Genomic DNA, 71581 nt, shown 5'->3' with positions numbered 1-71581 from the left:
CATACTATCCAAAGTACAGAGCTCACAATGGTGAATTAGTTGAGATGAAGCCTAATACCACCAAGATCACTACATTTTTGGGTATTAAGGGTGTTGAATTTAATCTGGAGTATGACAAAGCTTATCTGATCAAACTGGATCAGGAAATAAGGAAAGTAAAGATTAATGATCTCAGGGCTGCTATCTTTCAGACATGAGAAGATACAGTTGAACTTAAAGATGATAAAAGGAGGATGATAAATGAACTTGAATATGCTGAGAGAACTCTTGTAAAGAACTATCTCAGACCAACTCCTGACATTCAAGAGATCAAACACTGAAGCCAAGTCAAGGACTACAACTGTTAAATTTTGAAGGATATACAGGCTAAAGCTGATATCAGACTTTAAGGATGGTAAAAACTACAAGGACTGTGAGTTGTAGTTATCTAGTCAAATTCTCATATGCATTTGTACTTAATTTTTTTGACATCATCAAATATCTATGGAACTTGTATATTATGCTAATTTACAAGTTGGGGGAGATTGTTAGATATATTTGTGATGTCATGTCTAATAATGATTTGTGTTTAGTTTTCAGATCTTGACTAACAGGACAAATCAGGACTTAACTAGAAATCAGTACTTATACTGAAGTCAGAACTTAAGATATCAGAACTTAAGTTATCAGAACTTAAGATATCAGAAGATATTCATCAGAAGATAATATCAGGACTTAAGAAGACTTTCAAATAAGGAAGGCAGCTGATTGAAGGGAAAGAAGATCAAGACCAAAACAAGAAGATATATGCATGGAGAAGAATTCTATGAAGAATAGAAGACTTGGAGGAAAAGATAACTAATTGATATATTTTAGGATACAGAATTATATTCGATATCAATTAGAGATTATCTTATAACTGTGTGATATATAAACACAACATAGGGTTTACACTGGATGTGTTATCTTAATCGATAATATTATTCATTGTAACCCTAGCAGCTCTCGTGATATTTGTTCATCATTGAGAGAGAACAGTTCCATTGCAATATTGTTTTATTAATAAGATTATTCTTTGTTACATACTTGTGTTCTTAATTCGATTTGATTGTATTATACACTGTATTCAACCCCCTTTACAGTGTGTGTGACCTAACAATGTATTCGGGTGTTCTCTAATTTATTAGATAAAAGAGAACGAGCTTTGCAATTTAGAAGATGGCAGGTCCGAGTTCAGTTCATTCGGGTATTAAATAAAAGAAATCACAGAAACCAGTTGAACACAGCTCTCCAAATGTAAAAGAAGTAAACAAATGGCAGATTTTTTTTCCATTTCATCGAACAGCGCATACAGGCGCGTGGAGTTCAAAAACCACGGTTTTGAGTGATGTTTTGCCGCGCGTGCTTGCAAAAACTTTCTTATTCTGCTTGTTTATTTGTTCGGTGTTGAATGAAAAAGAAACACATGCAGTTGCAAGTAAATATAGGTGCTAAATTTTCTAAGGCAAAGTGATATCCTGGGGGTCGCAGGTAAGTAAGTTAGGAAATAAAATAAGTAAAAGAAGCGACCTCTGTATATGGTGAGGTCGCAAGTAATGAGTTAAACAAAACACTCATCTGCATTTATTTGTTCTGGTCGCAACTAAGTGCATGCACAGGGAAAAAGCACAGGTGGCAAGTAAGTATATTGTGAAGTTCAGGGTCGCAAGTAAATCAATATGCAATCTGTGCAATTTAAATTGCTTGGTCCCGGTGCTGTGTTGAGTGGCATTTATGATACTTTATAATGCTCTAATAAACTTTGAATTGATGCGTTTGTACTCAAGTTAAGTGTTTTAACGTGTTTTCTAGTGTTTTTACATTTTAGGCATTATCTAGGTAATCAGGTGAATTAGCATTATTTTGGTGCTAATTTAGTGTCAAGGTGGTGTTGGAATAAAAGCTCATGGAAAGCCGGCTAGAAGCAGCAAGGAAAAGAAGAAAATATGAAGTTTTTCCAGAAGTACGGTGCGCCCGCACTGGTCAAGCGCGCGGCCGCGCCAGGATGTCAGAAAGGCAGCGCGCCCGCGCTGTGATAGCGCGCGGCCGCGCCGATGCGAAATCAGAGAATGTTAGGAATATGTGTATCAGTTTGATGATAAGTTAAACAAAACACTTAAGTAGAAATCTAGTGATTGTAGCCTCAACGGATAAGACCATCTTGGCTATCCGTTGAAGGAGTAGCTTTACTTAGCAATAAGTTTAGTATTGTAGCACATTTCATTCTCTGGTTTCAAGTTGTAATTCTTAGATGTTGTAGGAAATTATCAGTCATGTTGACTACTAATGGATATACAAATAGGAGGGCTAATTGTAAATATTTCATGCCTTGTAATTTTGTATAAGTGAAGAAGTATCAACGGATATTGAAGACCTTCAACGGATAAGAAACAAAGCTTCAACAGATGTCTCTAATGCTTCAACGGATAATATCCATCAACGGATAAGTGCTTCAACGGATAAAGACTTCAACTGATAATGCATCAACGGATAAAGCTTCAACGGATAAAGCCTCAATGGATAAGGCATCAACGGATGAAAGCTTCAACGAATGCTTGGTTCATTAGCAGTTGATAGTGACAATTCACAATCTGACAGAGGCACATGGGTTGACAGAGACAAACTGGAATGTGGAAGCCTCTAGGAGGAATCAAGAAAATGCAGCATTCCCATTCTGATGCAAACAAGGAAGTATTCAAAGATTCACAGATTATCCTAGATTGCATTGGATAGAGAAATGAAGAAGAAACATGTGAAGAATCCTTTCAATTGTATTTTACAATTTTGTCTTCACTTGTAAACTTGGTGTTATATAAACCAAGTAGCAGCTAGTAATTAGATAAGAATTTTCCTGAGCTGTTTAGAAATATCAAGAGAGAAAATCATCTAGTTTGTACTAGGAAGCAGCTGTGATTTAATTCTTTGAATCACAGATTTTCTGAAATAACACATCTCTGGTGGAACAACAAATCCACCAGAAAAGTTTTTAAGTTCTTTGTGTTCTTTACATTTGTGTTTGAATATATATCTGTCTGTATTAACTTCAAGCAATTCACACACATTTATTCACTTAAACACTTAGCCTTAGAAACTGCTCAAAACTTGAAAAAGTTTTGAGATTTACATTCAACCCCCCTTCTGTAAATCTCATTGTTAGTCCACTGGGAATAACAATTGGTATCAGAGCAAGCTCTTAACATACAAAGAGTTTAAAGATCTATTTTGCTAACATTATGAGTGCACAGAAGAATCCTCCTGCTACCATCATGAGTAGGAAGGATATTGGTATAAAGATCCCAATCCTGGAAAAAGATAATTATCATCACTGGAAAGTGAAGATGCATTTACATCTTCTTTCTCAAGATGAAAGCTACATCAACTGTATTGAAAATGGTCCTCACATCCCTCACAAAGTAGCCACAGCTGCTACTGCAACAGTTGTTGTTGGACAGTCCATTCCCAAGCCAAAAGCAGAATGAACTATTGAAGACATGGAAGAAATCCGCAAGGACAAGAGAGCCATGAACATTTTGTTTAATGGCTTAGATCAAGATATGTTTGACAATGTCATCAATAGCCAAACTGCAAAGAAAGTTTGGGATACTGTACAAATCATCTGTGAAGGTACTGAGCAGGTCAGAGAGAACAAGATGCAGCTTCTTATTCAACAGTATGAATATTTTCACTTTGAAGAAGGTGAATCATTAAATGATACCTTCAACAGATTTCAGAAACTGTTAAATGGATTGAAGCTGTATGGTAGAGTGTACCAAGTCAAGGATTCCAACTTAAAATTTCTTAGGTCTCTGCCAAAGGAATGGAAGCCCATGACTGTCTCTTTAAGAAATTCTCAAGATTATAAGAACTTCACACTTGAAAGATTATATGGAATTCTGAAAACTTATGAACTTGAAATGGAGCGGGATGAGCTGTTGGAAAAGGGAAAGAGAAAAGAAGGAACAGTTGCTCTTGTAGCTGACAGTGAGAAGATGGAAGCCAGGAATGAGGAGAAGACAATGCCAAGTCTTAAAATTGGCACAAGCAAATCAGAATCAAGCAAGGGTAAAGAGCAAGCAGCTGAGGATGAAGACAATTCCAGTCAGGATGACTCTGATGATGTTGATGAACATCTGGCTTTTCTGTCCAGGAGGTTCGCAAAGATGAAGTTCAGAAAAAATACAAAGTTCACTAAGCCAAACAAAAACATGGTGGACAAATCAAAGTTCAAATGTTACAACTGTGGCATTAGTGGACACTTTGCAAGTGAGTGTAGAAAGCCAACTTCTGATAAAAAGAAATTTGAGCTAGTTGATTATAAAAAGAAGTATTTTGATTTACTCAAACAAAAGGAAAGAGCTTTTCTTACTCAAGATGATTGGGCAGCAGATGGGGTCAATGAAGATGATGATATGGAATATGTCAACCTAGCCCTGATTGCTAATTCTGATGAAAATGAAACTAGTTCATCAAGCAACCGGGTAATTACTACTGATCTCTCTCAGCTTTCTAAACATGAATGCAATGAAGCCATAAATGACATGTCCAATGAATTATATCATTTGCGTGTTTCCCTTAAATCACTAGCAAAAGAAAACACTAGGATCAAGGAGAATAATGTGTTTTTAAGTGATAGGAATGCTGTGTTAGAGGATCAGGTAATTGAGCTTGAAAAGATAAAACTTAAATGCTTGACTGTTGAGAGTGAACTAGCAGAAGCTGTTAAGAAAGTAGAAATTCTTTCTAAACAGTTAGAAAGTGAGCAAGAGGTAATCAAGGCCTGGAAAACATCTAGGGATGTTAGTGTTCAGATTGCAAAGGTTCAGGGAATTGAATCATTCTATGAGGATGCCTGGAAGAAAAACAAAAAGGAGTTAGAATTAATTGATGGATTGTCAACGGATGTGGAATCAACGGATGATGAAAGTTATCCGTTGAAGGAAGAAAAGGAGCATCCGTTGAAGGCTCATCAATTAAAACAGGCAAGTTCTTTTAAAAATAAAAACCTCAATAAAAAGAATGATTCAACTCTCAAGAACTTTGTCAAAGAAGGAGCTAGCACATCCAGAGATGTCAGTAAGGTGAATATAGGACACATGACTTTAGATCAGCTGAAAGATAGGCTTAAGTTGGTTGAGGATAAGAAGGAAACTAAAAGAAAATCTAAAAAAAATGGGAAGGTAGGGATTAATAAACATAACAATTACACACCTGATAGGTATGCTCCTAGAAAAAGCTGTGTGCATTATAAGAGTGTTAATCACCTATCTGATAATTGCAAATCTGTTAAAAATGCTCCAATGCCTTCAAATCCCTCCATGCCTAACATGTCTATGTCACCTCTGCATGCTATGCCTGTTATGTCTCACCAGAATCCCCATGCACATTTTGCAAACATGCCATATATTAATAATCCTTATTTTACTGCATTTAGTATGCCTCAAATGCCATACAATATGCCTATGTGGAATAACATGCTTGCACAACCTATGCCTTATCAAATTCAATCAAATGTGTTAAATGATTCTGTGACTAACCCTACACTTCAACCGACCACATCTAAGACCAAGGTTGACCCAAAGTTACCTAAGTCAAAAGATGCAGGAGGAATGAAGTCTAGGAAAAAGACTAACAAGGCTGGACCCAAGGAAACTTGGGTACCAAAATCAACTTGATTGATTTTGTTGTGTGCAGGGACAAAAAAGGAATCTATGGTACTTGGACAGTGGTTGTTCAAGACACATGACAGGAGATTTCACCCTGCTCACAGAGTTTAAGGAGAGAGCTGGCCTTAGCATAACCTTTGGAGATGACAGCAAAGGATTCACTATGGGATATGGCTTGATTTCAAAATAAAATGTCATCATTGATGAAGTTGCATTGGTTGATGGTCTCAAACACAATTTATTGAGCATCAGTCAACTATGTGACAGAGGGAATACTGTTTCCTTCAATTCTGAAGCCTGTATTGTCACAAGTAAGAAAGACAATAAAGTGGTTCTAACTGGAGTTAGAAAAGGGAATGTGTACTTAGCTGATTTCAACTCTACAGATGCAGAATCCATTACTTGTCTTCTCAGCAAAGCAAGTCCAGTTGAAAGTTGGCTATGGCACAAGAAGCTGTCCCATTTGAATTTCAAGACAATGAATGATCTAGTCAAAAAGGACTTAGTTAGAGGAATGCCTCTAGTGGAATTCACAAGGGATGGACTGTGTGATGCTTGTCAGAAAGGAAAGCAAAAGAAAGTATCATTCAGTAAGAAGCTTGAATCTGCAATTGATGAACCACTACAACTTCTACACATGGATCTTTTTGGACCAGTCAATGTATTGTCAATTTCAAGGAAAAGATATTGCCTAGTGATTGTAGATGATTTCTCAAAGTTTTCATGGGTTTATTTTCTTGGATCAAAGGATGAAGCTACTGAAATCATCATCAATCATATCAAGCAAGTCAACAATCATCCTGATTTCAAAGTAAGGAATATTAGGAGTGACAATGGAACTGAGTTCAAGAATTCAACCATAAAGTTGTTTCAGTGAAGAAAGTGGGATCATGCATGAGTTCTCAGATCCAAGGACTCCACAACAAAATGGTGTGGTGGAAAGGAAGAACTGATCACTAATTGAAGCTGCAAGGACAATGCTTGAAGAGTCAAAACTCCCAACTTATTTTTGGGCTGAGGCTGTTAACTGCGCATGTTACACTCAGAACATTTCTCTAATCAATCAAGCAAAAGGCATGACTCCCTATCAATTATTCAAGAGAAGAAAACCAACTTTAAACTTTCTACATGTCTTTGGTTGCAAATGCTACATCTTAAGGAATCAATCTGATCACAAAGGGAAGTTTGATGCAAAGGCTGATGAAGGAATATTTGTTGGTTATTCTGCTGGAAAATCATATAGGGTCTACAATCTAAGAACCAACATTGTCATGGAATCTGTACATGTTGTGTTTGATGATAAAAAGATTGATGGACTAACAGATGAAGGACATCATGAAGGACTCAAATTTGACAATATTGAGATAAATTGTGATGATGGTGAAGATGAGAATGATGAAGAAGGCATCTCAAGAGAGATTCGAAATCTGCCTTTGGATAATGCACAGAATGCGGCATCCGTTGAAAGTCATAGCTCAGCTTCCGTTGAAAGAAGCAATGCAGCATCCGTTGAAAGACAAAGTGCATCATCCGTTGAAGTTCGTAATGAAGCATCCGTTGATCACAGTCTGTCAACGGATAATCAATTCACTTCATCAGTTGATAGAACTCCCAATTCTTCTCAAAGGATCAGCAACTTAGGGGGAGTGTCAACCAATCAACATTCTACCTCACATCATGACAATACTGAGGCAACCTCATCTAGAGCTAATCTACCATCTCAAAGGAAATGGACCAAGAATCACCCTTTTGAACTGATCATTGGTAATGCCACATCTAAAGTGCAAACTAGAAGGGCTACTCAAGATGAATGTCTGTACAGTAGCTTTCTATCACAAGAGGAACCTAAGAGAGTAGAAGAAGCTCTTTTGGACCCAGATTGGATTTTAGCAATGCAAGAGGAGCTAAACCTATTTGAGAGAAACAAAGTATGGAAGCTGGTACCCAAGCCAAAGAACAAGAGTTCTATTGACACAAAATGGGTATTCAGAAACAAGATGGACGAAAATGGCATTGTCATAAGGAATAAAGCCAGATTGGTTGCTAAAGGCTATTCTCAACAAGAGGGAATAGATTTTGATGAAACATTTGCTCCAGTTGCCAGACTTGAAGCCATCAGAATCTTTCTAGCCTATGCAACTAATGCCAATTTTAAAGTCTATCAAATGGATGTCAAGAGTGCATTTCTAAATGGGGAATTAGAGGAAGAAGTTTATGTAAGCCAACCTCCAGGATTTGAAGATCTAAACTTTCCAGACTATGTGTATTATCTGTTGAAAGCACTCTATGGACTAAAGCAAGCACCTAGAGCCTGGTATGAGACTTTGTCAAAATTCCTTCTAGATAATCACTTCACAAGAGGTACTGTTGACAAAACTCTCTTCTTTAGAAATGTTAATGGCTCTAAAATACTTGTTCAAATTTATGTAGATGATATTATATTTGGATCTACAGATGATAAGCTTTGTAAAAAGTTTGCTAAGTTAATGCAAAGTAAATATGAAATGAGCATGATGGGAGAGCTAACTTATTTTCTTGGTTTACAAGTTAAACAAGTTAGTGATGGAATTTTCATTAGTCAAACTAAATACATTTATGATCTTTTAAAGAAGTTTGACTTAATGGATTGTTCAACTGCAAAAACTCCCATGGTCACTGCCACCAAGCTTGAATTAAACAAGGCTGAAAAGTCTGTGGATATTTCAAGTTATAGAGGCATGGTTGGCTCACTTTTATATTTAACTGCTAGTAGACCTGATATAATGTTTTCTACATGTCTCTATGCTAGATTTCAAGCTGACCCTAAAGAATCTCACTTAGTGGCTATTAAAAGAATTTTCAGATATCTCAAAGGGACTCCAAATCTAGGAATTTGGTACCCTAGAGAGTCTGGTTTTGATCTAATTGGCTATTCAGATGCAGATTATGCAGGCTGCAAAATAGACAGGAAAAGCACAACTGGTACCTGTCAATTTCTAGGGAACAAGCTTGTGTCATGGTTCAGCAAGAAGCAGAATTCTGTTTCCACATCAACAGCTGAAGCTGAGTACATTGCTGCTGGTAGTTGCTGTGCACATATACTATGGATGAGGAATCAACTATTTGACTATGGTCTGACTGTTGACAAAATTCCAATATTCTGTGACAACACAAGTGCCATTGCCATTACTGAAAATCCAGTGCAGCACTCAAGAACCAAGCACATTGATATCAAGTACCACTTCATTAGGGAACATGTGATGAAAGGTACAGTGGAACTTCATTTTGTTCCAAGTAAAAAGCAGATTGCAGACATATTTACCAAACCACTTGATGAATCAACATTCACAAGATTAGTAAGTGAGCTAGGTATGCTTAATTATTCATAATTTATGTTATCCATATAATCTGCCTTGAAGCCTGAAATGAATTTGCTGCAAGAACAAAGTTGGCTTTAAGTAAGACTTATCCTATCAACGGATATTCCCTATCCGTTGAAAGCCAAAATTGTTCTATCAACGGATGTTCATTATCCGTTGAAAGACAAATACAATTCTGGTAATTTTATCCTTCAACGGATAAAATGGTGTTGATCATCAACGGATAACTATTTACCTTATCCATTGAAGTGTCACATCAGTTACTATAAGTGAGTCACAGCCGTTGATTCTTTTACTCAACCGTTGATACAGATATACAGTGTTGTATGTCTTTGTATTTAAGGTAGTTTTCAGAATTTCTACAGTTTTATTTATTCTTGAACGGCTGTAACTTACTTAAAAGTATCATTTAATCATTTTATTTACGTTTTAATTCAAGAAAGTATAAAAGCCCAATTGAACTCTTATTTTCACTTTACGCTTTCTTGCAATTCGTATTCTCCTTCTCCCCCAAAAAAAAATTCTCAAGTTTTTCTCTGCAACCTCTACTCACATCAATGGCACTAGTAGTCAAAATTATGTCTCAAACAGGATTTGTTTATGAAAAGAATAATTTCGTAGCAAGCCCATTCTGATTATCACAAGATGATGGACTTCATCAAAAACTGCAAACTAAGCTATGCAATGCTGGAAGCCCCAACCATCTACTGTGAGGTGATTGAGGAGATTTGGACAACTGCAGAGTTCAACTCCATAGATATGACTATTACCTTCTCTCTCAAAGGTAAAGACTATTGCATTAACTGTGATGATATACAATCTTGCTTTAAGTTGCCTGAGAATAATGCCATGACACCACACACTGATAAAGATGTATCTGCTATGTTAGATTCTATAGGCTATGCTTTTGATTCTGCTAGTTTAGGTAGTATTAGAAGGAAAGGCCCTAGGAAAGAATGGAGTTTTCTTGGAGATGCCTTCATTAAAGTTTTCTCTGGGAAGATTAGCAATTTTGATGCCATAACTTCATCTCTTGTTAATATGCTCTATATGCTAGTTTCTGATAGGTACTTTAATTTTAGCAACTGTGTTATGCTAGAATTAGGATCCAGATTAGGTAACAAAGCTAATAGACCACATAACATCTACTATGCTAGATTCTTTATGTTATTGGCTAACCTTGTTGCTGAAGGTTTGGTTATATCAAATGAGAATAATAAACTCAAATGCTGGGCACAAGAGAAAAGGGTCCTTGCAGACCTTTTGAGAATGAACCTCAACAGCCAGGTGCTATTGGTATACTTGCCAATCATGAATGCACCACAGGTAAGTGAGGTAAACACTTCTATAACTTCTACTATTTCCAACCCCATTATTTCTTTTCCCTTTAGTGTGGCCATGGAATCTGTGTCTTTGTCCAAACAGGTTCCTGCCAAAGCCACCAAAAACAAAGTTTCAAAACTCAAGTCAAAGAAACCTACCTCTGTTGTTTCTCAAAAGACAACAGTTGTAACAACTACCATAAACCCTGAAGGGAGTGAACAGGGTGTGAGTGGTGAGGGGAGGGGTGAACATCAAGAAACCCCCCAGGATAAGGTGGGAGAGGTGAGTGGTACCCAAGCCAGCCAAGCCACAGTCTCTCAAAAGACTGTGGTGGTTCAAAAGGAGTCCAACACATCCCTAGTTGCATCCTCCCAAAAGGATGTCACTATTAAAAATAGTCCCCAACCAGGGACACATAACAAAAGAGGGAGGGACACTGAAGCCACACATTCACCAATTAAAGCCTTTTCAAGGAAGAAGAAGGCCAAGACCCTAGTTTCCACACAAGGGACACACACAGCACATATACATCCACCTGTATCTGAGCCTTCACAAATTCAGCTTGATGTGATTTCAGCAAATGTGGAATCACAGCCCCATTCTCTCATAATAGAAACACACCAATCATCAAACTCTCCATCACCCTCTCTGGATGTGGATATGATATTCACATCAATTCCTGATTCTCCCTCATTAAAACTCAGGGAGGAGCCCCACTCAAAACCTGATGATCATCATCTTTTAGATGATTTGTTGGATCATCAGCCAATTCTTTCAGATGTAGTTGAAGAATCTGTGTTACCTCACTTAAAATCAATTCCCACAGATTCAACAATTATGTCACTTTCTATATCTACATCTTTTCCTTCTTCAACGGATATCTCTCATCCATTGACAAGTGGTTGTTCTTCAACGGATAAGCTTAACAGCAGTTATCCGTTGATACCATCAGTTTCCACTTCAACGGATACTCCCTATCCATTGATTGTCTCTACACACCTAACAGAAACAATTCCAACTGTAGAGGATATGGCTACTGTACAATCACTTTTAGGTTTGAGGGAAGGGAGTGATCTTTTGAGTGAGAGGTTGGGTTGCTCCCAGGCAAAAGGAGAGGTTGAGAGTCACCATATGCATGCTATTTCTTCCAGCATGGCAAAAGTGAGTGAGGGGAGTGCCACCTTAGAAGGTGAGGGTGAGGGTGTGAGGGTGTGTGTGAGCCATGGGGAGCCCCTGATGCAAGAAAATAGAGAAAAAGAGAGAAAGGCATGTACATAAGCTATAAGGGTGGATCCAGCCATTGCTAGTGAGTCAATGAAAGTGGATGATGCAGAAAAGGAAAGACAATTTCAGCAACATTTCAAAGCTGCAATTGATAACATTTCCTTGGATGCTGACACTTTTACTCATCCTGTTTCAGCCTATCAATTATTGGCTGCTCAGGGCAATGTGGAGGCAGAACAGACATTACACATTGTACACACTTCAGAATCTCTTCTCAGAGACAAAGCTGCTGTTAACAGGCTGCCTTCTCAAGCTGATGAGCCATCTGAAGAATTTGGAGTGAATTCTAATGATGATGACTCTAATTCTTTGGATGAGAGCATGAACTTAGGGGGAGTAGCAGGCCCAAATTCTGTTCCTGATCTTCTTGAATGGGCATGGGCAAAAGCCTCAACACCAAGAGAGTTTAGTATCACTTTGATTAGACAAGTCATGACACTTCAGCAGGCCCTTCAGGAGACTACAGATGCTGGTACCAAGGCAATTCTTCAAGCTCATCTGGAATCTCTGCATCTCTTGCAGTTGCAGCATTTCCAACAAAATCTAAGTGTGGATGAGCTCAAACAGGACATTGCTGATCTAAAATCCTACAATGCTGAGAAGTTGGATTCAGTCATACCTTATGGTACTATGCAAGATTTGTTGGGGAGACTGAGGAAAAAATCTGATGCTGACAAGAGACTGGCCAGATTGGAAAACAGGGTTCAAATCATTGAAGATTCTATGGTCACCATTCTTCAGAATCAACAAACTCAAACAAATCTCTTCATGCAGCTGGCCAATGCACAAGGCTTGACTCCTACCCTTGATGATAACAAAAAGGGGGAGAATAAAGGGAAAGGGGAAGGAGAGCCATCAACAACAGTTCAAATTTCTCAAGTGCTAGTTCCTGTCATCACCACTTCTCCAATTATTCAAATCAAAGGAAAGCTTGATGGAATTGATCTAATCCAGATAGCAGCAGCTGAATTGCAAGTCAAAGAGCAAAGGAAGAAGATTGATGAAAAGATGCAACACATATTTGGTTCTACAACTTCTCAATCATAATCTGTGAAGCACATCACAAAAGTGGAATCAATTATTATGGAACTCAAGCCAGTAGGGAGGAATAAGGTTGGAGAGACTTCTTCCATGGATTTGAAACCTATGGTCCTCAAGCCCAACAACAGATCCAATAAGGACTCTACAAAGAATCCTCTGAAAGAAGTGGATTTTCCTCTTCCAAAGGCTGATGAGGACAAGCTTTTGGGTAGAAGTATCTCATATCTTAAAGAGACCATGGATGTGGCTGTAAGGAGAAACATGGTTATTATCTTCAGAGAGGGAAAGAGCATATGTGTGATGCAAAGACATCCCAAATTCTCAATAGCCAAGAGGGAAGAAACCAGAAGGTTGAAGGAAGAAGCCAAACAGCTAAAGGCTGACAAAAGAGCACAAGTAAAGCTTGACAAATAGCTAAAGTCAAGTCAGGCTGAAGAACAGAAAGAAATTGAAGACAAAAGTGAAGATGAAGCTATGGGGGACATGGTTGGTACTGAGATGGAGGAAAGAAGTAAGGGAAGAGAAGAATGGCAGAAAGGGAACAGAAAGAAGGTCAATGCAAAGAGAAAAATGGTAGATAAGACTGAAGAAACCCAATCAATATCCAAACCACTACCCTCTATTCCTAAACCCATTGTGCCTGACCCCTTCATGAACATTCATGGTGAAATAATCATTCCCAAGGAGGAACCAATTGATTGGGATACCATCAAATTGCCCACCTTCCTAACCTCTTCTCCACCATCAAAGAAGCAGAAAAGAAGAATCAAATCAACACCCTCTAGAGCTTCAATCAAATTCACACAGAAGCCTAAGCCTAAACCTCAAGCCTCTAAAGATGATTATGTTCACATCTGTGACATAAAAGAATTTTCAGACATTGAACTCTATCTGGATGAGCTGGAGGAAGTAAGGGGAATAGCTGCCTACAGACAGCTACCAGAAAGACTAGTGTTCAAATACAAAGGAGACAGGGAAAGAACCTGGCCTCTTTACAGAATTCTGAATGAAGGCTACTCTACCTTGATTAAAGTCTACTCAGCCATACAAAGGGATTCTGGCTTTACCAGGACTGCCAAGACTGAGATTCTCAACAAGATTGCCAACATAAGGAAAACTTGGAGGGAGCCCAATGCTTTGCTTAGAACTTTACTCATTCAAGAAAGAGGAATTACAATTCACAAATCACCTCATTGGTTGATGGAGTTCAGAGACAACAAAGGAGTCAGAAGATTTTTCAGAATTGAAGATCAGCTCAAGATTGCCAGTAATGAAACTCTCAAGGATATGCAATCTAAGTTGGACATCAATGAAGAAGATGAAGCTGAATTCTACAGACAACTTCAACTTCAAATAGAGGAGAATGACAGGAGGCTAGGAAAGAAAATAAGGGATCAAAGGAAAAGGAAGTAATCTGCTCAGGCTAAAGGAGCACCCTTGGAAATAATATAACTCTTCAATTCCATCTCAGCATACACATTTTTGTAGCACTTTTGAATTTCTGCTTTATTACAGTTAATATATTTGTCAAGTGTTTTGTTATCATCAAGCTAAACCCAAATTTATGCCTACAGTTCTAGTAGACATAAATAGGGGGAGATTGTTAGGAATATGTGTATCAGTTTGATGATAAGTTAAACAAAACACTTAAGTAGAAATCTAGTGATTGTAGCCTCAACGGATAAGACCATCTTGGCTATCCGTTGGAGTAGCTTTACTTAGCAATAAGTTTAGTATTGTAGCACATTTTATTCTCTGGTTTCAAGTTGTAATTCTTAGATGTTGTAGGAAATTATCAGTCATGTTGACTACTAATGGATATACAAATAGGAGGGCTAATTGTAAATATTTCATGCCTTGTAATTTTGTATAAGTGAAGAAGTATCAACGGATATTGAAGACCTTCAACGGATAAGAAACAAAGCTTCAACGGATGTCTCTAATACTTCAACGGATAATATCCATCAACGGATAAGTGCTTCAACGGATAAAGACTTCAACTGATAATGCATCAACGGATAAAGCTTCAACGGATAAAGCCTCAATGGATAAGGCATCAACGGATGAAAGCTTCAACGGATGCTTGGTTCATTAGCAGTTGATAGTGACAATTCAAAAGCTGACAGAGGCACATGGCTTGACAGAGACAAACTGGAATGTGGAAGCCTCTAGGAGGAATCAAGAAAATGCAGCATTCCCATTCTGATGCAAATAAGGAAGTATTTCAAAGATTCACAGATTATCCTAGATTGCATTGGATAGAGAAATGAAGAAGAAACATGTGAAGAATCCTTTCAATTGTATTTTACAATTTTGTCTTCACTTGTAAACTTGGTGTTATATAAACCAAGTAGCAGCTAGTAATTAGATAAGAATTTTCCTGAGCTGTTTAGAAATATCAAGAGAGAAAATCATCTAGTTTATACTAGGAAGCAGCTGTGATTTAATTCTTTGAATCACAGATTTTCTGAAATAACACATCTCTGGTGGAACAACAAATCCACCAGAAAAGTTTTTAAGTTCTTTGTGTTCTTTACATTTGTGTTTGAATATATATCTGTCTGTATCAGCTTCAAGCAATTCACACACATTTGTTCACTTAAACACTTAGCCTTAGAAACTGCTCAAAACTTGAAAAAGTTTTGAGATTTACATTCAACCCCCTTCTGTAAATCTCATTGTTAGTCCACTGGGAATAACAGAGAATCCTGATTTTATTCTAAAAACAATTGGAGAACTTCTAGATTGCATGGGGCTACTATATAAATAACTTTAGGTCGTTTCTTATATGTAATCAAGTCCGAGACATATCAGAGCACAAGGAGAAGACGACAAGAGACCTATAACACAATTCAATAAAGGCGAAGACGATCTAGTTTATTCTTGTGAATCTTTGTTTTGAGTTGTAATCTTGGATGCTCGTTTCTTGTTTTGTTGAACCTATACTCTTGTGTTAACTTGGTTTTGTTTATTCGTTATAAAGACTACGTTTGTTATACCATGCTTTCCTCGAAACCCACTTTGATGATGAGTCCGATTATGGGCTAATCGTTATCGTGGGGTTTTAACGGATTTATTTATGGATTTCTTTAGTTAATTTATTTCGATACCTTAGTGTGTGGTGATTGTATAATAACCTAGTATTGGCTGTGCGTATTCGTCTTATGAGCGTCACGAACTTATAAGATAGTGAGTTAATCTTTAATGAAGCGACAGTGAATTTAAGGATTTAGAACTTGCCATGCTAGCATAATTTCTTGTGTTATTGTTATGCATGATTCGTAGGTAATTTTAACCATCTTACTTGCCCTATGTAATCAAGATAGATAACTTGTGCTTAAACCGTTATGTTTTCAAATTTTATAGACATATAGGGTCCTCATATAATTGGTGTCTATTCAGCTTCCATCTCTTTTGTGGATGTCTGGTAGTATGGTACTCGTGCAATGAAAGTTGGCGTTTATCAGTCTCGTGTTATCTGATTAGTGTCATCACCATTACATACTAGGGTTACGAATAATAATGCTATCGAATGAAGTATTTAATGAAGTTAGAATTCCATGTTTGTCATATATATGAATTCAATCATCTTTACTCTCTTAGTTATAATTGTTAGTTTAATTCTTAGTTATAAACAACCTCAATTTATTATCGTCTTAGCATTGAATAATAACCATGCATTGTTGATTAAGTGCATAAATTAATTAGTTAACCAAGCCAGTCTCTGTGGGAACGAACTAGAAAAGATTATATATTACTTGTGAATGCGTATACTTGCGTGTATTATTAGCGCGTGTTTAGCGACTAACATGCTACCACGTGTCCACCTTCTCTCTCCAGCCTACAACTCTATATTATCAACAACAACAAATTGAATATGTATCTCTCCATTTTTACAACAGTGTGGAGCTTTTGCAAAAATTATCTCAGCATTCTTGAAAGCTTGATTTGACCAAGAGAGGTCATGTCCAATTTGTTCCACACCATTTAAAGCATTACAAACTTGTAACACTCTTTATTTAAAGCTTCTTTGATTGTATTTAAAATCATTTGAAAAGAGCTTTAAATTCTTAGAGTGATAGATAAAACCCTAGATTGATAGTTATTGTTTTTGGTTCTCTCCAAATTTGTTGCTTCAAATCATTTATATTCGGAGTTGTAAGCAACCCTTTACGGTTTAATTTCTTAATAACAAGAATTATTCCGTGAATATCCTTGTGTTTGTTTATTTTGTTTTCGAGTTTTATTTTCCGCTGCAACTAATTTTAGAAAACGAAGAACATACATTCACCCCCTCTGTATGTACCTTTTGGACCTACCATCAATCTTCCAAGCTTTGGAGTTTATTCCCCGCCTCAAGCTGAAATTCCCAACGGAGAAGAAAGTAGGCGAAATAAGGGGCGATCAGAAGATCGCATGAATAATAATGCTGGAAGATCTTGAGAAAGACCAATTGTATAAAAGCGCGGACGAATCCGAGAAAAGAAAGCGAGCCGAAGCCGAAGCCGAACCCAGCGGCAGCCGACAGACCCTTAACATTGAGTTGGAAAAATTTGGGGTCGATCAGTCATGTCCCATAGCCAAACCAGCCGCGGAAGTTGAAGAGGTCGAACTGTATGCTGATCATTTGGGAAAAATGGTGCGCATTAGGAAAAACGTGAAAGCAGATCTGAAAGAAAAGGTTATTGCAGTTGTTCAGCAATATCATGATGTGTTTGCCTGAGGACCCGAAGACATGCCCGATTTGGATCCCAGAGCGGCTAAGCATTGCCTTAATGAATAGTGAGGATGTGACAAAAACTGTGTTCATAACTCCGAATGGAACTTATGCATATATTAAAATGCCCTTTGGACTTAAGAATGTTGGAACCACATTCTAGAGGATGGTGAAGAAGGTATTCAAGAAACACATCAGCCGCAACATGGAGTGTTATGTTGACGACATGATTGTAAAATCACTATTTGGAGACCATGCAGATGACCTGAATAGTGTTTTGAGGCTCTCCGAAAGAACAACATGAAGATCAATCAGAATAATTGCATGTTCGGAGTCGTCAGTGGTAAGTTTCTAGGTTATATGGTCGGTGCTCGAGGGATCAAAGTAAATCTACAAAAGATTCAAGTTGTGATCAATATGGAAGCCCCAAGATGTATTCAGGACATTCAGTAATTAACAGGCCGCTCTTCGACCCTTCATATCAAGATCGGTAGAGAAAACATTGCCATTCTTTTCCGTATTCAAGAGGTCCACAAATTTTGAGTGGGGGCTGAATGCCAAAAGGCCTTCGAAGAAGTGAAATAGCATCTTACCAAGGCCACACTCCTAATGAGACCTGATCCAAAGGAAACCCTTCAACTCTATCTTGTTGTGTCTGACCGAACCCTGGGGGATGTGCTGATAAAAAATCACGAAGGGAGCCAATATTCAGTCTCCTATATTTTCCACATACTAAATGATGCAGAGACAAGATATCCTAATGCCTAAAAGTTCACATATGGGCTGGTCATGGCCACCCAAAAATTGTGACATTACTTTCAAGGCCGAACGGTGCAAGTAGTAGCATATCAACAATTGAAGAAAATTCTAACAATGCCAGAAGCTCCGGGAAGAGTTGTGGCTTGGTCTATCGAGCTTGGGAGTACAACATTGAGTATGTCCACCATAAAAGCACAAGCACTCACAAATTTTTATGGCCGAGTGCACCTTCTCATGCCGAAGGACCTCACTCCAGAAGAAAAGGTCATTTATGGATGGTTTGATCACCGGAAGTAAATGTGGGGCTGGTCTCATCCTATCTAGTCCCGGCGGGTTTGAAATCTGCTAGGCAATTCGGTTCACCTTCCTCCTGTTAGGAGCAATTAATGATATCAAGTAAAAACTATCAGCAGTTCATATCAGAACTCACATCAACGGATGATGATGACATCGACGGATGTTGATATCGACGGATAAGGACATCGACGGATGTTGATAATCGACGGATAAGAATATCGACAGATGATGATGTCAACGGATGATGAAATCAGTATTTGTCATATTAGTTGATCTTCGAGAAGGAAAATAAAACAAGAACTCAAGGCGGTGAAGGACTTTATCTCAGAAGCAATTGTATAGGTTTTCTTGTTGTTGATAGAATAGGATTCCTTATACATTGTGTAGTTGTGCTCTATATAAAGCACAAATTAGGTTCATGCTATAAGCATTGCGATATTGTTATATCTTTTGCATAACCTAGCAGCTCTCAAGGATATTTGTTCATCCTTTCGAGATAGTAGGTTTGTAATAAGTTTCTATCAGTTAATATAAAAACTGTTGATTCTGTTGAAGCTTTGTCGAATTGATTATATTAACTATATTCACCCCCTCTACAGTTGTTTAATGGCCTAAAAATTGGTATCAGAGCTTTCTGTTAACGTACAAACAGTTTAAAATCTGAAAATCAATCAATTTTATCAGACAAAGAAGAAGAAATACAGAATCTGAAGCCATAACCCCCAGCCACATCACAGGCCACTGCAACCAAGCTACATTTAAATACTGGTTTTTCAGTAGATATAACTAACTATAGAGGTATGATTGGCTCACTCCTATTTCTGACTGCTAGTAGACCTGATATCATGTATGCTACCTGTCTCTGTGCAAGGTTCCAAGCTTATCCTAGAGAACCTCATCTATTTGCTGTGATGAGAATTTTTAAGTTTCTCAAAGGCACCATGAATCTGGGATTATGGTATCCTGGAGATTCAGAATTTAACTAATTGGATATTCAGATGCTGATTTTGCAGGATGTAAAATAGAGAGGAAAAGCACTTCTGGAAGCTGCCAATTTCTTGGTTGCAGATTGGTTTCTTGGTACAACAAGATATAAAATTCAATTTCTACATCAACTGCAGAAGCATAATACATTGCTGTAGGAAGCTATTGTGCTCAGATTCTATGGATGAAGAATCAGATGTTGGATTATGGGTTAGACCATTCCTCTATTTCTATATATAGTGATAATCAAAGTGATATTGCAATGATAAGAAATCCAGTGCAGCATTCAATGACTAAGCACATCAGTATCAGGTACCATTTCACAAGAGAACATGTGGAAGCTGGTACAGTGGAATTGGTCTTTGTTCCAACAGATCGGCAAGTAGCAGATATATTCACCAAGCCTCTCTATGAAGCTACATTCACAAGATTGATGAATGAATTGGGAATGATTTCAGGAAAATTCTCATAACTCTGATAAAAAAGTCTGCCGATATTATTGAAGCATGATATCTTATTATTTGTCAGTACTTGTTAGATACTGATTCTTGTGCTAAATGTTAATACCATGATAACATGCAAATTGTGCTAAATAATTTTATGTGAAAACTGCATGTTGAACTACTGATTATGCCTAAATGTTCTGTTATTAGTTAAACTTGTATTGACTAATAGGTTCTGTTAGTAGTTGATAAATTCTGATATTGATCAACCCAGTTTTGACTGACAAGTCCTGATAGTCGTAATTAAAATACTGATAATGATCAAAACTTGATTGATTGTTATACTTCATTGATTATTTTGAACTTTTTTGAAATAAATTATTAAGCAGTATATCAATTATACAGTGAGATATTGGAATATCTTTTAATTGCTTAAATGGGTTAGTTATTGATACAAGTATCTTGTAATACTCGAGTATTTATATTGGGAATAGGAATTTGAAGAGAGAGATTACTTTTTGTTTACCTAGATATGTGTAATCGTGTATTTGCATTATGGTCAATTATTACATGGTTAATCAAAGAGTCTCTTCAGTTTCTAACTTCTTTTCTATAAATACAAACCCTCCACTCTCAAAACTTCTCACTGCCTTGTTTCATACTCAACTTATCATCTTCTCAACTATTCACAACCTTACTCGTGATAAATGGTTCAATTTCAGTTTTACACACGCAGTGGTGGATGCTATCTACCGGTCTTTAATCCTAGTGATGAAAAGATTTACTTTGATCCCTACAGACTTAAGGTTCGTATTGGTGGTAAAGTCTACCATTCAACTGAAGTTCCAATTTCAGTCAATGATCATCTTTCTTGGGATGATCAGTTGAAATTACATTTCTTTATTGCAGAAGTTCTTCTTAAAGAAGAACCCCGTGCTGAACTGGCGGAACGTGCTCATCAAGTAGCTCTTGAGCTGCAAGAGAATATCATTTCTCTTGCAGGCATAATGAATATGATTTATCATCGCAGGGTGATAAGAGCGGAGCAAGCAGCAAAGATGCATAATAAGTCTTAGTAGTTAGATTGTATTAGGATTTTATGTTTATAATTTTATAAAATCTTGTACTCTGCTTCTTAATAATTAATGAAATATTTTATCTTCTTTGATTCTCTTTGTGACTACTTGTTTACTTTCTTGTGTGTGTGCTTGAATGCTTTTAAATGTGATATCCAAATCAGTACTACATGCTAAACTTCAGATATTTTTCATAGTGCATGTGAACAAACTAATCTTTGTTTAAAGTTCATGTGACCACTTCAGTACAGATTAAGCACTACAGGAGGTAACTGTTGATAAAGAAGAAATTTATGGAATATTTAATTCTTAGTCAATGAGGATTATTATCTTTGAGTGTTACATTCTATTTAAATTCTTTGAAACTTTCTTTTTCTCATCAAGAAAGTTGTTCACAGTCATTTCTTAACATTACACATCTTAAATCATAAATTTCTTCTCACAATTGAAACACTTGAATTATTTTCTCAAATGTTGCCAAAAATCGAGTGACATAATTCTTGAATTATGTTCACCACTCAGAAACAACATTTAGTTGGTTGGAAACTACTTGTTGAGGTAGATCTTAATGATTCTAATGGAGTCACAGAGGTTTCATCAGTTTTTACTGAAGATTTCTTGATAGCTTTCAATAAACACATTCAAGTGTTAGTTCTTTGCAAGAAGAACAAGGTTTGAGATCATGGTACATGACAGTAACCTGATCAAATCCTCTCCAATTCAATTGGAGGTTCTCATTATTGATGAACAACAACTGTCATAACCACAATATCAACTGTGAGCTAAATTGTGTATTCACAAGGTATAAATACTGTTAAAACTTTATCAATAATTATTTTAAATACTGATCTAGTTCTTTTAGCATTTATTATATTTTTTCATGATATAAATCATGTGAGTATGATTACCTCTAGACCTTATTTATGGACTACCTCTAGTTCTTTGACAACAGATCACCCTTCTTTAGCCACATCTTATTTCTGTAGGACAATCTTTCTGAGCCTTTTTATGTGAGATGTGTGAAAAGATTGAGAGAAAAACAGAATTTAAGAGAGGCAGGATCCTTCCTGGCAAAAGGAGAGATAGATGAGAGATAGGATTTAGTAATCCTTGTGAGGGAACTATGATTATTAAAAGTCATGTTTGCTATATGTTTGCAGGTGCTCAGAGTAATAAAGAAACAGATGTTGAACAACAGTCTGTTGAACATCAAGAAAACTCTGATGTACCAAGGGCTATTAATCTCCCTACAAGTCTAAATACTGATACTTTCTTGCATTCCATACATTATACTATTCCACCACATGGCATTATCCCTGTTTTTGTTGGAAAATAGTCTATTTACTCTAATTTTACATCACCTGAGGAAGTCCCTGTTGTTGCTGAAGATGTAGTAGCACAACAGTCCATTCATAAAGTTTCATCCATCTCAGAATCACCACAGCATGTTACGGGAACTGAGGTTCTGGAAGCTAATCTCGAAGCTCCAATTCATTTATCTACAATATTTGAAGATGTGGAGTTAACTGCTGAAGGTGTGGAAGCTTCTGAAGCTACTGGATCACATACTGTACCAATTTTTAATTATATTCTACATGTTGAAGCTGGTGATGAAGTTCAACAATTAGTGCAAAATCCGGTTGTTGTTGAAGAATCTAATGATGGTGAATAAGCTAATGTTTCTAATGCTATTATAGATCCCGAGGATGATCTTTTCTTCTCTGAAGATATGCCTATACATGTGAGACTACGGAAACTGAAAGAGTTAGATGCTAAGAAGAAGCAGGATTATTCAGATAATCTCTGGAATGCTCATTGGAAAGACAACACATATCCTATTTCCAGAACACAAGCTGTTGCACATCTGGAAACATCAGAACAGAAGATTACAAATCCTGATATGCTGAATCATCTGAAAGCATCAACTTGAGTTGTCAGATCCTTACACACAGCTCATGAAGCAACTACTACTCAAATTAATTAGATTAAAGAATCTTTGATTGCTTAAAAGCTGACTACTCATCAGGAAATTCAGAAACAAATTTCACCAATAGTTGTCAGGCAAACTACAATCGAAGCCAGTCAAGCTAGATTGGAAACTAAACAAGCTCAAATGTCTGCTCAACTTACAGAATTACAGAATTCAATGGAGCTGATTCTTTCTCTACTGCTTGGTGATGATGCCAAAAATGGGGAGAAAATTGTTAAATCTAAATGCAAGCAGCTAAGTAAAAGGAGAAAATGTGAAGAGCTAGTTGGAGTTAGTGGTTCATCAAAAGTAATCACTAGATTTTAATCTAGACAAGGTGGAGAAAGTAAGAGGAATGAAAGAAGAGTAGAAGATTTGACTGTGACTACAAAAATGCAAAAATCTTCACAAGTCACAACTGCTGATGAAGACCAAGATATTCCGGAGATAGAAGCTGGTGCTGAAGCAAGTCAGTTTCTTCAAACTCTGAAAGTTAAAGGAAGAAAGACAACTCTGTTCTACAAGGATCCAAAAATTCAATTATTTGATTCCGAGGCGAGTAAAATAATATTTGCAAAAGAAAATCCTGGAGTTAATTTTGAACAACCAAGGCAAATGGAGGAAGACTTCAAGAATTCCATAAAGACAACAAATGCTTATATTGCTGTAATTTCTCAAGTAATTTATGAAGATGATCTTTTAACAGACCAATCAGAGGTGTAGTTATAAGGGAAATCAGTCAGGAAGAAGATCTCAGATCACAAGTTACTGTAACTGCTGACATGAAGCTTAAAGGAAAAGAGAAGATAAGATAAGAGAGAAGTCAAAGATTTTAAAGTCTAAAGCCAAAGTTATTGTGAAGAAGAAAACAGTATCTGAGGGAACTAAATCTCAAACACTGATAGATCCAATCTATACAGTAGTAAAAGCTTATGATACTGAAGAAATCATCAAGAAGGAAGATTATTGAAGCATTCCGAGCTGATGAACTGGAATTAACCTTTGACACTGATCAAGTTAAAGAAGCAGTTCAGGATGAAGAGTAAAGTCTGATATTCACTGAAGCAAGATTGAATATGCATACTTGATTCCTGCATTTAGATAGTTTTGACATCATCAATTGGAACTTGTCCATTTTCCATAATGAAAAAGTTGGGGGAGACTGTTAGGAGCAATTGATGATATCAAGGAGAAACTATCAGAAGTTCATATCAGAACTTATATCAATAGATGATGATGACATCGACGGATGTTGATATCGACGGATAAGGACATCAACGGATGTTGATAATCGACGGATAAGGATATCGACGGATGATGAAATCAGTATTTGTCACATCAGTTAATCTTCAAGAAGGAAAAGGAAACATGAACTCAAGGTGGTGAAAGACTTTATCTCATAAGCAATTGTATAGGTTTTCTTGTTGTTGATAGAATAGAATTCCTTATAAATTGTGTAGTTGTGCTCTATATAAAGCATATATTAGGTTCATGCTATAAGTATTGCGACATTGTTATATCTTTCGCATAACCTAGCAGCTCTCAAGTATATTTGTTCATCATTTCGAGAGAGTACGTTTGTAATAAGTTTTTATCAGTTAATATAAAAATTATTGATTCTGTTGAAGTTTTATCGAATTGATTGTATTAACTGTATTCACCCCCTCTAAAGTTGATTAAGGTCCTAACACCCCCTTACTAACAGTTAGGCTGAATACGAAGCACTTTTGGCCGGAACAGAGCTACCAAGAAGTCTAGCAGCCGAAAATGGGATGACTTGAAAATATGGAGTGAGTATTTCCCGTCTTGATGTGTTGTCGAAAATCAGAGAAACTTGAGAGGAGTGTTTTCTGGTATATATGATAAAATGAAATTGAAAAGACAACTACTGCTTATATAGGCGCCCAATAAATGTTCGGGTGCCAAAAAATTCGTCCACTGGCATTTTTGAAATCAACGGCTTAGATGGAAACATTTTAAATTTCACGGCCACGATGAAAACGAGGACATGAGGAGGGAAAATTGTTCACCACAACGACCAGGCGATTGTCGCGGGCCCAAAACATCGGTTGGAAGACGAAGCAGGACTTAGGGTTTCAACCCGAAGATGAGCCAAGCCTTATGTCAATCGACCGACCGATGGGCCTACTGAAAGACCGAGACATGTTAGCTATATGCCGCCCAATAGACGAAAGCCCAATAGCTGAAAGATCATTACGCTGAAGGCCCAATAGCTATAACCTAAGATTTGATTATAAATACCTAGGGAACGTAAGAAAAATAAGGACTCTCTATACATTCATATACTCTGCTTTCTTATATTCTCAAATCTACTTGAATCGAGATTACTGATTCTCACAACGAAGGTGAATTGGGGGGACAATCTCTCGCATTCTCTTCCTTTTCAGGTCAAGCCAAAGGACTTTTTAAGCGACCAAAGGGCGTTCTTTTCATTCGCAAAAATCTGGACGTAACACGTACATTTAATTATGGAAAGTAATTTTTAATTAAAGAATTACTTAATTGGAGAAATAAAATCACCTAACTTCAGTTAACGAACAAGCATAAATTATGGTTAGCCGGTGTTTACTGTTCGGATGTTTTAAAAAAAATGTATTTATATCCTGTTATCATGTCATGCATGGTTGGATGGGTTTGCTTAAGAGCCAAAACATGACGTGTTGAAAGAAATGCTGTAAGTTGTAGGTAATTGAGTCTATAACTTAACGGGCATAGTTCAGTTTCATTTTAAATGTTAGTTAACTTTTCTGCATCAGTAAAAATTATTATTATTATTATTTTTAAATAAAAATTCAAGTTAGATCTTTTTATTCAGAAAAAAAATTAAAAATTATTATTTTAACTATGAAATCATAATAATATATACAAAAAGGTCAAGTGATAATTAAAATGAAATAAAGAGAATACATGATAAATTTTTGATAAATAATATACATTAATACCTATCTGTATATACCCAGATGTGCGAATTGGAGATTTATAAAATTTTGCATGTAAGCTAAATTGTCAAATCACAAAGCAGGAAAAATGGTTATGTATTTTTAATGATACTAACGGATTTATGGATTCGTACCTGGTCAGTTAAAATATAAATTTGTAATTTATCGATCTTTTTTTTTTAAAAAAAATCAGCTGATTTAATAAATTATTTTTAAATGGGTCAAATTAGATGAATTTAGATATGTATAAAACCGCAGCAAGAGTGGGGGATAGTACAGGAGAAGGCTTAGAAGACAAACACAGACTCACTATGGGAGGGGAAGAGAAAGCGGAAAACGGGTCGGAAATAATCGAACACAAAGCATACGCTCGGGTGGGTTTACTGGGCAACCCATCGGATGTTTATTACGGCCGCACCATCTCCTTGGGCATTTCCAACTTTTGGGCTTCCGTTCGTTTACACCCCTCCGATCAACTCGTCATTGTTCCTCATCCTTTTCATGATCTTTTCCAATTCAATTCCCTTTCTCACCTGGTAACTCATTCTCCCCCCTCTTTACCAAGGTTATATAATTAAGCTAGTAATTGGAGGTTAATTCTTCTGATTATTTGTACTTGTGTGTAAGTTGTTTTTTTTTTGTTTTTTTTTTCACAGGTGAATCGGCTAAACAATGAAGGTTATTATGGAGGGGTACGATTGCTTATGGCAATTTGTAGAATTTTTAACAATTACTGCAAAGATAACCATATCGAACTTCATGATCGGAATTTCACTCTTTCGTACGATACTAATATTCCTCGTCAGGTAACCCCCAACTGTCTATTTACAATTATTCTGTCTATAGACTAAAGAGTTCTGCCAATTATGAATGTGGTCATTGTGTGCTGGCCAAAAATGAAATGATCTGCAGCAGAAATGTTTACTGATTGTTATAATTAAAATTAGCTTGGAATCAAAGTATTTTTTTTACTAAATTTAAGAACAAAATGAGGCTTCAAATAATTAAAATTTACTCATTTTTCCAGCTCATATGATGCTTAGGCCTAGGTTAGGACCTTACTGGTTCCGCCACACAGTTTGGCTTGAAGATTATAGCATGCCCTGTCAAGTGTCAAGGAAGGGAATTGAATCAAGAATTTTTTTTGTCACTTCTACTAAACAGATGTGTTATTTTATGTTATCTGCATTTTTTTGGTCCAAGTGGGAATACGGGGACAGTTGTCTTGTTTATCATTTATCATTAATATTGATTAATTTTTTATAACTCAGACCGGTCTATCAGGATCGAGTGCCATTGTATGTGCCGCCCTTAGCTGTCTTTTGGACTTTTACAAAGTTAAGCATATGATTAAGGTTGACATTAGACCAAATCTTATCCTCAATGCGGAGAAGGAACTTGGAATCATTGCTGGTCTACAGGATAGGGTGGCCCAGGTGTACGGGGGTGTCGTATTCATGGTATGTCATTTGAGAATACTTTTAGATGACATTTATGTAGGTTAGAAAACCTTTGACGGTATCTTTGTGATTTTTTCCAAAGGACTTCAATAAGAAATCCATGGATGAGTGGGGACATGGAGAATACACACCCATGGATGTTGGACTTCTTCCCCCACTTTATCTTATATATGCTGAAAATCCAAGCGACTCTGGCAAGGTTAGTGTCACACGATAACTCTTTGTCCATATATTCCTTTCCATACGGTCCTTGAAGAGTCACTTTATGTGCATATATATTAGTTTAGATATGTTCATACACAAACTTCATTGGTGCAGGTACACAGTACAGTTCGACAAAGGTGGCTAAATGGAGACGAGTTTATTAAAGCATCTATGGAGGAAGTTGCAAATATTGCTCTAGAAGGACGAGCAGCATTAACTCAAAAAGATAATGCCAAGCTCGCAAGTCTTATGAATCGTAATTTTGACCTACGGAGGTAATAGTCTTATATATTTGGGAAAGTACTACTCTTTTAGCTCTTTTACTTCCCATTTCTTCTTATTGTGCAAGGGTGTGTCATTTTTCAAAGACTGTTCGATTTGTCTTCCCTTGTGATTCTAAAACTTATCAACTTCTGTGTATAATTGACCTGGGAATTAATCGTATCACTTAGGAGCATGTTTGGAGATGATGCTCTTGGTGCGCTAAATATTGAGATGGTGGAAGTGGCTCGCCGTGTAGGGGCAGCATCAAAGTTTACCGGCAGTGGAGGTGCTGTAGTTGCGTTCTGCCCCGATGGACCTTCGCAAGCAAAGCTTCTGGAGGATGCTTGTCATAAAGCTGGTTTTGTTATTGAGCCTATTCAAGTTGCCCAGTCTCAGATTACTGGTTCCGATTCTTAAAATTGCCATTGAATTATATATCTGGGTGTGTCTTAATAGTTTACCTGCAGTTCTCCTTTTCTCCCAAATTTCTTTTGCAAGGACAAAGTGGTGCTAGATTTTTAACACTACAGTGCTTTCATTTTCCACACAGCATTTGGCCCATTTGGGGAGTACCTTTAAGTTATAAGTTAAAAATAGATATTCCAAACGAGCCCCAAAGAACTTTCATGAATGAACTATGTGTCTTGTTATACTGTTATAGACATTCCAAAAGCTTTCACACTGATGAAGATTCATATAATTGAACTATATGGCGTCTCTTATTATAGACATTTCAAAAGCTTTCACAGTGATGAAGATTCATATAATTGAACTATATGGCATCTCTTATTATTGACATTTCAAAAGTATTGACAGTTACGGGTCATTGACAGTTACGGAGATTCATATAAAGTTGCTTCTCGAATACACAATGTGATTTCAAGTAGAGTACTTGAGTTGAAGTTGCATGTCTTGTTAAATCTTTTTAATAATTTTGAATTAAAATTTGCAAATCTAATTAATAATTTTACTATAAATTTACTCATAATATAATCCCGTCAATATCAAGAGGGAGCTATTGTTGTTATTAGAAAAGCTGCATTCTCATCAAAATAAAACTTAAAAATACTTGGCAAAACTACGCTGTTAATAGATACCCTGTGTTGTATTGAACATTAACATAATTTTTATCATTAACTACAATTAAAAAAAATTATTTTAGATTTTGCTAAATGTTCTAAGGAAAATGCAAAAGTATATTATGTAATTGGTTAAATTAGACAGACATCTCATGTATTTACATCTAAAGCACCTATTAAAATTACTAATACGGTCACCGTCCATTTGGGACGTGTGATACTCATGTTTTAAGTCCCTAAATAATAAATATGTTTAAATAAATTAAATTTGTTTAAAAAACATAGTAGTACTAGTACATTTTCTGTTCTGAAACTTTGGACCATTTTGTAAATTAACATCTAAAGTCTAAACTAAACTGAGCAATTTATCATTTAATAGTGTCACATCAACCATGACACACTTGTCTTGGACTGCACAATTAATTGACATGGACATGAGACAGATAACTAAGATATGTTCTATGATAGAATCACACGTACTATTGTTAAGCCTGTTATTAGATCAGTAGTTTCTAAAGATCCAATAACTTCTTCTTAGTTGTCTCTCACAAGGTTACTCCAAGTCTCCAGCACAATCCGAAGAAGAAATTTGGTTTGTAACAAAAACAAAGTTCTAACAAAAAGCTTAAATTATTCTGTGGACTAAGCATGTAATAAAAAATGGAGGGGTGGTTAGAGCCAAACGATTGTTGCAACATACTGTACTACAATAATGTTCTACGATACATGTACAATAGGGTTTTTGGTGTGAATGCAGGAGGACCCATACCGCATAATAAATAACTAAGTTAATGCAACACAATGCATACCTAGCATAGATCCCCAAATTTATTGCTACAGTCTTCATGAAAGAAGGGGCGGTGTAATTTTCTATTCTTTGTTCCACACATGGCTATTTAATTAAATCAACAAAAGATATTGTCAGATGGTAATATATTGGTTACATGCTTGGCTAAGTGCAACTGGAGGATCCGAAAATGAACCGTTTACAATGTGATTAGCAATCCAGTGATTTGCAGCCTCAGTGTAGTGAACTGCATCCCAGCTAATGACTTTGGAAGGGTTTTTACAAGAATCAGCTGTAATTTCTGTACCATTTACAATTGCTTTGTTGCCACACCATATGTCAACACCATTTTTGTGATATCCACAACAATAGCTTAGTGCATCCCCAAATCCTGCAGGGGTAAGTCATTGCTTTCTTTACAAAACTTTTTACTTGTAAGCCAAGAAAAAAGCTAAAACATAAAGTTGCAATAAGACGATTATTACCTTGTTTCTTTGCGTCACTGATTAACTGATGCTTGGCAGCATACATGTCTACAAGTGTCAATGCTGCATGCGGAAGCTCAGTTCTTAGTTGGATTATTGTATCTTTAAGTTGCTTATTGAACGCTATGGCAATGTCATTCTGATCCTTTCGACAACCAAGTTCATCGAAGAATCCTGGCTTTGGATTTGGGTGATTTGTAGTTGCGATAGGCATACAACCAAAAGGGCCTGTGTTGTGAATCCAGAATGCTCTTGCCCCTTTTTCATACAGTTGCTGACAATTTACATGGTCACTTTTGTCAACACTTATAAACTAAGTTGCTATATTGTCTCTGTTGTAGCTAAGGAAATATTTACCTGAACAGCAGTGGCAAAGTCCTTCATTATGCTGGGAAAGGTGGCTACACATTGCTGATTGGTTAATGATCTAAAACAAACCCCGAGATCATTTTGTCCCATATCAATAACGTAGAGAGCCTTGGAGAAGTCATCTGGACTAGGGAGGTTGCTTCTGTCTGCTTTATTCTTGGCTGAAATCAAGCATACCATAAGTTTTACAAAATTTATTGTAGATAACTAGATAAGTCTATATATCTTTACAGCACTTGAGATAAGCTATGATATGGAATGAATATATATTGAGAGATTTTTTAAATATCGAAATTCATAAGCAACCTTGATTGAAAAAATATGTCGTTCTTCTCTTAAACTGATCAAACTGCTCCACCTGGACATCAAGTGGAAAGGGGCTTACTCCATTCTGGAACCATGATTCATTCACACGCCTTATAGTTGCGCCTCCTGTTGCAAAATTTGCACCATGCTCGAAATTTGCCTTGATAGAATTTAAGTAAGCACTCAAGTAAGGTATTCCCAGAGTCTCAGCTTCATGATCATAAAATTTTCAGATTGTTATAATACTGGAGAAATGAAAAAAATATACATATTAAAAATCGGACACTTATATTGAAAATTGGACACCCTTACCAATGAAGTCGATAATAAGCCTGCCATCGCTGCCTCTACCAGTAGGTATGCCAAAGTAAGTCTCCCCTGTGGGTGGACCTGCAGGATAAAAAGCAGCTGATATGCCACCGGTGTCGGAGTTTGAGTCACCAAAGTTGTATATTGCTGGTATTTCACAGTCTTGAGAATTTGGCGCCACACCCTTAACTTGCAAAAATAGTATAAATGCAAACAAAATTCTAAGGAGCAACATTTTTTTTTGAGGAAGCACACTTGCTTTTGTCATTTATATATTGTTGCCACACATCTATCAGCACCTAATCTATCAAGTAAATCTTTAAGATCTTATGATTAATTTTATTTATTGACTTGTACGATACATTTAACTAGATGTATAAGTGGTCTCGATCATCTGGCTAGCTTCTTATGTTCAAGATCAATTTTCAGTTAAGCTATAAATGATTTATTAAAAAATAATTATTACTAAGGCTCAATGAGTTCAGTGTTCACGTTTTATTTGTTTCTGTTGGCTTAACGTTGTACACTTGAATTGTGTGTAGATCTAAGCAAAGTTCTCTCCTTGCTTTCGGTTGCAAGCAACTAATTCGGTTGCTTAGCATCTGAATCTCCGAATCTGTGGACAAGTGAATATTGATAAATAAAGAAAAGTAAGTTATCTTCCTCCAAGAGTTATCGTTCTGGTGATATCCTTATGTGCTGATTTGCAGTAGGAATGAGTGACATCTCGCCTCCAGAGTAAAAAATATTTAAATACGCGCATACAGTCTGTCTTCACGGAGGCTATAACCACTAATCATCGATTACAATGATTAAAGTGGTATCCGCAAGGCGCTAAACAAAGCTGGCTTAGTTTTGTTAGCTGATATAATTATCTGATTGCTCAACTTTTAACAGACTGCTTAAAACCTGATTTTTTATGCGAAAAATCCAAAGTCTCAGGATAAATTAATGTGGAAGTAAGTCTTAGGGTGATATATTATGCATTACCACCATCCCGCTTTTAGTTGAGAACAGTATTGTGAGATGCTAACACCTGCAACTTTGTTTATTCGCACTAATATAAGTTTGATTATGCACTTCAAGACAGATATTTGAATGCAAATTATTCTGACTTAGTACGATATTTCTTTTGTGCACGGGTGAATTAGCTAAAAGTTTGAGATTATTAACGAGGCTTACGACTGCTTATGACCTAGGAAGGACTGACACTGATACGGCGACACGGGATAAGGGACACGGGACCGGGATTCGACAATTATCAAACTGTCCTGGATACGGGACACGGCAAAAAAAAAGTAAAAAAATATAAAAAAATATAAGATTTTTATATGTCAAATATTGAACTTTATTTATAATAATAATAGAGTTTCTTTCATAATAACCGATAAACTATTGTAAGAGCTATTCTACATTTTCATTCAAATAATCATCTTGTATTTTATCGGATAGAAAGGTGAAGAGGGATGTTATAAAAGATAGAGAGACGTGAAATTAGGGTCAATATAAGATGATTTGAGCTTTTTTAAGATTATTTTGGGCTTTTTTTATATGGACCGAGTCGGTGGGCCGTGTCGATGCGTGTCGAACCCGTGTCGGTCGTGTGTCGGTCGCCTTTTTCTGTCGACTCGGACACGTACTCAACCGTGTCAGTGCCGAGTCGCCGTGTCGGCCATGTCCGACACGCATACAGCAACCTTTTTGGAGTGTCGATGCTTCCTAGCTCATGACAGTTTTTTAGGTTTATAATAACATATGCAAAGATAACCAGATTGATCTTAGTACAAGAAACTTCACTGAATCACTCTTTTATGGATACTAATACTCGTCGTCAGGTAAGCCTCACAGTCTACACAGAAATACTTATTCTATATAAACCAGATTATACTGTGTAAACAAGTCATGGTGGGCAACACATGAAAGTGTTGGCATGACAAGGAAAGAATGGGAACGAAATTAAGAAGGGAACGAAATCAAGAACTAGCTTCTTTGTCATCAATATTAACAAGATGTGCTTATTAGAACAAAATAAGTGGCAGTTCTTTTCTATATTCCTTGAAACATATGGCTATTAAGTTATATTATAGTATAAGATAGTATCAGATGGTATAACTTTTTCTACATGCTTGGCTGACAGCAACAGGCGGATCCGAAAATGATCCGTTCACAATGTGATTAGCAATCCAATAATTTGCAGCCTCAGTGTAGTGAACTGCATCCCAGCTAATGAATTTTGAAGGGTTTGGGCAAGATATGGCACTTATTTCTGTACCATTTACAATTGCTTTGTTGCCACACCATATGTCAACACCATTTTTGTGATATCCACAACAATAGCTTAGTGCATCCTCAAATCCTGCAAAGCAAACCAATTGCTTCCTTATACTAGTTTTTGCTTATAAGCTAAGATGAACACAGCCAAAACTATTATACATAATCATTTGACAGCATGAAGGTAAAAACAAGTTTAATTTTAAACTAGCATTAACGAAAAAGTTTAAAATGAAGTTATTATTATCTCAATTAAAAAAAAAGTGAGTTATTATAAATTTTCCGGGAAGAAGATCCAGTAACTGTTATTGTGTTAAGCCCTGAAAGAGGTTTATCTGTTAAAAGAAACAAACTAGAAAGCATAATGTTCACTACTTAACTGCCCCTCTTATTGGTACAGTTTCTTGCAACTAGCATAACTTTGCACAGTATATAAATTGCATAAAATAATTTAATAACACATGGTGAAATAAGACAGATACCTTGATTCTTTGCGTCACTGATTAACTGATGCTTGGCAGCAAACATGTCTACATGTGTCAATGCAGCATACGGAAGCTCAGTTCTTAGTTGGATGATTTTATCTTTTAGTTGCGTATTGAATTCTATGGCAATGTCATTCTGATCTTTTCGACAACCAAGTTCATCAAAATATCCTGGCTCTGGATTGGGGTGATTTGTAGTGGCAATAGGCAAACAGCCAAAAGGGCCTGTGTTGTGAATCCAGAATGCTCTTGCACCATTATTATATAGTTGCTGAAAAGTTTTCATATATCCATTTTGTTACCATTTATATATCAAGAATGTGGTTATTGTGTATATGTGTGGCTAAGGAAGAACTTACATTGACTGCTGTAGCAAAGTCCCTCATTATGTCTGGAAAGGTGGCTATACATTGGGGATTGGTTAACGATCTAAAACAAGCCCCGAGATCATTTTGTCCAATATCAATAATGTAGAGAGCGTTGGAGAAGTCATCTGGATTAGGGAGATTGCTTCTATCTGATTCATTCTTGGCTGAAAATTAAAAATGGCATAAAGTCTTATTAAATTTAATAAAGATAAGTATATTACTAGCACTTCAGATAATGCTAGTGTAGATATGCAATAAATGTAGATAAGATATTGTAAATATTGAAATTTTGAACAAACCTTGATTGTAGAAGTAAGTTGTTCTTGACTTAAATTGATCAAACTGTTCGACCTGGACATCGAGTGAAAATGGGCTTACTCCATTCTGGAACCACGACTCATTTTGACGCCTGATGGTGGCGCCTCCTGTTGCGAAATTTGCACCATACTTGAAATTTGCGTTGATAGAATTTAGGTAGGCACTCAAGTAAGGTAGCCCCAATCTGTCAGCTTCATAATCACAAATATTTTTTCAGACTGTAAAAAAATTGACAAAATATATATTTGAGAATATGATAATCTTACCGATGAAGTCTATGATAAGGCGGCCATCACTGGCTCTGCCGGTAGGTATGCCAAAGTATGTCTCTCCTGTGGGTGGACCAGCCGGATAGAGAGCAGCTGAAATGCCACCAGTGTCTGAGTTTGAGTCACCAAAGTTGTATATGGCTGGTATATTACAGTCTTGAGAAATTTTTACCACACACTTTACTCGCACAATTAGTATAAACACAAGCAAAATTCTGAAGAACAACATTTTGGTTGAGGATTGAGGAAACTCACATGCTTCTGTCATTTATATATCGTAGCCACAGCCCACACAGCTAGGTAGCAGTACCTAAGTTAACTGGTATATCTTTAAGATTTAAACAATTATGCTAATTTTAGGATTCTATGAAAAATTTGATCAGATTTGTGGTCTCGTTTAGCTAGTTTAACCACGTGATCATGTCATTTTCTGAATAGGTATAAGTAAAATACTTAAATTAAGTAATAATTATGTTCACTACATTCGGACTTCCTGCTACTTTTGTTTCCGTTGGCATGACAGTGTACCCTTAGTTGTCGTGGACGTAAGCAATAATCTCTTTTTGCTTTCTGTTGCATAGCAGCTAAAATTTCATAATCAGTGGACTGAGCAAATATCGATAACTACATAGTATTTGACAGGCAACAGCTATATAATAATAATTCTTAAGGCATGTTGGATTATCTGTTTTAATCTTTTTTCTATATTTTAACCGAGTACAATGTAAAACTGATTTTATTAGCCAGTTCAGTAATTAACCATTGTAAAACTGGTTTTCTTAGCCAGTTCAGTAATTAACTGCCCTGAATAAGAAATCAAGAAAAGTAAAACATTCTTTATTAAGAGTTAACGTTCTGGTATTTTCCTTATGTGCTGATTTGCTGTAGAGAATGAGTGACATCTGACCTCCATAATATTACGCAAACACTCTGTGATTGAAGTTAAAGCATCATATATTACCGATACTAAAGAGGCATCCACTAGACATAAGCTCAGGTTTTTTGGGTTTTACTGATATAGTTATCTGATTGCTCAAGATAACAGATTCCTCTGAAAACCTGTTTATTCTTCAGCAAATGGCTTGTCTTGAGAGAAGTTGAGATAATTTTGATTGTGAAAAAGATGTAAACCTTTTCACAAGAGAAAACTTTATTGTTTTATAAAATACAACATGAAACAATTTAACTATGTCATCTACTTATAAGAGCAATTCCTCCGACTCCAACATGTATATGGCGCATGAATGCTAACTGATATCTCCTTAAACAAAGTATGGCCTGTTGAGGTGAAAGTTGTTGGCCTGTTATGTGCAAACAACTTAAGAATTTTAACAATTGCATTGTATTTATTTGCATCAATAATGCAGCATAATAGCAATGTATTTGAATATATAGCTACCTACCAACAGTAATTTGCAAAAGGTTGCAGGATAAAAACATAATTAGCTATTACAATCATAACCTAGAATTTGTTTAAAGTTTGATTGAGGTGATTTTACTAGCCTACTTGAAAGAAGGCACTATGGGAATTTCAACAATTTCTCTTTATGATGATACTTTGGAGTGCCATGACAAAAGATGCATTTCAATAAGAACATATGGATACCTGAACCTAAAATTACAAATACTGTATAATATATTATATTAATTCAATAAAAATGAAGAAAAGAAATGGACTGTTATGGAAAATTGACATAAAAAAGTGTATACTAGCTATCTCATATTCTGTAACATTTTATCAATATGGTCCTGAGTGAAAATTGAAAAATGATAAATATCATTTCTCACCTAATTAAAGATATTAGCTTATTCTGGTTCAGTTCTCAGCTTCACTTGTATGAGTGCTTATAAATTTCCAGCTTAGGGATTTCTGTCCAAGATTATATATGTTGGGATAAAAACAATGGTAAACAGACATATATTTCTTCACAAAAACAATGATATGGTTAGAAAAGTGGGGAGAGAGACAGCTAGTATTTCTGGCTTTAGAGAATAACTTCTGATATCCATTTGAAGTATACTTGAACATAAAAAGTTAAAAGTAACAGCATAATTACATGTTTCTATTACTAATGAAAAATCCAGCCATACTTGAAAAAACACTTTTTTCCTCAAAAGGAGCCTCATTGACAGTGCACTGAATATCAATATTATCTTAAGTTATAACTTGTTATATTTCTAAACTATGCAACTTGCAAGAATGTAAAAAAGGTACTATGAAAAAAGTCCATTGATGTGAATGGATATATTTCAACAACTATGACAATTGCTAATTAATTTGATTGCTGAAACTACCATACAACCGACTAAGCAGTCACATTTGTTGATGACAAAATAAAGTTACTGGATTACTTAGCAAAATAAAAAAAATGTCGTTGAAATCTGTGTGTCGAGAAAAAAACAATAATGATATGATCCGAGATCCATTAGTTTGAGGCGTCAGTATAGCGTTCCCTGTCCTAGTTAATGACGGTCAAGAGATTCTATTTACTCCATTTTATGCCATTTAAAAGCATACTGCTCAGTTCTATTTACTGTTTTTATGCCAATTCAGCCATAACTCACAAGAGATCTTGAATGCATCCTCAGAAACTGGAAGTAAGATCACAATATGAACAAATTTCATTATCCAGGAAATGCCTTTGCCTAATGATTTCTATAAACTTGAGCCTGACTGGGTTAACATTTCGACAGAATTCCAAGAGAATAAACTTTAAAATATAAATTATTGCTCACCTACAAGTCCTTACTTATTGCTGATCAACTTATATTCTGCACTGTTACTTAAATACAAGTAAATACACATTAAGGAAGCTCTTCAAGATGTTCCTTGAACTCTACCGATATATAATTCTGATTGTTTTTTGACACATGCATGTTCAACAAGATATCCTGCTTCTGTGGCTGCAGGTAAACCACCACTAGTTGTGATACAGCCACTTTCTTATATAATTTCTCTTCAAGAAAACATGACTACTTTTATTGTCATCATCTGCATCGATGATGAACCAGCGTTTGGACTATAATGGATTTAAACTTAACGAAAAATAAGGTATATGATGGATATACTTGGACATCTTCAGCAAACTGATCCATAATGTCAGAAAGTGGCTCGAGTTTGCTAAATTTTATTTTTCTAAGACAAGCACTGAGATCATTTTGATTTTTGACCAAAATCTAACATTCAAAGAACCTTAATGAAAGCTTCAAGTTAGGTAATATTCTTTGTTTATTAATAATCCTGAATTTTTAAATTTTACACGATTAAAGAAGTGCAACAACATATCTACAATGATATTATCATCTATTTCTGTGGGAAAAGTAAATTATAAAAAAATTAATCTGGATAGAATCAATAATTTAATAAGAGAATGACACATAAGTTTGGATGATACACATGTATTTTGTTTTAGTAGTAGGTATGATATGATGAGAAAAAAAACTAAAAGATAATGTGAACATTGCAGTTTTGGAGATCTCATCTTGTTGCTGAAATCCTTGTCCCTTCAGTTTTTCGGAGGAGGCTTATGCTTGATCCTTTTTTTGGTATCAACTATCAAAGACAAGAATACCTTATCATCCTAACTATGATATTACTTGTCATAAATCACCTCCAAAAATGTAAAACAACTTTCCATAATCCAGTTTAATTATCTTGCACATTGTTTATAAGTTGAATGTTGTTCCTAGACTACAAGCAGCACTTGGTCCATGCGTGTTCCTATGAAATGCATTTCTCGTCAAATTTCTGGATTCCTCTCTGCCAAAACAGTTGGCCAATTTATGCAGTTGGTAGACATATTCAAAGAAAAACAACTTTAACCAAGTGACTCCCGCTGCTACTTATAAATAGCTGATAATAAAATTCTCATGTTTGATACGTATTATAACATCATCAAGCCACCAGCTTAATGTAAGACATCCTTAAAATCTGCAATAGTATTTTAAGAAAAAGAGTTGGACTTCTCTGCTCAACCTAAGTCTGATCCAAAGCAAGTACTATAAGCAGTATTTTCAAAGTTCTTGTTTATTTATATCGTATATGGCAGTAGCATGTTCTACAATTACAGATGCAGAGCTACATAAGTAGTAGGATCACATTTTTTCACGCCTAATATAAATTTTGGAATTTTTATTTTATTTTATTTTTTCGGGGGAGGGGGGCTTGGACAGACAAAAGTACACATATGTTGAGGATTACACGGGGGCATGTCTATGACAGGCTTGGGATAATGGAATTGGTGGATCAGACATGGATCCACTGAGTATTTGGTTAGCAATCCAATGATTTGCAGACTGAGTGTAGTGCATTCCGTCCCAGCTAACGTGCGCTGAAGGCGCTGCACAAGCACCCCCAAAAACTTCAGTCCCATTGATAATTGTCCTCTGCCCACACCACACATGAACATTCCCTTCATGGCGCCCACAGCAAATCTTTAGTGGATTCATGAATCCTGTTAAGAATATTTTTGTTAAGTAGTTGAACTGACCTGGATTCATAATAACTAAAATTCTTTGTGTGCCTATCATGAGTCTCATTTTGTACTTGATAGTTGATACAACATTTTTACATGGAAAACTGTCTACCTTGAGCCTTTGTGCTGCTTATTAAGTTGTACTTAGCAGTATAGACGTCGACGTAAGTTATTGCAGCAAGTGGAAGCTCTGCCCTTAACTTAATTACTCTATCCTTGAGTTGCCTGTTGAACTCTATAGCCATGTCATTATGACCTCTGACACAGCCAAACTGATCAAGAAAACCAGGCTTTGGATTTCGAATAAATAAACTGTGCACAGGTAAGCAACCAATTGGACCTGTGTTATGTATCCAGAATGTTCTGGCTCCGCGGTGATACAGATGCTGCCAAGAACACTAAATATTAGAATAGATTATATTTCATTAAAATCGCCTCAATGAAAGGAACAAAACGCATAAACTTACTGTAACTGCTGTTGCAAGCTGATTTACTATATCCGGTAATGCTGTTCGTAGCTGTTGAGCACCAAGCTTTCTCAGACCATGAGTTATGTCATCTTGGCCAATATCGAATGTGTAAAGTGCCCTCGAGAAGTCACTAGGCCTCGGTAACCCTTTTCTACTGGATTCTGTTTTAGCTGAAGTATCATAAAGATATATTTATTTTACAGCTCATTGCTCAAACAAAATTTATTTTGCATGCGGAGTACTACTGACCTTGGTTGTACAGGTCGTTGCTTCGCAGTTGGAATTGGTCGAAGTGCACAGTCTGGATGTCAAGTGAGAATGGACTTATGCCGTTTTCAAATATGGTTTCGTCCTGCCTCCTTATGGTTGATCCTCCTGTTGCAAAATTTGCACCATGGCGAAAATTTGCAGCAAGTGAATCCAGGTATGCACTCAAGTATGGTAGTCCCAAGTTTTCAGCTGCAACAAAACCAAATTTACTCGATCAAAATTGATTAGTGACACTACTATTAATAAACAAGGTCCGCGAATGCAGTTACTAACCGATGAAGTCTACAATCAGACGTCCATCGCCAACGCGACCAGCAGGTTTATGGAAGAAATCCTGACCATTTGGGGCTGGAATTGGCAGAAAAGCTGCAGAAATTCCACCAGTATCCGAATTCGAGTCACCGAAGTTGTATATTGTAGGAAAGGCACAAGGATTCGAACTCTTTCCTGTCTGTTGACTTGCAAGTGCAACACTAGCACCCAGTGCAAGTACTATGAAAAGTTTACTCAACACAAGTGAGTCCATTTTGTGAGGAATGAATAGTAACTATGGTTTAGTTAATTATCCCAAGATGACTATTTATACACTAGACATGCAACAAAAAGATAAGCAGGATTATTAATTGTGTGCACGAGACTCATGAGGCGCCAGTGTAAATCCAAATTTATAAAATTCGGCTACATGTTCTTTTTTGCTGCAGTGCTGGAGAGATTCCGGAGGGACAAAAAGTTTTATTGTCTTTTTTGGTTTTTGTTAGATGTTAGCCGTACATGAACACAGATTGTCGACGAAGCAAGGTTGTTTTGGAAAATTTTAGAAATACGTATGTAATAATGAATGTAAAGTGAATTTTATTGAGTGAAAACAGCCCAACAGCTGGGATGCCAAACACTTTTCGGCCCATAGTAATCATTGAACTCTTAACACTTTTCGGCCCATAGTAATCATTGAACCTTTGATATATATAAGAGAATTCCGATAAATAAATATTTGATAAACAATTAATTTTATCAAATTAATTCTTAGTTCCATTCCTTATACAACAAAAACAGTGTATATTTTATCGAGAAAAAATGTTTCTAAGTACATATTTAGGGGACTAACCTGAGTACATAATATATTTTTAACAATATACTTGTAATTTTTTAAATTAATTTTATGATTACAATAATAGCCTCTTATATTAACATTAGCAAATGTTTTGTACTCAACCAAGTTATATGAGTACTTTGGAGCAATTGATGATTAATACTCCCTCCGTCTCTTTCATTTATTTACATTGGAGTTGGACACGGAGATTAAGAAAAATGATAAAATAATTGAGTAAAGTCAAAAAATGAGTAAAATAGTGGGATCGATTAATATTATATGTATAAAGTGAGTATAGTGGAGAGAAATAACATATGTAGTTACTTTCTATATTATAAAAAATTTAAAATTTTAAAATTTTTTGAAATGTAAACAATTGAAAAGAATATCCAAAAAAAAAGTATAAACAAATAAGAGGGACGGAGGGAATACTTAGGTCAATCTCTATTTTACCCTCACAATATTATTATGATAATAATATTATATTCAATAAGATGACCGATTATTTACTTAATCTCTTATATATATATAATAGAAGAACAAGATGATAATATTCCAATGATTAAAAAGTCTCGTTGAAAAGACTAAACTATCCCTATTTTTATTATTTATATTAATATATGTTTTCTAGGAATTGAACTCCGGATATTTCATTCATATATACAATCTCATACCACTACACCAAATTGTCACATATACTTTTTATCGTACACATAATATGTAAATGTGCTAAATGAATATTTTATTTAAATTTAAAGATAGTTACTTGAATTCCGCAAAAAAAAAATAATTACTTAAAAATTTGTATAGTTAATTTTAAAGAATTGAATTTCAAATATAAAATTAGGCATAATAGATAAATGGATTATTATTTTTTCATTAATCATTACTTAGTTTGAAAATATATTTCATATATTTTTAACATATTTTTTATTATAAAAAGTAATTAAAATGTACATATATAATTTTTAAAGAAGATATTTAAAATATAATTGCTTATATATATAATCTATATTGGTATTACATATTTAGATAAATTTGAATTGTAATGAGTCAATGCATTTTAATTTATTTCAAATTTGAATTCAGAACTTGGCTCATTGTTCAAAAAATACTCGAAATTTGATTACATGACCCGTCCAAAAATCATCGTCACATCCTACATTTAGTAAATTTATTTTACAAGCTCGGCGAGAATATCTTACCAATAATGTAATTTTTTTTAATATCTTATGTTAAGATTAATTAATGTGTTTGAGGTATTTATAGGGTCAAATCAATTGGTTATTTATAATAAAATTACTAACTTCATTGGTAGTGCATTATTGTTTTTGGGATTTGTCCCAATTTTAAAAATATTCAAAATTTGATATGAGATCTCACGAGATTTATTAAAACTACGATGATATATTAAATCGATTTATTTTTCATTTTTCACTTTAAAAAAACTAACTTTTTAAAAAGAATTCTTTTAGATAAACAATATTCATTGATCAAGATAATATTGTACAAATATTTTGAATTATTTTAATACTTTGAATTATTCAAATAAAAGTTATATTTATACTATATTGTAGCATTTGATCTAATGCATTTTATACTATTTAAAGACAAAATATATATTGTTCAATAATCTGAAGGAATTAACGAGTTCAACTGATATTTATAAAATTTTATCGAATTGAAAAATATTTAATTTTAAGAGAATATTATACAATGTTATAAAATTATTATATGTAGAAATATTAGAGTCGTAGTGAAAAAAACTTAAAAAACGGTTTATATAACGATATAATTACAATTTTTCCTTCGAATTCTTGAAAAAAATCATGAATGTCAATAATAAGTCTTTATTTATATAATTTATTTTTATGTCACAACCATGATTGATACTCGATTGCCTAAAAATAGATATGAATTATTTGTCAGTGATAATGTGAATACCATATATAAATTATTGTCATTTATTTATTACATAATTTTAATTTTTTAATAATTATAAATGCATATTATTTAAGTAATCAATTGCCCTACTAGATGTTAATAATGATTATACATGTACATAAATCAGATATTTAACATATAAATAATTGAAACTATCATAATTTACTAAGAAATATAATATACGATAATTTACATGTTGACACACACATAACTTAATTTTACTTTGTTAACAGTAGTATAAATAAAAAATTAACATTTTTTCCATACATACATACTTTGAATTTCAGAAACTAACATTTTTTTATTAAAATCAACTTTTATATTAATAGTAGTGTAAATTTTACATATCATTGCAAGTCATTCTGACTTAAGTTATGCAATTTTTTTTTTAATTTAAGTAAATTAATTGTAAGTTAGTAATGAACTCAGTAATAATATAGACCTATACATATAGTTTATTAAAATAAAATTCAAATTTTTTGGTCAACTCTGTATTCATATATGTTAATTTTTAGTTTTTTCTTTGTAAACATACTAACAGCATTCTACGAACTAGGAATTTTGGTCCGCGCTACGCACGCTTATTATCTGACACTTTGAAAACTTAAAAACTAAATAATCACTCTTCTAATTAATTTGTCAAAAAACAAATAATATATAGACGCACCGTATTCCTTCTTATAAATGTAAGGAATCACAACACCGTATTCTGAAATGATTATCCTTTTAATTATATTAACGAACAATTAAAAAACAAATAGATGGACCAAAAAAATATTATCGTTATATGCAAGGAATTACCTGGTAAACACTTGAATATTAATGAAAGGATTTTGTTCTCCAAAAAATTTTAAGCATTAAACAAAATATGTACTTTAAATTTTTAATGGTTACATGTGTTCTTATGGATCATAAGAAGATGCCTCGGTAATAATTGGAAAACTTTGTTCAGTGGTGTAGTATAATATATACAGTACCTCATTTATTTTGCATAATTATAGGTACTCGCAAAAATGTTGCATCTCTACCTCATTTATTTTGCATAATTGGTATAGGTACTCGCAAAGCCATAACAATTTGATATAATCTCTTTACTATGCAGAGTGTGATGGTCAGTGGTCATTTTGTAAATGTCTGATAGTGCCTAAGATGTCCAATGATGCAAAAGAACATGTGTGTGTTGGTAAAGGGAAAATATAATTTTCACAAATTTGTAGGTTTGTGAAAAATATAATTTTCACAAATTTGTAAGTTTTCTCAACTTAATTATGTAATATATATTACTCGATGGCGCCTTATACGACCAAACATAAAATAACATATCTAAAGTTCTTTTAGAGCATTTAAAAATACTCTTAATAAAATATGATCAGACCAATTTATAACTAACCAAATTCATTCAGGTTGACTCTCAATAGCACTCAACTATTAAGCTAGTGTATATCATACAACACTACATTGTAAAACTTGCAAGAACTTGTTAAGACCATTTATGTTTGATAATAACACTGTTTAATAAACTAATCAATAAATGGAGTTTCAGAATTTAAGTAAAAGATTCAATAACAAATACAATACTTAAACGAACCTCTGAACATTGTTCTAAATGCCAAAGTAGAAAAATGGCTAAGAAATTTCTAACCAACTAATTTCAAGTGTTATAAAACATTAAAGAAAATGTAAAAACTAAGAAAATCTGAGTAGTCGTGACACTATCTTTGTAAACTATAAGAGGGCACCCCAAATACATTGTTCTTGGGAATCGACCTTAACGTTGTGGATATGTTGTGAACTTGATGATTTCATTAACAAAACACCTTAGTAGATTTTACTTAGTGAAAAATTATAGCACTCGACGGATAAGGAATATAGTCCCGACGGATGACTCAATATAGTCCCGACGGATGATGATTTAGTATCCATCGAGTGAGTAGCTTGTGTAATAATGAGTCTGTAGCACATTTTTGCATACACCTTGTTTAGATTCTATAGTAGCACTCAAGTTATGTTGACTTTAATTAGATATGCAGAATAGGTTGATTAATTGTACATAGATGATGTCTTGTAATTCTGCATAAATGAAATGAAGTCAAGTGCCAGATAGCTACCCGACGGATAAACAACAATGTCACTCGACGGATGATCAACAAGGCAACCCGACGGATTATCATGTACTCGACGGATAATCAATTCAAACACCTGTTGACAGTGACAACACAGTCACATGCGTCGAGTGTATGCAAAAGGAATGTGGAAGCCTATTCAACTGGGTTTTAGAGAACAAAGAAGCATTGTCATTTCCATGATATTATAAAGATATTCAAAGATGCTGGAATAGAGTAATGAAGCATCATAGTATTAGACTTGATAGGTTTTGTTTTATTATCTTGTCTTATTACTTTGTAATCTTGGTGATATATAAACCAAGAAGTACCAAATAGAACAACAAGAACAAGACTAAGAATATTATCTTAGAGAAATAATTGTAAGTTGCATCCTTAGCATTTCTCTGTAAACTTAGTTGTTCATATTTGTAAGCAGCTGTGAGCTAATCTTGCTACACAGAGTTCTCTTGATATAATATATATCTCTGGTGGATACATTCAAATCCACCATAAAGTTTTTAAAGACTTGTGTTTTTAATTACTTGTGTTTTGATTTTACTAACTTCTTATTCCGCACTTTGCAAATCAAACACTTATATATTATTAAGATAGAACATTTTATATTTATTCTTTAGAAAGAAAAAGGTTCAAGAATTCCATTCAACCCCCATTCTGTAATTCTTGTTGCATTGTGAGGGACTAACAATTGGTATCTAAGCAAGCTCTTGAAGAAAAAAGAGTTTAAAGATCACAACAAACAGCAAGATGAACAAGAAGGATGTAGGAGTCAAGATTCCTTTTCTGAACAAAGATAATTACCATCACTGGAAGGTAAAAATGCATCTTCACTTACTTTCTCAAGATGAGGCTTATGCAGATTGCATAGAGAGAGGCCCTCATGTACCAATGAGAGCTGCAACTGGAAATGAGCCATCAGTTCCCAAGCCAAGGAATGAATGGTCAGATCCTGATATTGAACAAGTCAGGAAGGATAAGAAGGCCATGAATATTATGTTCAATGGAGTTGATGGTGACATGTTTGACAACATCATCAATTGTAAAACTGCCAAGGAAGTTTGGGATACAATACAGATTATCTGTGATGGCACGGAACAAGTCAGGGAAAATAAGATGCAGCTGCTAATTTCGCAATATGAGCACTTTCATAGTGAAGATAGTGAGTCTCTCACTGACATTTTTAGTAGATTTCAAAAACTGCTAAATGCTCTGAAGTTGCATGGAAGGGTCTATCAGACAAAAGACTCCAATCTTAAGTTCCTTAGATCTCTTCCAAAGGAATGGAAACCTATGACAGTCTCATTGAGAAACTTTCAAGATTACAAGAAGTTTACTTTGGAGAGACTGTATGGCATCCGGAAAACTTATGAGCTTGAAATAGAGCAATATGAGAGGATGGAGAGAGGAAAGAAGAAAGGAGGATCCATTGCACTAGTTGCTGAGTTAGAGAAAGAGAAGGAGATGAAGATGGAAGCTGTTGAATCAACTTCAAAGCTGTTGAATCAACTTCAAAGGTTTGTGAAAACAAGGGCAAGGGGCTGGTAGCAGAAAATGAAGATTCTTTGAGCCAAGATGATATGGAGGATATTGATGAACATCTTGCATTTCTTTCCAAAAGATTTGCCAAGATCAAGTTCAAGAAGAACTTTGGAGAAGTTAAGCCAAATAGAAACATGGTGTATAAATCAAAATTCAAATGTTTCAAATGTGGCTTAGCAGGGCACTTTGCCAGTGAGTGTAGAAAGTCAAATTCCACCAAAAAGAAGTTTGAGCCTGTGGATTATAAACAGAAATACTTTGAGTTGCTCAAACAAAAGGAAAGGGCTTTCATTACACAAGAAAATGACTGGGCAACAGATGGTCTGGATGAGGATGAGGATGTCAGCTATGTCAATCTAGCCCTAATGGCCAAGTCTGATGAAACAGAGACAAGTTCTTGAAGTAATCAGGTAATCACCACTAACCTTGCATATTTATCTAAAGCTGAGTGTAATGATGCAATAAATGACATGTCTACAGAATTATATCATTTGCGTGTTACACTTAAGTCTCTTACTAAGGAAAATGCTAAAATTAAAGAAAACAATTTGTTTTTAAGTGAGAGGAATAATGTGCTAGAGTCTCAGTTCATTGAATTTGAAAAATTGAGAATTGAGTGTAGAATTGCTAGAGATGAATTAACTGATTTCTTGAAGAAAGAAGAGATCTTGAAGAAGCAGCTTGAACGAGAACATGAGGTGATTAAGGCATGGAAAACATCTAGAGATGTTCATGCTCAAATCACCAAAGTTCAAGGTATTGAGTCCTTTTGTGATGAAGCCTGGAAGAAGAATAAGGAGAAGCTGGAATCCAATTTGATTGAAGGATTGCTAACAGATGTAGACTCGACGGATGATGAGGGTCATCCGTCGGATAACAAAAAGGGTTATCCGTCGAGTGATATAAATCCTCATCCGTCGACTGTGAGCAAACCTGTGAGTAAAGCCAAACTTGCCAAGTTAAATGAGAAATATGGATCAGTTTCCAAGAATTTTGTTCCAGGAGAATCCAGTCAAGTGAAGAAGGAGAAAAAGGCTAATGTTGGTCATATGACTGTCAAGCAATTGAGTGACAGACTGGAAAAGATTGAGGTTAAAACATAGGCTAAAAAGAAAAATAATAGAAATGGTAAAGTAGGAATTAACAAGCATAACAACTACACACCTGATAAATATGCTCCTAGAAAAATCTGTGTCAAGAGTGGTAGTGTAAATCATTTGTCTGTTAATTGCAAAACTGCCATGCCTACTTCCATATATGTGCCACCTCATTTTCCTAACATAAATGCCATGCCTTCTATGCCTATGAATGCTATGTCTACACAGAATATGAATGTATAGTTTGCTAATATGCAATTTGCACCTAATCCTTATTATACTGCATTTAGTATGCCACAAATGCCATTTAGCATGCCTTACTGGAATAACATATTTACTAGTAGCATGCCATTTCCTGTTAATCAAAATATGCATGATAATTCTGCTGTAATGAATGGTTTCAAAGGTCCAACTCAAATGACTAAGGATGATTCTGATATCCCCAAGTCAAATGAGATCAAACCTAAGAAACAGAAAAAGAAAGCTAACAAGGCAGGACCCAAGGAAACTTGGGTACCAAAATCAACTTGATTTGATTCTGATGTGTGCAGGGAAACAGAAAGAATCTATGGTACTTGGATAGTGGTTGTTCAAGACACATGACTGGTGATTCTACCCTGCTCACAGAGTTCAAGGAGAGAGCTGACCCAAGTATTACTTTTGGAGATGACAGCAAGGGTTATACTGTGGGATATGGCTTGATTTCAAAAGACAATGTCATCATTGAGGAGGTTTCCTTAGTGGATGGTCTCAAGCACAAATTGTTGAGTATCAGCCAGCTATGTGATAAAGGCAATTCAGTAAACTTCAACTTTGAAGCCTGTGTTGTGATAAACAAGAGAAACAACAAAGTGGTTCTCACTGGTGTGAGAAAAGGGAATGTGTACTTAGCTGACTTCAACTCATCAAATGCAGAATATGTTACTTGTCTTCTAAGTAAAGTAAGTCAAGATGAAAGTTGGCTATGGCACAAGAAGCTATCCCATCTAAACTTCAAGACCATGAATGAACTTGTAAAGAAAGAACTGGTTAGAGGCATTCCTCAATTGGAGTTTTCTAAGGATGGATTGTGTGATGCCTGCCAAAAAGGAAAGCAGATCAAAACATCATTCAGAAAGAAGCTTGATTCAACAATTGAAGAACATTTGCAACTGCTACACATGGATTTGTTTGGACCAATCAATGTGTTGTCCATCTCAAGAAAAAGATTTTTCCTAGTAATTGTAGATGATTTCTCAAAGTTCTCCTGACATATTTCCTAAAGTCTAAAGATGAGGCTAGTGAAATCATCATCAATCACATAAGGCAAGTCAATAATCATCCTGATTTCAAAGTTTGAAGAATCAGGAGTGACAATGGAACCGAGTTCAAGAATTCTGTCATAAGAGCATTTTGTGAAGAAAATGGGATTTTGCATGAGTTTTCAGCAGCAAGAACTCCACAATAAAATGGAGTAGTAGAAAGGAAGAACACATCACTTATTGAAGCTGCAAGGACAATGCTTGAAGAGTCTAAGTTACCAACATATTTCTGGGTTGAAGCTGTAAATACTGCATGCTACACTAAAAATATCTCTCTGGTTAATCAAGCAAAATTCATGACTCCCTATCAATTGTTCAAGAACAAGAAGCCAACTCTAAATTTTCTTCATGTCTTTGGTTGCAAATGTTATATCTTGAGAAATCAAACTGATCAGAATGTGAAGTTTGATGCTAAAGCAGATGAAGGAATTTTTGTTGGATATGCTGTTGGTAAAGCATATAGAGTCTACAATCTTAGAACCAACATTGTTGTGGAATCAATACATGTTGTTTTTGATGATAAAAAAGATTGAAGGATTGCAAGATGGAGATTACCATGAGAGCCTCAAATTTGACAATATGGAGATGGTTAGTGATGACAGTGATGATGAAAGTGATCAAGAAACAGTATCAAAGGATAATGCAGAAAAATTCACTACCAATGAAGCACAAAATTCAACATCTGTCGAGTTGCATAATGCTTTATCCGTCGGGAGACAACCTGCTTCATCCGTCGGTACTCAAAATTCACCATCCGTCGGGTTATCAAAAGAAGCTGGAGGTCAGAATAGATCACTTACAAAAAGTTCCCCTTTCTCTAATCAAAAATCCATTAACTCAGGGGAGTTTCTAATAATCTAAACTCAATCACACATCAAGACAACAATGAGGCCTCTTTATCTAGAGCTAATCTACCTCAACAAAGGAAATGGACAAAGGATCATCCCTTTGAGCTCATCATTGGTGATGTATCTTCTAGAGTTCAAACAAGGAGAGCAACTTTAGAAGAATGTCTATACATCAACGTTCTTTCTAAGGAAGAACCAAAGAAGGTAGAAGAATCTTTATTGGATCCTGATTGGATTTTGGCTATGCAGGAGGAGCTAAACCAATTTGAGAGGAATAAGGTATGGAAGCTGGTGCCCAAGCCTAAAGGAAAGAATCCAATAGACACCAAATGGGTATTCAGAAACAAGATGGATGAAAATGGCATAGTAGTCAGGAACAAAGCTAGATTGGTTGCTAAGGTCTATTGTCAACAAGAAGGAATAGATTTTGATGAAACATTTGCTCCTGTTGCAAGACTTGAAGCCATCAGAATCTTCTTAGCCTATGCAGCCCATGCCAATTTCAAAGTCTATCAAATGGATGTCAAAAGTGCCTTTCTGAATGGAGATTTGGAGAATGAAGTCTATGTCAGTCAGCCTCCTGGTTTTGAAGATCCAAATTTTCCAGAATATGTTTACTATCTTTTGATAACACTTTATGGACTGAAGCAAGCACCTAGAGCCTGGTATGACACTTTGTCAAAGTTTCTTTTTGAGAATCACTTCACTAGAGTTATTGTAGACAAAACTCTTTTCTTTAGAAATGTTAATGGCTCTAGTATACTTGTTCAAATTTATGTAGATGACATTATTTTTGGCTCTACAGATGAAAAACTTTGCAAAAAGTTTGTCAAATTGATGCAAAGTAAGTATGAAATGAGTATGATGGGAGAACTAACTTACTTTCTTGGTTTGCAAGTAAAGCAAGTTAGTGATGGAATATTCATTAGTCAAACTAAATACATTTATGATCTTTTAAAGAAGTTTGATCTAATAGATTGCACGTCTGCAAAAACTCCCATGGCCACTGCAACTAAGCTTGAATTAAACACTACTGAAAAGTCTGTGGATATTTCAAGTTATAGGGGCATGGTTGGCTCACTTCTGTACTTAACAGCTAGTACGCCAAATATAATGTTTGCTACATATTTGTGTGCTAGATTTCAGGCTGATCCTAGAGAATTTCACTTAGTAGATATTAAGAGAATTTTCAGATATCTCAAGGGAACACCAAAACTTGGCATTTGGTACCCTAGAGATTCTGGTTTTGATCTAACTGGTTATTCAGATGCAGATTATGCAGGTTGTCGAATTGATAGAAAAAGTACATCATGAACCCATCAATTTCTAGGAAACAAGCTTGTGTCATGGTTCAGTAAAAAGCAAAATTCAGTTTCTACTTCTACAGCTGAAACTGAATATATTGCTGCTGGCAGTTGCTGTACACAGATTTTGTGGATGAAAAACCAATTGCTAGACTATGGTTTGCAGGTTGAAAGGATTCCCATTTTCTGTGATAACACAAGTGCAATTGCCATCACTGAAAATCCAGTACAGCATTCAAGGACAAAGCACATAGACATCAAGTACCACTTCATAAGGGAACATGTAATAAATGGTACTGTGGAACTACATTTTGTTCCAAGTGAAAACCAGCTTGCAGATATATTTACCAAGCCACTGGATGAATCCACCTTTTCAAGGTTGGTAAGTAAGTTAGGTATGCTAAATTACTCTTGAATCTTTATAGATTGTTTGCAAGTTGTAATGCAGCCAGAAATTTAATTGATTTTTCGGTCATGGATGAAATTTTGGCTAAGTCAAAATTTACATCTCGACGGATGATCACTATCCATCGAGTTTGATCATCTATCGGTATACTATTTGTTAATAAAATCAATTACTTTTCTGGAATATTTTATGACTCGACGGATAACTGATTAATCCTCATCCGTCGAATTATCTTATTTTTAGCCGTAGATTCTCTGAACATTATCCATCGAGTATACTTACAGTTTGTAAGCATAACACGACGGATAATTGATGGAATTTTTACAGTTTATTTTTTAAACGGCTATTTTAGGCAATTCTTATTGGTTACTTTATTTTACTTTATTATTTTTGACAGTTATTTTTGAGATAGTATACAAGTTTAATTCATTTTCATTACTTTTCTTTTATCATTCTGAAATCATCTGCTCTAAATTCTCTCTTTCTCAAAAAGCAATTATCATCTCTATCTCTGCAATTTCACTCTCTAATAATGGCACCAGTCGTCAAGATCATGTCACAAACTGTATTTATCTATGAGAAGAACAACTTCACGGCTCTAGTAAATAAGGGGATTCAACAGTCTGGTGACTACCACAAGATGATGGATTTTGTGAAGAACTGCAAACTTAACTATGCCATGCTAGAATCACCCACCATCTTCTGTGAGGTTGTTGAAGAAATATGGTCAACTGCTGTGTACAACCCAACTGATAAGACCATCACACTCACTATTAAAGGTAATGAATTCTACATTAATAGTGATATTGTTAAAGCATGTTTCAAGATTCCTGATAATACTATAACTTCACCACACACAGACACTGACATTATCAACATGCTTAACTCCATGAACTATGCACTCTCTACTTCTAAGTTAAGTGAAATTAGGAGGTTGGGTCTTAGGAAGGAATGGAGTTATCTATGTGATGTAGTTACTAAGGACTTTTCTGGTAAAATCAGTATTTTTGATTCTGTCAATATCTTTATGCTTAACATGCTTTACATGCTTGTTACTGATAATTTTTTCAACTTTAGTGATCTTATCATAATCGGGTTCACTCAGAGCTTTGGCAACCTGAGTTGGGGTTTAAGTTAAGGGAGTTAAATAAGAGGGGTAAAAATGTTTATTATGCTAGATTTTTCATGATGCTTGCTAACCATCTCTCTGAGGAAATTATGCTTGAGAACCCAACCAACAAATTAGATTGTTGGGTTCAAGAGAGAATAATTATTGCAGATTTGAACAGGACAAACCATCACAAAGAGGTTCCACTCTTCTATTTCCCTGTAATGGAAGCACCTCAGATAAGTGAGGTAATATCATCTGTCTCTACTCTTCCAACCTCACAAATTTCTTTACATTCTAGTGTAGCTATGACAACTGTGTCAATGACCCAACAGTTGCCTACCCAAGCTACCAAATCCAAAATTTCTAAATCCAAGTCAAAAAAGCCCCCTCTGGCATCTCTCAAAAGATGCCAGTTGCAAAATCCACCAAATTTAAAGAGGAGAGTGTGAAGGTGGGTAAAGTAGGTGAGGGACAGGGTGAACATAAAAGAAACCCTAAGGATAAGGTTGGAGAGGTGAGTGTTTCCCGGCCTAGCCACACTGCAGTTTCCCAACAGACTGCGGTGCTTAATAAGGAAATAAGCTCATTGCTAGTTGCATCCTCCCAAAAGGATGTGACTATTGAACAAAGCTCTCAGCCAAGAGCACAGACCAAAAGGGTAAGGGACACAAGCTCACCCCAAACCTATACTAGAAAGAAAAAACCAAAAAACCTTGGGGATGCACAGGGTTCACACACTGTGCAAACTGGTGCTAAAGACACAGTCACTGCACCTTTTCAAAGTCAGTTTGATGTGGCTCTAATAAATATGGAGTCACAGCCAAAATCTTTAGTTATTTAAGCACCTCAAACACCAAATTCTCCCACAAACTCTCGGGATATGGATATGATCAACACATCAATTCCTGATTCCCCTTCTGTAACTCTATTGGGGAAGCCAAAATCTAGTGCAAGTGAGCATCATCTTTTGGATGATTTGTTGGCTCACTTGCCAATTCTTTCAGGAACTGTTGAGACATCTGTGCCAAAATTCTCATCAATCTGCACAGAGTCCACATTAGTTTCCACTCCAAACACATTCATTTCTACTCACTCGATGGATATTGCTCATCCGTAGAGTAGTGATTGTATCCCGACGGATAAGCTTAACAGCAGCTATCCGTCGGATAGTCAAACTGCTAACCCGACAGATATCCCTTATCTGTCGAGTGTCTCTGCACAGCTTCAAATTTCATCAATTATCTCAAGTGCAGAAGACTTAGTGGTAGTACAATCACTCCTAGGATTGAGGGAAGGGAGTGAACTGAGTGAGAGTCTGGGTTGCTCCCAGGAAAAAGGAGAGAAAAAAAGTGAAAATATGCAATCCAGTTCTTCAGGATTGGCAAAAGAGAGTGTGAGGAGTACCACCTTAGATGGTGAAGGTGAGGGTGTGAGGGTGGTGAGCCAGGGTGAGACCTTGATGCAAGAAAAGAGAGAAAATGAGAGAAAAACAGTACTGAAGATATAAGGGAGGATGTTATTGTAAGTGAGGTAATGAATGTCCAGGATGCAGGCAGGGAGGGACTATCTCAGCAAACTCAAGCTGTTATAGATTCGACCTCCTTAGATGCTGAGACATTTACTCACCCTGTTCCAGCCTACCAACTTCTAGCTAGACAGGGCAATGACAATGCATAAAGGATGCTCAACTTGGTGCACACCACACAGTCAATGCTAAGAGCTAAGGATGCCATCACAGCTTTGCCTTCTACAGCTGGTGATGTTGATTATGAGACTGGTGGTTCAAAAGAATTCTTTGGAGGTGAAGATGAAGATAGTGAAGAAGAGCCATTGGACATAGGGGAGAAGTAGGCTCTAGTTCAAGATCAGGCATGCCATCATGGGCATTTTCAAAGCACTGTGATGAACACTACTTCAAGACAACCCTGATTCAACTCATAAATCAGACAAATTCTGCTCTTCAAACCACCACAAATGCCAACACCAAAAAGCTCATTCAAGCACATCTTGCTTCTCTGCAACTATAACAAATTCAAGGTTTTCAACATGCTCGAGATATAAACACTATCAAAGGTGATATTGATGAGATGAAAAAGGCCATTTCTGACAAGATGGACTCTAAACTTCCAGAAGCTACAATGCTTGACATTAAGAGACAACTCAGGAAAAATTATGATCTTGCCACCAAGATAGATGCCTTGGATACAAGAATGACAGCAATGGAAGCTTTTCTTACAGCAATTCATCTACATCAAGCTCAACAAACAGACTTGCTTCAGAAACTGGTGGCTGCACATACCTCCTCTACTCAACTTGATGATAACAAAAAGGGGGAGAAAGAGACTTTTAGGAGTGAGGGGGAGCAAAAAGTGCTCAACATTGAAGTTAGCAAAGTAATTGTGCCTTCAATTACTTTCACCAAGCCACCAGCCAAAGATAGCATTGATCTGATAAATGAAGCATCAGCCAATTTAAGAGCAGCTGAAAAGAAGCAGTTGAATCCAATCATCTGGGAGAAAATTGATGAGGATATACAAAAGAAATTTGGGTTAGTAAAGAAGCCATAAAAGTCAATCATTCATCACTCTCAAGTCAGGAAAATCTCTATGAATGAAATGAGCATGAACTATCTGGAAAGAGGACAGCCATTCTGCATCAAATCTCCAAAGGCTGAAGTACTTTTGAAGCCAAGGGTGAACTATCCAAAATCATCACTAAAGAACCCTTTGGATATAATGTATGAGACACCAAAGCATGATGAGAAGAAATTGTTGTCAAGATCCATTGCCTTCTACAAGGATCCAGCTGATTCAGTTTTGAAAAGGAGAATTGCTAAAGTTTTCAGGAATGGTAAAGAAATTTGTGTGGTGGCTGGACATCCTCAATTTGCTGAAGCAAAGAGAGAATAAAAGGCAAGATTGAAGCAAGAAAAGAAACAAGCTGCTCTAGATGCTAAAAAGGTTAAACAAAAGAAAGAGCAAGCTGCTATCTTGGCCAAGCTATAAGCTGTGAAACCAACACAACAAATTCCTGCTCAACCATCTGAAATCACTGAATCTCAAGATCCAAAGAAGCAAGTTGAACCACAAGAGAAGAAATCTCACAGATATAAGGAATTGGCCAAAAGAACCAAAAGGAAATTGAACTTTGTTGGTAAGGAATCGGAGGTTCAGTTTCCCAAGGAATCCATTCCAACTAAACTCAAGCATTAAAACCCTCAGTGGTATTTGAAGACATTAAAGTGGTGGATCATTACAGGAACATTCATGGTGAACCTATTGTACCTAAGGATGAACCAACAGACTGGGAAAGTCTACCAATTCCTGACTTCAATTTGCCAATCCTTAACAAGCCAAAGAGAACAAAGTCAATAGCAGTCAAGAAAGTGAAGTTGTCACCTCTCAAATCCAAATCTCTAACCAAAGCTCAATCCAAAGTCAACAAGGGAGATTACATGTACTTATGTGACATCAAGGAATTCTCTGATCTAAACCTCTATCTAGATGAACTGGAAGAAGTTAGAGGGATTGATGCCTACAGGAATCTACCTGAAAGGTTAGTTTTCAAGTACAAGGGAGGAAAGGAGATTTAATGGCCACTTCACAGGATCCTTCAAGAAAGCCAATTTGTGCTGATAAAGGTTTATTCATCATTCAAACTTTGGATTTAATGTAACTGCAAGAAGACTTGTTCTTAAGAAGATTGAAGAACTGAGGAGTATTAGAGCTAAAGATGCACTCCCAAAGACTCTAACTATTCCTTACACAGGGAGAAGAGTGCATCTAAGGCCCTACTGACTGATGGAGTTCATGGATGACAAAGGAGTTAGAAAATTTTTCAGATTAGAAGACCAATTGAGCATCTCTAGCAATGAGACTCTTTTGAAAATGCAAGAAAGGCTAAATCTCTCAGAATCTGATGAACTGGAATTCCACAAACAGCTCCAAAATCAGATAGAAGAAAACAACAGAAAGCTTGGAAAGAGATCCGGATCTTCAAGGAATTATATTAATCTGCTCAGGCTAGAGGAGCACCTTGAAAATGACTGTGAGCTAATCTTTATGCATTTTGTTATTTGAAGCACTATACAGTTTTATCTACTTACTTTTAAAGTTGTATTTTTAGGGTATTTTATTATCATCAAGTTTCTCTTAATTTATGGCTACAATTCCAGTAGACATAAATTGGGGGAGATTGTTGTGGATATGTTGTGAACTTGATGATTTCATTAACAAAACACCTTAGTAGATTTTACTTAGTGAAAAATTGTAGCACTCGACGGATAAGGAATATAGTCCCAACGGATGACTCAATATAGTCCCGACGGATGATAATTTAGTATCCATCGAGTGAGTAGCTTGTGTAATAATGAGTCTGTAGCACATTTCTGCATATACCTTATTTAGATTCTGTAGTAGCACTCAAGTCATGTTGACTTTAATTAGATATGCAGAATAGGTTGATTAATTGTACATAGATGATGTCTTGTAATTCTGCATAAATGAAATGAAGTCAAGTGCCAGATAGCTACCCGATGGATAAACAACAATGCCACTCGATGGATGATCAACAAGGCAACCCGACGGATGATCATGTGCCTGACGAATAATCAATTCAAACATCTGTTAACAGTGACAACACAGTCACATGCGTCGAGTGTATGCAAAAGGAATGTGGAAGCCTATTCAACTGGGTTTTAGAGAACAAAGAAGCATTGTCATTTCCATGCTATTATAAAGATATTCAAAGATGCTGGAATAGAGTAATGAAGCAGTATAGTATTAGACTTAATAAGTTTTATTTTATTATCTTGTCTTATTACTTTGTAATCTTGGTGATATATAAACCAAGAAGTAGCAAATAGAACAACAAGAACAAGACTAAGAATATTATCTTAGAGAAACAATTGTAAGCTGCATCCTTAGCATTTCTCTGTAAACTTAGTTGTTCATATTTGTAAGCAGCTGTGAGCTAATCTTGCTACACAGAGTTCTCTTGATATAATATATATATCTCTGGTGGATACATTCAAATCCACCAGAAAGTTTTTAAAGACTTGTGTTTTTAATTACTTGTGTTTTGATTTTACTAACTTCTTATTCCGCACTTTGCAAATCAAACACTTATATATTATTAAGATAGAATATTTTATATTTGTTCTTTAGAAAGAAAAAGGTTCAAGAATTCCATTCAACCCCTCTTCTGTAATTCTTGTTGCATTGTTAGGGACTAAGAATGGTGTTAGAGGATTTACAATTTGAGTTGGTGATCTTGATAATCGTGGTAAACATGCATAGTAAAATGATGGAGATTCAAGTTAAAAATAATGAAAATCTTTGAAGCCATACTATTCTTCACATTTCGTCTCATTTTGCTTAGATCGAGTCTAGTAGTTTCATATTATAACCCCCGTTACCCCTTTTCTTTACTAAATTAACATCATTTTAGTCCTATTTTACATGTTCACGATCATTAAAAAAATACTTCCATATAATATTTTTGAACTTCTTTTCGGAATAAAATTATAAATGACAAATTTATATCCACAAAAATTCAAAAAATGATAAATTCATATATCATTAGTATGCACTTTTAAATTAAATACAAAAAAGTCAAAAAGGACATGCACGTAAAAGACATAGTGGTACATGAACTCATGAAGTACTATGTTTTAGAACATGGACTATTTTAGAACTTGAGCCTATCAAACTTTTCATGAGCCGACAGTATTCGGCTTGGCTCGCTCCCTAGGCAGATCCAATCTAGGCCTTATCGTGGCCAGAATTGTAACAACCATGTCCACAACAGTGCTCAAGAGCATCACAGAGCTTTCGAGATTCAGCCAAGATTATAAAGTATGTGAAGTGTGTGTGATTGATTACCTACATACATGATAAACCAGAAAACACTGTTGGGCCATCTGTGAATTGTAAAAATTTACTAATATTCTCACTCAGTTCTTGTCAACTTACTTTTATGTCATCATCCCTTCTTTATGAATTAACTGCATTAAGAATCACATTATATTTTAATAAATTTAGCATAAACAGAAAATTCTAATACATGTGGCTAGTGTGAAGATTTCCTAATTTTTGAATTACAATATCAAAAATATTTATGAACTTTAATGTAGAAATGTTATATTTTATAAATTTAAATATTTACGCAACCACGCGCCTATCATGTGATTTATCAACGAACAACGATGGCGTAATTTCCAGGAAACAAGGCAATAGAATATAGCTCACATAAGCTTCTCAGTGTGGATAACTTTTATCTATAAAAATCTAAATAAACAAGGAAGCATTTTGGGGTTTCCATTTGGATGCATAGTCTGGGAATTTATTTGCAATCTGTATTTATGCTAACGATGAACATTTTAGTAAGCAGATCTCAGAAAATCTGCAACTTGTCATTTAAAAATGCATATGATTCATGTAAACAATTATTGCTTTTATGATTGCTTCACTCCTGATATGCCACCTCATTGAAGATCGAAATGTTCAAGACCAGAGTTACACTTTTATCGCCATGTTATCCTTAATCCTTTCGAATAGTAAGTGTTGGGCTTGCTGAGCAGGTCTAACTCCACATTAGTATGATATTGTCCGCTCTGGGCCGAGCCCTCACGGTTTTGGTTTTGGGCACCTCCCAAAAGGCCTCATACTAATTGGAGTTAGCTGGCTGCTTATATTCTAGCAAACTGCCCCTCCCACAAACGATGTGGGACAACTCCTAACAATCTCCCCCTTCACATATCGGGCCTGACACCTGTCGATTCTGCCTCCTTCAGTGTGACCAGCCTCCCCCTCGACCCATACTGAAACTCCATCTGGCTATCTGCTCCCCTAGGCCCATACTGGAATGTCCGTCTGCCTTTTCCTTGAGCCCATTCTGGGGCAAGCCCATCTGCTTCTTCCTAGGTCACTTCTGGAGCCCACGTGAGATTGTTATGGACCGTCTCAACCTGAAGCTCTGATACCACTTGTTGGGCTTGCTGAGCTGGCCTAACTCCACATTAGTATGATATTGTCCGCTCTGGGCCGAGCCCGCACGGATTTGTTTTTGGGCACCTCCCAAAAGGCCTCATACTAATTGGAGTTGTCTGGCTGCTTATATTCTAGCAAACTGCCCCTCCCACAAATGATATGGGACAACTCCTAACAATCTCCCCCTTCAAACATCGGGCCCGACACCTGTCGATTCTGCCTCCTTCAGTGTGACCAGGCTCCCCCTCGACCCATACTGGAAGTCCATCTGGCTATCTGCTCCCCCTAGACCCAAATTGGAAGATCCACCTGCCTTTTACTTGAGCCCATTCTGGGGCAAGCCCATCTGCCTCTTCTTAGGTCCATTCTGGAGCCCATTTGAGATTGTTATGGACCATTTATAACCTGAAGCTCTGATACCACTTGTTGGGCTTACTGAGCAGGTCTAACTCCACATTAGTATGATATTGTCCGCTCTGGGCCGAGCCCTCACGGTTTTGGCTTTGGGCACCTCCCAAAAGGCCTCATACTAATTGGAGTTGTCTGGCTGCTTATATTCTAGCAAACTGCCCCTCCCACAAACGATGTGGGATAACTCCTAACAGTAAGATCCTTATTAATCAATCAAAACTTGATCAAGCGACGACTTCTAGAAGTAATTGAGTAATCTTTCAAGCTCTGAAATTGTCAAAGGACTTGCACCAGTTTGAAAATTTCCTCATGTGCTTCCCAACAGAGAGATGCATATAAAATGGCTCATGTGCTTCTCAACAGAGAGAAGAAGATTAAATTTCATGCTAAACATAATGTTCAAGATCTTGCACTTGTCTGAGTTCTCTCAAATGCAAGCAAACTAGGATTTTTCTAAATTGAACACCAAAACAGCATAGACCATATGGGCACTTGTCAGAGATGTGCATGTGACACTGTCCAATCAAATTATTCTTAATTATGTAATACTTACTACTAATTAATAATCTTTTGAATATTAGTCAACTGCTGATCCTGGGACAGGGATGGAAACATAGAAAACTATGGTGGTAGAGCACGCTGCTAATGAGACAGATTTTTTCGGCATTAAGTACACAGTTCATAAAATCTGGCACTTATAAAGTTTGAACTAATTTTTCTACACAGGGTCCTCGACAGAGAAGACAAACCGGTACAGTAATGGACATCTGTACAAGAAGGAATAAATTCTGAGAAAAAAGATGCTTAAGAATATTAAGATTAATCCTCCCTAATGCAGCTCCATATTACTTATCATAGCTCAGCATTGTACCTAATCATAACCAACACAGATAGAAGGCCACCTGGCATAACTAACTACTGCAAATGACAGCTAATGACTGCCTTAGATTTTCACCTGTATATATACATTCAGTTAAATAGAATAGAAAAGGTAAGTAATTAGATACACATATAGATTGATAGATACATAGCTTGTGAGTTTAACAATGGATTTTATCTTCATTTTGTTCATCCTGATTATCAGTTGAGTTTAACATGGTATCAAAGCCAGTCAAGCTTCGAATCTGCAGATCGAGGTCTCGAGTGTTCATCACCTTCATTTCATCATCATCATCATTGTCAATTGATCGCTAATCGTTTCCGCATCGTCAATCTAAACTCAGGTGTTCATTCCCGATCTTTAGCTACTAATCTGAATCGATCTCTAAGAGACGATTATTTGCTTATTTTCGATATTTTCTCAGATTGCTTTGCAATACTCCTTAATTGTTGATTACTCTAAGATCATAATCGAAATCATCATCATCTAAACACTTAGTCCAGAAATATGATTATATCAATATCATTTTTTTGATTCATTTCTCAAATATCAAAATCTGTTATTCTAATTCTGTTTCTATGGCGACTCAAAGCAATTCGCAAAATAATGATCAAACGAATGCTAGTTTTAATGTCGATTCATCTAGTATCTACTATATTCACCCTTCCGATGCTAGTTCGAACCAATTAGTTTCTGTCAAGTTCAATGGAACTGGATATAACAACTGGAAATGAAGCATGATGCTTACGTTATCTGCTAAAAATAAGTTGATGTTTGTGAACGGAACCGTGGTTAGACCTGCAACTGGAACAACCGAGTACAAAGCATGGGAAAGGTGCAACGATTTGGTAATTTCATGGATTCTATTCAATCTGGATGAGACTATAGCACGCAGTGTGTTGTTCTTGAAATCTGCAAGAGAGTTATGGAAAGATCTTGAAGATCGTTTCGGCTTTGCTTCTATAACTCAAATTTACTCTCTTGAACAGAAGTTATCTGAGTTAACTCAAGGTCAACAGAGTGTTTCTGAATTTTACACAAGGATCAAAACTCTATGGGATAGTATTGATGATATCCAGCCTTTGCCTACATGTGTTTGTACTACATCTAATTGCACTTGTGCTTTGACAGAAAGGATTCACAATGCTCAGCAAACTCAAAGAGTGTTACAATTCTTAATGAAGCTCAATGATCGTTTTTCAGCAGTAAGAGCAAACATCCTCATGATGACTCCCATACCGAATGTAACTCAAGTCTACAGAATTGTGGCTCAAGAAGAGGATCATAAAGAATTTTCTCAAAGTGCTATAACTGATAATCTTGCCTTTACTGCAGATAGAAAGCCTTACTATCAGGGACAAAATTCTTATTCTCAAACTCAGGGATTCAGGCCAAACATCAATAATTTTGTCAAAAAGAAGCCCCATAATAACTACTATTGTACCCACTGCAAAATGGCTGGTCACAGCTTAGAAAGGTGCTTCAAGATTCATGGTTTCCCACCTAACTTCAAAGGAAACAAAGATCGAAAAGTGGCTGCTATGGTTCTCAATTCTTCAGATAGTTAGACTCCTAATGCAGCAGGGACTAACAACAATCATATTTCTGCAGAGCAATACCAGAAACTTATGGATTTGTTGAATAAACAAAACATGACTGTTTCTAATGATAATTCATCTAGCCATGCTCTATTGGCAGGTAATCTCTGTCTAATGTCTTGTTCTACATCACAGTGGATATTGGATAGTGGTGCCACAGACCACTTTTGCCCTGACTTACAATGTTTTGAGAATTTTGAACCAATTATTGACAGCAATAGTACTATTACTATTCCTGATGGTAGCAAAATTAGAGTTCTTCATAAGGGAACAGTGAAATTAAATGACAAAATAGTATTGAAACATGTTTTACATGTTCCTGATTTTCAATACAAACTTATATCAGTTCACAAGCTATGCCATGACATGAATTCTCAGTTGGTATTCACTGATAATCATTGTATACTACAGGACCTTTTGCAGAAAGATCCTCCACTGCTTCTTGGTGATCTGCAAAATGGACTGTATGCTTACTCTCCAAAGATGGTAATTGATGCTAAAGCTTGTTTTACTGCTGCTGTTGAAGAAGCTAAACTCTGGCATTTGAGATCAGGACATTTACCATTTCATCAAATAAAATTTCTACACCCAACCTGTGATGTCAAAGAATGTAAGAAAACAGTTGTTTGCCAAATTTGTCCACTGGCTAAACAAACTAGAAATCCCTTTCCTAGTAGTACTATTAAAACTGCTGTTGTACTAGAGTTGCTTCATATCGACCTCTGGGGTCCTTATCGAGTTATGAACCATAATGGTTGTACCCAATTTCTCACTATAGTTGATGACTATAGTCGTTTTACTTGGATTCATTTGGTCAAGTATAAATCTGATGTTTTTCAAGTCTTAGTTGATTTTATTCATTATGCAGAGAATCAATTTCAGACCAAAGTTTTATGCGTTCGATCTGATAATACCTTAGAATTTGCTTCTAAGAATTTGCAGCAATTTTATAAAAGTAAAGGTATTGTCCACTAAACCAGTTGCAGCTACACGCCACAACAAAATGGTGTTGTAGAACGCAAACATCGCCATTTATTGGAAACTGCACGGGCTTTGTTTCATCAGTCTAAGTTGCCAGAGAAATTCTGGGGAGAATGCGTTTTATGTGCAACCTATCTAATCAATCGAATGCCTCTTACTAGCATTGGAAATGTCACTCCATACCAACGAATCTACAAGCAGCCACCTTCTCTTGACAATCTCCGTGTCTTTGGCTGTTTATGTTTTGTATCCACAAGCAAAGTTGATCGGAGTAAGTTTTCACCTCGATCTTCTATTTCTGTGTTTATTGGTTATCCTGCAACCCAAAAAGGCTATAAAATATTGGACATTGCCACTCAACAAATATCTGTTTCTCGTGATGTCACTTTTTATGAACATCATTTTCCTTACCACAATTTATCTTCTGATTCAAACACTCATTATCATAATACTTTCTTTCTGCCACTAGTTACTACTCCTGACCAAACCTTTTTAGACAATGAGGAGAAAAGTACATATAATGTAATAGATGAACCTCATGAACATACATCTGAAGTTTCACAATCAGAAGAGTTTTCTTCAACTGATTCTACCAATACTCCTTCTACACCTCCAGTTGTCCGGCATTCCACTAGACATCGACAACCTTCAAGTTATCTTTCTTCATACCATTGTAGTCTTGGCCATACCGATAAGTTGCAGACCACGCATTGGTGTAATCTTATCACTTATGATAGATCTTTATCTTCTCATTGTGCATTTTCTGCACAAGTTAACACAATAACAGAACCACAAAACTACAGAGAAGCTTCAACTCAGCCAATTTGGGTAGATGCCATATCAAAAGAAATTAAAGCCTTGAAAGATAATCAAACTTGGCAGCTAGTAGATTTACCACCTGGAAAAAAGGCCATTGGGTCGAAATGGGTTTACAAAGTGAAACTACATGCTAATGGTACACTTGAGAGGTGTAAAGCCCGATTAGTTGCAAAAGGGTATAACCAACGTTATGGTATTGATTACGAAGAGACCTTCTCTCCTGTGATTAAAATGAGTTCTTTACGCTGTCTTATTGCGCTGGCAGCAAGTAGAGCTTGGCCACTATATCAACTTGACGTGAATAATGCTTTTTTGCATGGCACTTTACAGGAGGAAGTGTTTATGCAGGTTCCTGAAGGCATGCCCAATCCTGAGAATAAAGTTTGTCGCCTCATCAAATCTATATATGGCTTAAAGCAATCATCACGTGAATGGTTTTCCAAATTGCTTATTGAACTCACTACCATGGAGTATGTTCAATCCAAAAACGATTATAGTCTCTTCATCAAAAAGACAGGTGACCTTATTACTATCGTTGCTGTGTATGTTGACGACATAATTGTCACAGGAAATGCTGCTTCTGATGTTCATCATTTGAAATCACATTTAAATCAAGCGTTTGGCATCAAGGACTTGGGCCTTTTACACTATTTCTTAGGTATCGAAGTAGGGTATGTTCCGGATGGCATTGTTCTTAGTCAACGAAAGTTTGCAAATGATCTCCTAGCTCTTTGTGACATCGACTTTTCTAAGCCTGCAACTACACCTTTACCTCTTCACTCCAAACTCAGTAATTCCCTTGGTGATTTGCTACCTGATGCTGAGTTTTATCGATCTCTAGTTGGCAAACTGAATTATTTGACCAACACCAGACCTGAACTCTCATTTGTTGTGCAGACATTAAGTCAATTTCTTCAACATCCTCGAACTAGTCATCTTGAAGCATTAAACCATACTCTTCGTTATGTGCATTGTACCTCAGCACAAGGCATTTTACTTAAAGCTACCGATTCTTTAACCGTTCAAGCATTTTCAGATTCTGACTGGGCCTCTTGTCCAGACTCCAGACGATCCATTACTGGTTATTTGCTTTTATTTGGGCAGTCCCCTGTTTCCTGGAAATCGAAGAAGCAGAGTACACTTTCTCGTTCATCCTCCGAAGCTGAATATCGAGCAATGGCCTCTGCAGCTTCTGAGGTTACTTGGATTGTTCGACTACTTGAAGAAATGGGTGTTACTAATCTTAAACCCGTTACTTTGCATTGCGACAACCAATCTGCCCTTTACATTGCCAAAAACCCTGTTTTTCATGATCACACAAAGCACATCGAAATCGATTGCCATTTTACACGCGACAAAGTGATGGAAGGTTTGCTGCAATTATCCTATCTCCCTACTCAACACCAACTTGCAGACATCCTCACTAAAACTCTTCCTTCACCACATTTCCGAGACTTGTTATTCAAGTTGGGTCTGTCTTTGGCTCCTTCATCCATGCCCAACTTGAGGGGGGATATTAAGATTAATCCTCCCTAATGCAGCTCCATATTACTTATCATAGCTCAGCATTGTACCTAATCATAATTAACACAGATAGAAGGCCACCTGGCATAACTAACTACTGTAAATGACAGCTAATGACTGCCTTAGATTTTCACCTGTATATATACATTCAGTTAAGTAGAATAGAAAAGGTAAGTAATTAGATACACATATAGATTGATAGATACATAGCTTGTGAGTTTAACAATGAATTTTATCTTCATTTTGTTCATCCTGATTATCAGTTGAGTTTAACAAAGAATTAAGCATGTTAAGAAAAATCATGTATGACTGATCCACGAAAATATTATTAATTTATATTGTTCATCACGATAATTAAATGGCTTCAATAATCACAATCTACAATACTGTAAGATTTCTATATTATTTACAAGGGTATACTTGGGCAAAATATCGCGGGTTTAAAAAGAGAGAACAATTGGTGACTAGACAATCAATCTGACATGGCTTATAGAGAATCCGCCAGAGATTATATGCAATTTCATACCGGCTAAAATAATTTATAGAGGTGGCATCAATTATTTGTTAGAAGCCACTAAACAAGTCGCATGAACCTCAAGAAGCTTCACAATTTCTTATTCTTATCACTTGTGTGTATAAGGCTTTAAGAAACTGATACTATTTCACCTTGCTTCTCTGCTCCCCTTGCTTTCATGATTTAAAGTTGCAAACTGTTCTGCAGAACTGCTAGTTTCCAAGTAGCAAATAGAAATTGTTCAGGCAAAGTGAAAATGACAGCAAAAAACTACATGTGTGAAAACTAAAGCAGGCAACTAAAAGAGGGAAGACATTAACTTACTTGGGGGACACTGAATTATGTAACTCAGTACCACTTGTGGATGGATTCCAGTGGTTAGCATTCAATATAGAACGATCCTCATTAACTCTAGCCGATTCTGGAGGGCCAGCAAAACTTGCTGATGAGTTTCTAGAGGTCACTCCTACAAGAGCAATTATGAGATCATAAGTATTGCAATTTTTTAAGGGCGAGTAAAACAGGGAAAGTGGCATACAATATTTAGCATCAATCAATCATGCTCAAGTGTCTGTATTAGCTAATAGATTACTCAATAACTCAGAACGAGCTATTAAAAAAATAAGCAAACCTTCCTGATTTTGTATACAGAGGCAAAGTTAAATTTGCAGATGAAAAGGAACTTAAGTAGATACCTTGGCAAAAAAACAAATATCATAGGCATGTTATTCACATGCTGGAGCAAGGAGGAAATGTCAGTCTATGAAAATTTTCAATTTTCTATAGCAGACTGGAAAACAGATGTATTAAACAATATGCAATAGATATCACAATCAAGTAAGCTATATACCTTGGAAAAGTATAACAAGACAGAAGATAACGGTGAAGAGCATGGAAAACAAGTTTCCACTTGACGATGATGATGATGCATTGCCAGCTTTCATTTTTTTCAATGCCTTCATTCGCTCAGTCCTTGCCCGTTTCATCATAGCTAACTGTGCAAACTCTTTAATGAGCTTCTGGTCAGCAGCATCCAATGACAGACCTCTAGGTGGTCGAGGAGGTTTTGAAGGTTTTTTAGCACTAGACGGTTTACGTTTATCCCTCCCTATATTGTTTTGTTTTAGATCTAGAACCTCTTCTCCCTGCACCTTTTCATCCATCAACAATATCACTCTCTCTGAAGAATCCACACCACCATTTAATAAATTAGAACTCACTCCACTCTCACCCTTCAGTAGAATATCAGTACTAGCAAATCCTTTAAATAACTTGTCAAACAGATCTTTATCTAAGTTGGCAGCTGAAACATTATCTGTTCGTTGCACCTTGTCGCTAGTATTTTCACCAGCCTCAAGATCCAACCCAAATTCCCTTTCTTCCAGAGGAAGTTGATCCATCAGGGCTTTTGGTTCTCCTCTCCCAAAATCCTGTAATTCAAGACTGCAAAAAATTTAAAGATCAAACCAACCGAATGTTACAGAAAACTCATCAAATGCTCAAGAATATGCCGAAAAGGCGGAAATGATATCAGTAAGCTTCTACATTTTTTTTGCTGAATGAGCTTCTACATTTACTTAAACCAAAAGCCAGAAGTTAATCACAATCTAAGACCACTTTTTTTTACTGCTAGTCAAAATTTTCCTTTTGCTAAATTTGCAATTCCCACACTGAAATATGAACATAAGACTGTAAAAGAATTATCAAGCAAAACAACTCAGTTGTCTATAATGCATATATACATAAGCACACGTTCTGAAATTCTTGATAGCATATCATCCATAATATAAATGAAAAATGTAAAATTTCCAATTCTTTATAAAACCATGCATTTAATCATGATCAATAGAGCTTGAAAATTGAGGGTTAAAAAAACCAACATGTAGAATCCAAACTTTCTTCACAAAGAAGCAAAGAACAAAGTAGCACAAAACCACCAAAACACACATAAAAAACACAATCTTGAACCCATACATGCATCAAAATACAATCTTGCAAAATGCAAACAATCAAGTACACAAAAAAAAGACACAATCTTGAAAATGTGTGTAAAAGGATAGGAAATTTACACCTTGTAAGAGAAATCAAGGAAAGCCCAGATCCAATAAAGCTAAATCAGGTAAAGGGGGTTGCTTAAAATGTGTGTGAGTGTGTGTGACACCAGGAAGAGAGACAAGAAAAGATGAATGCACGAGGGTTTTGGGACAAGCAAGAAAGTAGTATTTATTTCATTTCTTTTTAAGTAGGACAGGAACTATACACTTCACGTTAAATATGCATTTATACAAGTACAAGATCAAACTGGAGAAAAATGCCAGTTAGCTCTGCCCAAGTACAGTATCTAGCAAATTTTAAATGATAAATATGTAATTTTTTAAATAAATTTTGTAATTATAATAATAACCTCAGTACATTTAAATTAAAAGATAGCTTGTACTCACCTTAGTTACATTAGAGCATATGCACCATTATCAGCTTCAATTCATTAATTCGTCAATTCAATCAACACAATTAGTTACTATTCACATTAAAATAACTTTTTTTCTTAATTTTCATGCACCTGCAAAATTTCATCAATTTATCAATTTCTATCCATCAAATAAATTAAATATACCCAATATAATACGAGAAAATTGGATAGTCTAAAATTACTATTAAAAGTCGAGGGTTCGTTACCACCAACAATATTAATTATAATAACTAAAAGTATATTAATTAATAAAAATTTAAATTTCGAATTATTACGATTATATATTAATATATAATATTTATATCATCAATTTCAAGATTTTATATAAATTTAAATAATATTAAATTAATAAATATATAAAAGAACCGTGTTTTGCTGGAAATTATAGGTGATAATTCATAAAAGTCATTAAAATTTGATACATTTGTGTGGGTTCCCCCAATTGAAGACCATTAACAACTCTATCAAAAATTAAAGGTTTGGTTGATGAATTAATAGAGCATCAATTTTTGATGGAGTAAAAATGGAACCAGTGCATGATAATTTTGCAAATTAAGATTAATAATATTGATGAATCAATGTTTTACTTCTTCAGGTGCATATGCTTTTAGTATGTACTTAGGACATCAATCTCTTCAAACTATATGATTTTTTTTTTATAAAAAGAAAAGAAGTATATGGTATTTTTTGTATAAAAAAAAGAAGTATATGATTTTTTTTTGTATAAAAAGAAAAGAAAAAGTATTCAACATTAGGTTATATAAAGAGAAGAGAGGTCAAGCTCCACCGACACCAAGCCTATACAAATATATATTTCATGGGGAACCGGGAAGGTTCAATTTTTGTTCTATCATGTAAGACTAGCTTTTTCTAATTGATTTGATTTAAATTCCGATTTATATCAATGAATTATATTTGGATGATATATTATATTATAAAATAGATTATATATTTAAAAATAAATCATCCCACTACTTTCGATTTAAAAAAAATAACTATGTTATTTCATTTATTTTTTAATAATTGATGTTTTTACTTATTTTACGCTTTTATTGTTAGACACACATTTTTAGTTATTTTTGACGCCTAACTAAAATTATTATTTTAAATTTTTTGATGTGAACTAAAATTTTGATTGTATAATTGTTATGAGAAAAGAAAATTGTATATCAGGCCTAGCCATGGTTATAAAAATCAATCAATTTTTTAAAAATGATCGATAATTAAAAATATTTAAAAATATTTATCTGTTTTAACAATTTTTTAACAAATTATTGATAAATTATTTAATTTTTAAAAATAGTATGATAAATCTTAAATTGACGTTTCAACCTAATAGTTAACGGCTTGCTCCCGAGTTTTTTAACGGGAAAAAAGTAAGTGATTAGGAGGTAAAGTATTTTCATCCCATTTTTGGAGTGAAAGTTTTGAAGTAAAAGATTGTAAAATTTGCATTAAATACTTTCGCTCCTTTTAAAAAATAGGGAAATGACTTTATTTACCATTATTTGATTTCCTTCCTTTTTAAAACTCGGAGTAAGGGGCAATAGTTGTGTCATCTTTCCCGTTTGTAATTTTAAGATTACGAAAAAGATTAAACCGGTAAACAAGGCGAAGCCACGAAATTTCAATGGAGGAAGGAGAAGAATACAGTGGTGTTAAAAAGGAAAGAGAGGGTGAATTTCTTTTGGGTTGGCCCACTTATGTGGAGCTTGAAAACGGGCGGTTCAAATGCTTGGAAACGGGTCACGAGTTAGTCGGGTCATCCAGAGAATCATACAGTCGGAGCAAACATTGCCGTTTGGGTCTAATTGACTCCGCCTTGTCTCTCGATAAACCCCCTCTCAATCTCTTTCGCCAGGACCCTCTCTCTCGGTAATTTTCCGAAACCCTTTCGACTTTCGAAAATAATTTTTTTAGCCCCGGCTGTTTCGTAATCCTGGTTATGACATACGGACCAACATTGCTTGTATTTTTTTAAATTGTTTTGCTTATATTTGTGCTTTATTGTGCCTGAATGTTCATAGTTTTTTTATTAGTATAAATGTAAATTGAATTTAAGTGCGTGCTCAATTTTTAATCAACGGATCAAACCTATGTCTTGCATGAAATAAACTAGCAGTGATTGAAATACAAGTTAGAGTCGAACATTAGGATAATTGTGATTGTATTGTGGATACTGCGATACGGTCTTGTAGTATTTGTAATTTGCACTCATATTGTTAGCGTTAGTTTATTTCATATTAAAATGGCTTTGTTTAGTTGTATGTTGAAAACTTGATGGAATTGCGTCATGACATTCATTGGTGAGGATGATGGTTGGAATGTATTGATATTTTTTATAGAAGGTAGTAAGGTTGTAGAAGCTTTGGAGTAAACGTTTTTGAATGTTGTATACTGATATAAATAATAAAATTTCTATTTGTTCTTTTTAGCTCAAAGTTGATATGTAAGCTGACAGGACATACAGTCAATAAAACCGAGGAGCATATATGGAAGCATATTACAGGAAGGCGTTTTTTGAATATGTTAGGTTTGTCTCTACTTTTA

The 71581-nt window shown here is 35.6% G+C and overlaps 7 protein-coding genes across 12 annotated transcripts in view; 3 read left to right on the top strand and 4 right to left on the bottom strand.

The window, feature by feature from the left end:
- Nucleotides 1-26120: 26120 nt before the first annotated feature.
- Nucleotides 26121-28366, top strand: LOC141687069 (glucuronokinase 1-like). The gene is made up of 6 exons (XM_074492214.1): nt 26121-26429; nt 26550-26699; nt 27165-27353; nt 27436-27552; nt 27672-27832; nt 28010-28366. The coding sequence occupies exons 1-6, from the start codon at nt 26124-26126 to the stop codon at nt 28236-28238; spliced, it is 1152 nt and encodes a 383-aa protein (XP_074348315.1). The 5' UTR covers nt 26121-26123; the 3' UTR covers nt 28239-28366.
- A 1206-nt stretch (nt 28367-29572) lies between these two features.
- LOC141684512 (GDSL esterase/lipase At5g14450-like) lies at nt 29573-31416 on the bottom strand. The gene is made up of 5 exons (XM_074489527.1): nt 31160-31416; nt 30848-31057; nt 30530-30702; nt 30173-30446; nt 29573-30078 (listed from the first exon to the last, which is right to left on the bottom strand). Exons 1-5 carry the CDS (start codon nt 31389-31391, stop codon nt 29822-29824), a joined length of 1146 nt encoding a protein of 381 aa, XP_074345628.1. The 5' UTR covers nt 31392-31416; the 3' UTR covers nt 29573-29821.
- Nucleotides 31417-33173: 1757 nt separating this feature from the next.
- Nucleotides 33174-35116, bottom strand: LOC141686910 (GDSL esterase/lipase At5g14450-like). The gene is made up of 5 exons (XM_074492009.1): nt 34865-35116; nt 34580-34789; nt 34272-34444; nt 33910-34183; nt 33174-33512 (listed from the first exon to the last, which is right to left on the bottom strand). Exons 1-5 carry the CDS (start codon nt 35094-35096, stop codon nt 33256-33258), a joined length of 1146 nt encoding a protein of 381 aa, XP_074348110.1. The 5' UTR covers nt 35097-35116; the 3' UTR covers nt 33174-33255.
- A 3825-nt stretch (nt 35117-38941) lies between these two features.
- LOC141682948 (GDSL esterase/lipase At5g14450-like) lies at nt 38942-40639 on the bottom strand. Its single transcript, XM_074487636.1, has 5 exons — nt 40356-40639; nt 40062-40271; nt 39810-39982; nt 39455-39728; nt 38942-39321 (listed from the first exon to the last, which is right to left on the bottom strand). Exons 1-5 carry the CDS (start codon nt 40606-40608, stop codon nt 39065-39067), a joined length of 1167 nt encoding a protein of 388 aa, XP_074343737.1. The 5' UTR covers nt 40609-40639; the 3' UTR covers nt 38942-39064.
- A 21223-nt stretch (nt 40640-61862) lies between these two features.
- LOC141685090 (uncharacterized) lies at nt 61863-62693 on the top strand. Its single transcript, XM_074490216.1, has one exon. It carries the CDS (start codon nt 61863-61865, stop codon nt 62691-62693), a length of 831 nt encoding a protein of 276 aa, XP_074346317.1.
- Nucleotides 62694-66372: 3679 nt separating this feature from the next.
- On the bottom strand, nt 66373-68800 carry LOC141682716 (uncharacterized). Of its 5 annotated transcripts, none has more exons than XM_074487414.1 (4): nt 68633-68800; nt 67412-67991; nt 66886-67027; nt 66373-66773 (listed from the first exon to the last, which is right to left on the bottom strand). In XM_074487414.1, exons 2-4 carry the CDS (start codon nt 67959-67961, stop codon nt 66710-66712), a joined length of 756 nt encoding a protein of 251 aa, XP_074343515.1. In that variant the 5' UTR covers nt 67962-67991; nt 68633-68800; the 3' UTR covers nt 66373-66709. The 5 variants fall into 5 exon arrangements, with proteins under 5 accessions (XP_074343515.1, XP_074343514.1, XP_074343513.1 ...); XM_074487413.1 differs by having other exon boundaries at nt 67412-68004; nt 68633-68799; XM_074487412.1 differs by lacking the exon at nt 68633-68800 and adding an exon at nt 68536-68556.
- A 1786-nt stretch (nt 68801-70586) lies between these two features.
- Nucleotides 70587-71581, top strand: part of LOC141686767 (uncharacterized) — a 4666-nt gene continuing 3671 nt past the window's right edge. The window contains exons 1-2 of one of the 2 annotated variants that reach the window (XM_074491825.1): nt 70587-70906; nt 71467-71564. In XM_074491825.1, coding sequence (XP_074347926.1) covers nt 70662-70906; nt 71467-71564 — 343 coding nt within the window. In that variant the 5' untranslated portion in view covers nt 70587-70661. The remainder of the gene's footprint in view (nt 70907-71466; nt 71565-71581) is intronic. The other variant, XM_074491824.1, reaches the window with a different exon arrangement.

Source organism: Apium graveolens, chromosome 9 (genome assembly GCF_009905375.1).
Source record: "Apium graveolens cultivar Ventura chromosome 9, ASM990537v1, whole genome shotgun sequence".
Classification (NCBI taxonomy): Eukaryota; Viridiplantae; Streptophyta; class Magnoliopsida; order Apiales; family Apiaceae; genus Apium; species Apium graveolens.
This window is presented reverse-complemented; position numbering and strand designations above follow the sequence as displayed.

Excerpts from the sequence above, each read along its gene's own strand:
- LOC141686910 (XM_074492009.1), bottom strand. The coding sequence starts at position 35,096 with ATGTTGTTCTTCAGAATTTTGCTTGTGTTTATACTAATTGTGCGAGTA. Across the intron at positions 34,790-34,864 it reads CCTTATCATAGACTTCATCG|CTGACAGATTGGGGCTACCT; the intron begins GTAAGATTATCA and ends GTGATTATGAAG. Across the intron at positions 34,184-34,271 it reads ACTTTGCTACAGCAGTCAAT|CAACTATATAATAATGGTGC; the intron begins GTAAGTTCTTCC and ends AAAACTTTTCAG.
- LOC141687069 (XM_074492214.1), top strand. The coding sequence starts at position 26,124 with ATGAATTTAGATATGTATAAAACCGCAGCAAGAGTGGGGGATAGTACA. Across the intron at positions 26,430-26,549 it reads TCAATTCCCTTTCTCACCTG|GTGAATCGGCTAAACAATGA; the intron begins GTAACTCATTCT and ends TTTTTTTCACAG. Across the intron at positions 27,354-27,435 it reads ACGGGGGTGTCGTATTCATG|GACTTCAATAAGAAATCCAT; the intron begins GTATGTCATTTG and ends TTTTTTCCAAAG.
- LOC141682716 (XM_074487410.1), bottom strand. The coding sequence starts at position 68,510 with ATGTGTGTTTTGGTGGTTTTGTGCTACTTTGTTCTTTGCTTCTTTGTG. Across the intron at positions 67,992-68,441 it reads AGAAAGTTTGGATTCTACAT|GATTTTGGGAGAGGAGAACC; the intron begins GTTGGTTTTTTT and ends CTTGAATTACAG. Across the intron at positions 67,028-67,411 it reads TCTTGTTATACTTTTCCAAG|GAGTGACCTCTAGAAACTCA; the intron begins GTATATAGCTTA and ends TTGCTCTTGTAG.
- LOC141682948 (XM_074487636.1), bottom strand. The coding sequence starts at position 40,608 with ATGGACTCACTTGTGTTGAGTAAACTTTTCATAGTACTTGCACTGGGT. Across the intron at positions 39,983-40,061 it reads CAACGACCTGTACAACCAAG|CTAAAACAGAATCCAGTAGA; the intron begins GTCAGTAGTACT and ends ATGATACTTCAG. Across the intron at positions 39,322-39,454 it reads AAGCAGCACAAAGGCTCAAG|GATTCATGAATCCACTAAAG; the intron begins GTAGACAGTTTT and ends TATTCTTAACAG.
- LOC141684512 (XM_074489527.1), bottom strand. The coding sequence starts at position 31,391 with ATGTTGCTCCTTAGAATTTTGTTTGCATTTATACTATTTTTGCAAGTT. Across the intron at positions 30,703-30,847 it reads GACATATTTTTTCAATCAAG|CCAAGAATAAAGCAGACAGA; the intron begins GTTGCTTATGAA and ends GCTTGATTTCAG. Across the intron at positions 30,447-30,529 it reads ACTTTGCCACTGCTGTTCAG|CAACTGTATGAAAAAGGGGC; the intron begins GTAAATATTTCC and ends GTAAATTGTCAG.
- LOC141685090 (XM_074490216.1), top strand. The coding sequence starts at position 61,863 with ATGATGCTTACGTTATCTGCTAAAAATAAGTTGATGTTTGTGAACGGA.